At 38.1% G+C, this 59,003-nt stretch overlaps 4 protein-coding genes across 9 annotated transcripts; 3 read left to right on the top strand and 1 right to left on the bottom strand.

Annotated features, from left to right (window-relative positions):
* Positions 1-5,572: 5,572 nt before the first annotated feature.
* Positions 5,573-24,279, top strand: LOC139970611 (uncharacterized). 2 transcript variants are annotated; one of them, XM_071976445.1, is made up of 7 exons: positions 5,573-5,710; positions 8,949-9,174; positions 10,779-11,262; positions 12,472-12,497; positions 12,944-13,084; positions 15,274-15,345; positions 15,737-24,279. In XM_071976445.1, the coding sequence occupies exons 2-6, from the start codon at positions 9,016-9,018 to the stop codon at positions 15,337-15,339; spliced, it is 876 nt and encodes a 291-aa protein (XP_071832546.1). In that variant the 5' UTR covers positions 5,573-5,710; positions 8,949-9,015; the 3' UTR covers positions 15,340-15,345; positions 15,737-24,279. The 2 variants fall into 2 exon arrangements, with proteins under 2 accessions (XP_071832546.1, XP_071832547.1); XM_071976446.1 differs by having other exon boundaries at positions 5,593-5,609.
* A 581-nt stretch (positions 24,280-24,860) lies between these two features.
* On the bottom strand, positions 24,861-34,509 carry LOC139970491 (arylsulfatase-like). Of its 3 annotated transcripts, none has more exons than XM_071976249.1 (7): positions 34,364-34,509; positions 32,971-33,255; positions 31,829-31,981; positions 30,958-31,070; positions 29,849-30,071; positions 28,502-28,666; positions 24,861-28,134 (listed from the first exon to the last, which is right to left on the bottom strand). In XM_071976249.1, the coding sequence occupies exons 2-7, from the start codon at positions 33,233-33,235 to the stop codon at positions 27,506-27,508; spliced, it is 1,548 nt and encodes a 515-aa protein (XP_071832350.1). In that variant the 5' UTR covers positions 33,236-33,255; positions 34,364-34,509; the 3' UTR covers positions 24,861-27,505. The 3 variants fall into 3 exon arrangements, with proteins under 3 accessions (XP_071832350.1, XP_071832349.1, XP_071832351.1); XM_071976248.1 differs by having other exon boundaries at positions 34,248-34,388; XM_071976250.1 differs by lacking the exon at positions 34,364-34,509 and adding an exon at positions 34,115-34,242.
* LOC139970493 (tubulin-specific chaperone C-like) lies at positions 31,983-38,874 on the top strand. 2 transcript variants are annotated; one of them, XM_071976254.1, is made up of 2 exons: positions 31,983-32,002; positions 36,370-38,874. In XM_071976254.1, the coding sequence occupies exon 2, from the start codon at positions 36,375-36,377 to the stop codon at positions 37,392-37,394; it is 1,020 nt and encodes a 339-aa protein (XP_071832355.1). In that variant the 5' UTR covers positions 31,983-32,002; positions 36,370-36,374; the 3' UTR covers positions 37,395-38,874. The 2 variants fall into 2 exon arrangements, with proteins under 2 accessions (XP_071832355.1, XP_071832354.1); XM_071976253.1 differs by lacking the exon at positions 31,983-32,002 and adding an exon at positions 34,486-34,625 and having other exon boundaries at positions 36,370-38,872.
* Positions 38,875-42,921: 4,047 nt separating this feature from the next.
* Positions 42,922-52,818, top strand: LOC139970492 (peripherin-2-like). Of its 2 annotated transcripts, none has more exons than XM_071976251.1 (4): positions 42,922-43,610; positions 46,081-46,315; positions 50,362-50,962; positions 51,752-52,818. In XM_071976251.1, the coding sequence occupies exons 1-4, from the start codon at positions 43,045-43,047 to the stop codon at positions 51,766-51,768; spliced, it is 1,419 nt and encodes a 472-aa protein (XP_071832352.1). In that variant the 5' UTR covers positions 42,922-43,044; the 3' UTR covers positions 51,769-52,818. The 2 variants fall into 2 exon arrangements, with proteins under 2 accessions (XP_071832352.1, XP_071832353.1); XM_071976252.1 differs by having other exon boundaries at positions 50,362-50,728; positions 51,752-52,812.
* The last annotated feature ends 6,185 nt before the right edge of the window (positions 52,819-59,003 follow it).

The following is a 59,003-nucleotide window of genomic DNA, read 5'->3' as shown; positions in this document are numbered from 1 at the left end:
TTACCCCGACAACTCCATTTTTGACGTTTCCGTTTTTCCTCTCTCACTAATGTACTTGAACTCGACCGAGTCGTCGGGGAACATAACGCATTTCGGGAAGGGGGCGACCGCCCCCCCCCCGAGCAAATTTTCTTTATGACATCGCTAGTAATTTCAAAATAGACAATGCTTACATGCAACTTACAAGGCCTGGGAAGTGTCATTTCCAGCGATCTGGGAGGCATTTTCGGCCAAAATTTTTCTTGTACGCTTCGCGCCAACTCATGGTGGCGCTTCGCTTAGATAGTTTGCCTACAGGCTTCGCCGTCCCTTGGCAATTACTCGCTACACGCCTGTTCGAATTTGTAAAGCAAAGAGCAGATATAACATCATATCAATGAGCATTGAAATGCATGTTCCACGATGTACAGCCTCAAAAACTGTCAATGTGTGTAGTCAAAGGCGTAGGAGCCAGATTGGATTTGGGGGCTGTAATGACTTGCCCGAAAAAAAAGCCAAAATTTTTCGCGCATTCAACATGTCGATGCCAATATCATATAGGCAAGATCGCTCATTACATTATATGGCATCGTGTACCGCACGGTCCGTCAAAGTTGCACAGTATACCGCCGGATGCTAATGTAAACAACCAAATGTCTTATGTAGATGGAGAAAAAACATACAGATCCATTTATGTCAAAACTCTCTTTTACAGTAGTAATGTCGGCCAAGCTTACAACTTTATTTCAATTACCAAGGAGATCATTTTAAGCTATTCATTGCTATTTATTTTTCTTTCAGTAGGTGCCCCAAAAAAATGGCAAAACAATTGGGGGGGCTGCAGCCCCCGCCTCCTACGGGACCTACGCCTATGAGTGAAGTGTTCGGTTTCGATATACCTGATATCGGAAATATCTCCTATTTTTCTGTTCCTTCAACGAAGTTTTGTAAAAGCCATTATAAGAGGTTTTAATATTTCTACACCAATAAATTAACTGTGTCGGAATTTTCGAAAATTTGCTCACCAACATTCTTCATCATACTTTCCTCTACTCGTTCAATTTTGACCTGTCTGTTAGGGGTTCAAGGAGGTTTTTCTATATTGGTTGTCTATAGATTGAATTTTGTGCAACATTGTGGGTATGTTTTCAAGTGATTTTATTCACGAGAAAAGTGAATTTTCAAATTCTCAACAAGTAATGGGCTTAAAACCTTGAAAAGGGGGGCTTTCGGATATTGTGGGCCGTGACGTAGAATAACCTACAAAAGCAATGATCCATAGGACATGCAATGAGGTCGAACATGATGTGTGACTGCTGACAATCTTCAAAAAGGTTATGGATGGAAAAAACTTTTGGGAAATACTTGGTTCTCAGGCAAAAGTGTACATCTGGTTGCTCATTTTCAAGCCCGAGAAGTGCCATTTCCGGTGATCTGGGGGGTATCAAAACCAGAAATTTTCTTGTACGCTCCGCGCCAACCGATGGTGGCGCTCCGCTTAGATAGTAATTCGCGCCCCCCGGGTTAGAAAATCCTGGATACGCGCCTGTCTACCCTCTTCTCCCACATTCACCTAAACTCAATATATGATATAGATATAGATATATATAATTGAAATCGTAATGAGTTGGAAAATCAAGAACAGCGAAAAAACTTCCAGCCTCCACCGGGATTCGAACCCGGGCCTCCCGCTTTATTTGCGGACACCCTGACCACTAGGCTATGGACGCTGATTGTATGTCCAGAGGTTCGAAACCGGTAAGTAAGGTCGTAATTCCACTGTACTAGGCGTTTGTCACCTGTATCGAACAATACTAGTTCTGTTTTGATGAAAAATATTTTGTCTTACTCTAGAGATCAAACATGATGTTGGTTAGCAAGTAATACGATCACTTTTGATTGCTCAACAAAAATCCATTATTCTCCCGACGGACTAGTTTTAAATAAACAGTGTTATGATGAAATTAATCGACAGTCATGCAGTAGGCTAATAATGGATCGTTGTTTACTATACATTAATTGGGAAAAGTTTCCCGACGACTCGGAGTCTTTTGTCAACAAACTGCCAGGATTTTCCAACAGACCTTAATATGTGGAGAGAGGGGTGGGGGTGGGGTCATAGGCGAAGGAGGCGGGGGGCTGGGGGCTGCAGCCCCCCCCCAACCAATTTTTTGGTAAAAATTCGGGCAATATGCTGAGAATTTTTCGGGCATCTACTGAAAGAATAATAATTTGCAATGTGTTTTTCAATTTTTTGGTGAAAATTCGGGCAATATATGCTGAGAATTTTTTCGGGCACCTACTGAAAGAATAATAATTTGCAGTGTGTTTTTCAATTTTTTTGGGTGAAAATTTGGGCAATATGCTGAGAATTTTTGGGGCACCTACCAGTGGCGGAGCGTCCATACAGTCAGAAGGGGCGGATGCCCCCCTGACAGACTCAAATGGACTGCTGGCGCCCTTTTCAGCTTTTTACCACTTTTTACTTATTCGCGAGTATTGACTTTTTTATTGCGCTCTCAAATACCTATTGACATTTGTCACATTTTGTTGGTGCAATTTTCTGACAAATGGCGATGACACCTATTTATTCTTTGTTTATCTGCAAATTAGCAAGGCCCGGAAAGGGTCATTTCCGGCGATCTAGGGAGTATCTTTACTCAAAAAATTTCTGTACGCTCCGCGCCAACCTGTGGTGGCGCTCCGCTTAGATAGTGTCGAAAGCACCCCTACAGACCATTCTCTCCCCCCTGACCAATACCCCTAGCTCCGCCACTGGCACCTACTGAAAGAAGAAGAATTTGCAATGTGTTTTCAATGGTTAAACTTATATTATTATTAATATTATCATTATTGTTGTAAAGACTTCCCCAATAATTATAACAAATATGGAAGGGTAATAAGACGGAAAATGATTTTATGTTATTGGCAGGTGATGTAATAACTGATGAATGCGTACCGGTATATGATATGCACATTAACATGTGGAACGCGCGCGGAACGGGCGAAAAAATTTTGATTATATTTTTCGGGCAAGTCGTTACAGCCCCCCCCCCCAAATCAAATGAGGCTCCTACGCCTATGGGTGGGGTCACCGTGGGGTTGACCCCGTACACCCTGTACAACTCCCACAACATAAGACCTTATGTCCGGGTATTGCAATGAATGTCATGGGTCATTACAAAAAAAAGTGCTTGAATTCATCCGAAAATAAGCTTCACCTCAATTTCAAAATTTACCTGGTGTATGTCTGACCATATGGTTCTTAATTTTCTCCGTGAATAATGGCGTAATTTGGCATTTAAGGTAGCATACGCCCATTAAAAGCCCAATTGACTTACACACTACATAACAAACACTACATAACATAATGTGGTCTCTAAGTCTAGATATAAGTTCTCACTAGTTAAACGCTATCCATCACCGGATAGCTGACAAGTTGGCCTCTCATGGCACCATCAATTTTCCGTACCATGACCGCGCATATTTTTTGCTATCAGAGCCTGAAGTTTTCACCACTTAAACAAACCTCTTTATTCAGTAGTAAACAATTTTCGTACGCTGTTCCTGGGAGGCCTTACTGCATGGGTCTAAAATTGCCACAATTGACCCAATTTGTGCACCACATGTACTTCCATTCATGCTCTTTACCATGCAAGCCACCAAAAACAGATCCTAATTGATAACAGGTCAAAAAAGAATACGTTCTCCTGTTGCTTTTTTTGCACTTTTCCTGAGACAGGAGAACACTCGGGCGAATGGATATAGACTCTTTTAAGAGTATGCCACTATGTACGAACGTGCTTTTAATGAGAGAATTATCGATGGCTAACGTCAGATTAAAAAAAACTTGGCCAGATTCGTTCCAAAAACGTCTTTACGCTCTTTGGAACTCAGACTTGGTGGGTACATATACAAAGACACGTGGTATAATTAGCTATGCCTCTGTGACATGGACTTTTTACGGCTAGGTCAAAGACCAAAGGTCATAAATTAAGTTTGGCTATTGCGAACAAGAACAACGAAAAGATGATAAGAAAAGGTGAAGCTTTCTTACCCATGTAGGAAATATGACTTTCAATGACTAGATCGTAATAATTAACATGGGAGGTCAAACGCGTCATAGAGTCAATGGAGTTCAAATTCACCGACGAGTGAAGCAAACTGCTGTTAGAGCATAACACTGTGACTTGCATAAATATACAGTGGGACATGACACTTCCTGGGGGTAAACCACAAAGTTACCTCAAAATGTTCACAAAATGTATCATCTGTTTTTTTCCGTACCACTAATTCCAACCTTTGGATGTTTTTCAATGGCCTTTGGGTACTATTTAATTACTTAAGCACCATATGATTAATTCAGCACTTTTTCTTTTAAACAAAAGTACTTTTGATCCAGAAAGGGGCGCTTCCTATCAGTATGGAAAAGGCACCCTTGAGGAGTTTGGGGACGTGCCTCTCCCCCGCCCCTCCCCACTGTCGACTGCTGGTGGACAATAGTAGATGGCTGCCGGGCAGCTTTCCGCTTAAATGGTCGAATATTAAATTCCATCTACTAAGACTTCATCTTATCGTCTTCATCATCGCAAATTTAACTCAATATTTGATCCTGAATGAGCCGTATTATCAGTGTCATCATGAAGGAAAGAACCCGGGTAGACCTATTTACCTGGGACAGAAAGTGGATAATAGGATGTGTAAGATGAGCATACGTCCGATTATGGTCTACGTGGAAGGGGACTGTACCGGTAGCAGTCGACTCACTCATTGATAACAAACCAAAGACCGAAATCAAGATCACTCAGTGTAAAGAAATGCTACATAGCTTCTTTTCATCCGGCGTACTGACGCCCTCTAATTTTGACGTTTTCTTCTTACAGCTCCGTGTATATGGCTCTGGTTTATTGAAAAAACCTATTTCTCAATTAAGTGATTTATTCTTGTTCTCTTAATTGTAGCAAACATACACATTAAATAGAGGAATTAAATTTTTCTGGAAAGGGTTTCAAAGCCCTATAATAGCGGATCCAGAAGGCGAAGCCGTCAAGATCGACTGCAGCTACTGGTTACATGTCGTCTCGTACGACTCCTTCATTTGCGAGAGAGGTAGGCCTACTTGCATGTAATAGTAGGCTGAGCCCCCCCCCCCACCCCCTGAAGCTTTAAATTTAGCATTTGGTGATATTTCTTGATCTCTAAAGTAGCGACTTCAAAGCCTCTCGATCTCTAAAGTAGCGATTTTAAAGCTCAAAACATGTCTGTTTGATATGATGGGGAATTACAGTTCTCTGGAATGTGTTCCAAGCCCAGCTGGTGATTTGTAACATTTTGCAATCTGAGAAATATATGTGTACTTAAGAGAGAAACAGAGAGAACGAGTTTGATTTCTCCAATTATCACTGATTGTAACCACATGCTGAATTTCGGCTCCAAGTTTGACCCCCCCCCCCCTCATACCACGTCCACCCTTCCACGTCTGTACGACCTTTTCTAACTCCATGAACACAATCATGAACACACACTATGAGTATGACAGTATATTTCGCAATCTAGAGATGTAACTGTCGAAGAACTTCTTTCTATGAAAGATCTCTACTGTACAGCTGGTGCTAACCTAGCTTTTTCAAGTACGTACTTGTACATAAGTAGTGTACATTTATATTTGTCAATGTCATACAAATTCAAGGTGACAGATCTTGCTGATCGAAAATAAGTGTTGTTTATTTAGGTATGTTATATTGCATCCTTCTATCAATTTTATGTTTAACTTCCGCTTAATGTAATATTTAAGATTCAGAAATGGACTTGAGCACAAACTACATCACAATAAGTTTCTCATTTCTGTCTGCATGAAGGTTTTTATTATTCTGCACTTATTACTGTGTAAGTAGGCTGGACCTAACGTTAGGCTAGTATATCCTAGGCATTGGCCCTAGCTGGCTAGACGTTAATAGTTGCTATGTACAGCGGTGAACAAGACTACTCTGTCAGTGTATATTGGAACTAGCTTGCGTATACTGAACTTAGATAGACCTAACAAGTAACGTTGTAAAATAACACAGGCCGAACGACGTGGTAAATTCAATATTATTATTAATATTGTAATGAAACTACTGTATCCAAACAGTACCACGGCACGAGTAGTACTAGTGACTGCAATAAGTATGACAGTACACGGTAAATTCGCAATAGTAAGGGCTATTGTGTTCTTTTAAATCATGATAGCGGTGATAATGATCTTGCTGATTGTTTTCAGTGGTTTAGTTTTATCCTTCAGCTATGTGCTTTCATCGATGGTAAAGGTCGGGAAAGATTTCCCCAGCATTACGTACGTTGAAGTTTACTGTATAAATCCGCTAAATGGGTGGAATGATCTATGAATGTGTCTCAAATTACAAAATTGATGTTTTCTTGTGTCACTGTGGCAACTTTGGTTGGTTCTAAGTTTAAGGCTTTGTACATTAAAATTGTGCTTGAAAAAGTGGTTTACAATTTTGACTTACAAGCATAGCAACTACGGTGTCTATCAGTGCCGCTACATTAAACACAGTATGCGAATTTAGGGGACACACAAATTTAACGTACACCACCATAGTAAATTACCAATTATTAGTCAAGACCCAGTTTTTACCTGTTGGCACATGGTACATTTGTGCTGTCTAGTACTGGATAAGGGCCATGGTTCAGGTTACAGTATGTGCAATGCGGTACCCCCACCATTTACCCCAGGCCTAATGCCAGTCCTAGCCTTAACTCACAACAAAGTACCAACAGTTGTGGACATTTGCTTCACTACCTCTCTTACCTTTCTCCCACTCCACATATGCTTTTACCCATTTACCTAACTACAAATTGGAACGTTTTAGCGCTGCGCCCTCGCTCCCTGGTCACCCCCCCCCCCCCACTTACATCTCCTTCAGAAACCAGTAAGTTTTGGGCAATTCATTCAAAATTCTAGACAGTTGAATCCAATCATTTTTAGGTATAACATAGAAGTTGGTCTCGGAATTTGATTACCCTAGTGCCTGTGTGCAATTTGACCAACAGACATGGATGCTTTAGTTTACCCATTAAAGACTGTAATTTTCTGTGTTTGTGATCTCTCATCATAGTACTAGTAGTAGTAGTATCTGTACTACTGAAGTATTTGTAGTAAACTCTACCAGGGTTGCCAGTTTTTCTCTGATGCAATTTTATTGACAGCCAAATAGAGTGAAAAATGCAGAATACAAATTTACTAATATTGTTTTATGATAATTGACACTGGATATAGGTGGGATATTGTATGGATTCTCAATTTGTTGCAATTTGGGGGTCTCCTAAAATGAACATTATGAAGTGAAAGGTGGTAAAACATTCCAAATGTTTTTATCCACCGTATCAATATTTAGTCAGACTGAACGACATGAAATGGTAGAAATCAATGTTCTTTGGAGGAATTTAACAATTTCCAGCTATTACAACTTTTTAATTATTCACCTGAAGTATTATATTTTTGTATGCAAGACAAGTAACACCGAGTCAAATATTGATGAAATCTTTCATAAATTTAAATATGCTTTGAGTGTTGAAAGTTTAAATTATTCTTTCCGGACTTTCTGGAGCTTAGAAATGCCTTTTCATTTTGTCCAAACTTGTTTACGTAGATTATTTTCTCATAATTTAGCCGTGTACTGCAATTGGTTTCTTTTGCTGTCTACTTACATCTACACTGATATTAACTGCGCTTGCTTGAATATATAAGCAGACCATACAAATTTTATGTTTTCAATGTATAATATTAATGTGTACCATGTTGAGTGATCGAGAATACACATGGAGGAGGGAAACAAATATTACAGGACTTAGTAGTTCTTCAAGGTTGATAATGGCTGAATAGAACTTGGCTGCTTTCTGATGGTTTTATGTTTTGACCTCTAAAAAAGTGTTGGGTCATAAACATATTAGTTCAATGTGATATGACAATTGATTAGCCAAGGTGTACTCATCAGAAGACATTCATTTGGGAATTGTCGTGTGCTTATACTGAGGCAGAAGGGGCATTGAAGAGACATGGCAGATTGAAGTGGGTGGTCAAGAGGATAATTAATCCAACTATTAAATTTATTGGCACAATTTTGTAAAACTTAAAAACGCATAAGTGGAAAGGGACAAATACTGTATGTATATGGTTTGCCATGTCTATTATCGATAAAGAATTGAAAGCACAGTAAAGGCCCGGTCACACTACAGCGATATTTTATCGGAATACGGTCCGATTTTTCAGATTTTAGGCCGAAGAGTGAGGTTTGTGGTAGTGAATGTAATGAATGCAGTGGAATATTCGAATACCTACTCCAAATCTGATGAGTTCTGGAACTGACTACATTCTGAAGTGACGTCAAATTGAAAAACGATAAAAATCGGAAGAGAAATCGGATAGCTATCCGATAAAAGGAAACGGAGTCAATATCAAAAGTTAGGAGAGGGCTATTCCACATCGGAATGGCTCAACAGATAGCAAATCAGGTCCTTTATCACTGTGGCTAGAAGACCCGAACAAAAAACTGGCTGTTTCGATTCCTCCGGGAAAATCGGATAGTATTCCGATAAAAAATCGGTCTAGTGTGACCGGGCCTTAATAGTCTTTGCAAGGATACTACAGTAACTGGGTGCCTCTGGAACTATAGAAATGCAATTAAGCATTAATCTCCCCTTACCTAGTTAAAAAAAAAAAAACATGGACAAAAAATCATATGTGAAAGTGGCCGCACGACTCCACAAATTGAAACAATATAATATCATGTCCTCCGTCCAATGAAAATTTAAAAATGGCATTTCATGTTGTTTTTTGACATATCAAAAACACCAAACTGGCAACACTAAGTACAGTACTATCATAATACTATTTTGGCAACGCACATGATTATAGTGTTCGTCAGCAATTTCAGTAACTGTTTGACTTTTTTCTTGTTTTGTTCTTTCAGGTTTTTGACAGAAATGTTTTTTGCAGAATATATTTCATAATCAGTAAAGTACAGGAAAGAGTCAAAGATGAAGATTTCAATTAGGTCATTGACCTGTTTGTTGTTTGTGCCAGCTTATGTGTTGGTCACTGTTAAATCACAAGACCCTCCGGCTGGCCCACCACAACCTGTAAATGGTACAGATACGGAACAACCTGGAACAACTTTTCCAAATGAATTGGAAACTGTGAGTTACTATGTACACTTTTATTGCATTTTCCAGGAATGAAATCAACCCACCTTCAGATTTAAGCAGAGCAAAACTTTTGTCCGATGAGCAAAGACTGGCATTTCACTCAAGCTTGGCCAATTTGAATTACTGATTTAAATCTTGATTAAAAAAACAAAGAAGAAAATTTAGGACAACTCAAATGTTGCTGTATATAGTCCACATTCCACTAGATTCTTAAAACTTGATAATCTGCTGGTAAAGAAGATGGCTCTAAACCTAAACTAGATATATATATATATATATATATATGAGTTCTTCTAGTCTTTATGCATTTATCTTTTGATGCAGTTTTACTAGACTATGATTTTCCTGATTTCAGGGGTGGGGGGGTGGGTGAATTAAAGAATTTGTAATTTCTCCTGAGACTGCTCAGGTACATTTCATAAACCTTCAGATTTATTTTGCAAAAAAACCTGAAAAAAACAAACTTGAAATGTAGTCAGCAACATATTACCAAACACAGGAATATTGGAAATTGCAAGCAATGCAAAGTTCTGTTTAGAATCAGCATACTGTAGCTAGCCGTACACTAAGGGCTTGTATGCAATACTCGACATACTGGTGCACTATACACCAAATACTTTTAATTAAATATAGAAAGTCTTAGGTGGGAATCCAAACTACACTTGTAAATGGACAGAGTTTGTGAAAACTTTTTAGGCAGTGAACCCCCCTCCCCACAGTCTAAATTGGGGTAGGGGTGGGGTGTGGTGGTGGCAAAGCCAGGTAACTATTTGAGGGAGGAGCATATTTCCTGACAAATTAAAGTGTACTGTACCGTCTAAGGGGAAACTTAAGACAGTGTCAAGTGAAATGCAGAACTTTTGACAAATTTCCTAATTCAACCCAAAAATTTACATTGGTTATCACTGAGGCCCAGACTTTGGTTCTTTCATTGGGGACCTCGGCGTACCAGTCTGATGTGATGCAGATATACTGTAGTATCAAATACTTCTGAGCGCTATATGCAAAATTTCCCATGAATATTAATAACTCTAGTGTAGAGATGGATGTGGAATTACATAATTTGATGCACATCGGTAACAGTAAAATGCTGTGGTTTTATTGTCGGTAAAGTTAAATGGCAAACTGGTTTGGTATGCACAGCACGTCACTCGATCTAAGGATGTTACATGACAAGCACATGTTTAGTTGCAACCATGGAACTCTCTTTCCAAAACATAGCTTTATTGTCTGTATAAGTTAGTGGTGCAAACAGAGCTCATACATCTTGGAATGTTTTTAAAGAAATTTGTTTAGTTTGCGAAAAATATTCTCTCAAATACAGTGTTGACCATCGTTCAGAAAACAAACACAGAAGTTGTTGTTCTGACACAATAGCCTATTATGAAGGATTGACAATGAGTGCATTGGACAGTCCATAAAGTGGCATTGCATATAATAACTGGTGTAAAACTCTAGGTTTTTTCAGTGGCAGTCCTCCTCTACTAAAGCAATAGAATTTTCTTCCAATAATCATCAGCCCTGAAAGTGGTGTACTTCATGCCGTCAGTGCGGCAATTTAACGAAAGTCCACTCTTCTCTCTCCGTACATCTAGGAAGAGATATTATTATCCACTGATACAATGGAAATATTGGTCAATGCTTCGCCAACTACTCCAACTAAGAAAGGTGAAATTACGACCGCAAAGAAAGAGACAGCACCGAAAGCACCTCCCAACATAACAACTACAGCTTCCAAGATAATTACTACACAGAAACAGACAACAACTACAGAGAAACAGACAACAACTACAGAGAAACAGACAACAACTTCTGCTTCGACAACAACAGCAACAACAACGATGGCAAAAACACCTATAAGAACTTTAACAGAGAAAGTGAGTACCATCGCCACACCACCAGCCGTGGAGACACCAACAGCATCATCCATTACAGAATCCAGAGCAACACCAGCCAAAACAGAAAGCAAGGCACCAGCGAAAGTTACTAAATCTACCAAAGCTCCATCGGCACGTTTAACAGTGCCACACGGAGGGGGCACTACGAAAGGAACGGTTACACAAAATTCTACAAATAGCGGTGAGAATTTCATAGATAGTTTACCCTACATTGTAATCTAAGTCATATATAGTAATAAGTTTATGCTTTTGGTATTGGAAGCACATGGTTTTGCAAATAAACTGCAGATTTTGTCTGTAATATTCCCAAGCTGTTATTTCATTTCGAAACTTATTAGGCTTCTATTCACTTCACAGTGGAACTTTGTTTTTCATTAACTTTGTAATTAACCACAACTATCCCAGAGAAAGTATCATAACCTGTTTGATACTACTCATCATATGCTTATTACAGCCAAGGGCCAACATTTTTTTTAAGGATTTTGACTGGTTGTCAAATTGGTCAAAGGGTAACTTTGGTCCACATAAAAGAAGAAAAATATAGCAAACTAAGGAAGAACGATCAATATATGTATCCAGCGGGGGAGATGTGTAGGTTTGGTGAATAGAACACCAGCTTTGGGCCAGTAAACCCCCCTCCCCCCAACTTCGTGTCCATTTTGCAGTAGGCCTGCCACTATTTTTAAGCACTTTTTTTTTTTAAACATCTCCAAAGTGATGGAGGGTGATTCCATTGTATTGTTTACACCTATTTGGGGGATGTACATTATTTATGATGCAATCCAAATTTGATGCGAATAACTACTGTAGTCGTCAGCCAGACGATCTCCCAAGCTTGTTTTTTAATTTCGCCGCAGACGAGGTTTGGACATCTTCTCCAATCAGACGACTGTTAAAACTTGACCATGTCACCTATCGTATACCAAAAACGCACAGAGAATATAACAGTCACATTCGTCATTCTGGGTAACTGTAGTGCATAGGTCATACAGTACCAGTAAACATAGGATTCAGCTTGTATCATTGTTAACAAGGCAATAACAAAATCTGAGGCTTGCAAACTGTAGAATATCGTACAGATGTAACCACATTTGGAACACATGGTTTTTCGGCCTTTCTCTACGCTAGGGAATACTGCAGACATGTGACACAAGATAGCAACGTATGTCTGCCGATTATTCTTGAACCAAACCAGTTGTCAAAGCATTTGTTTTGTGGTAGATAATGTTCCGGATCATTTTGTTACTGTGGTCTGTGATATTATACATCTCATATCCGGCATATAGCCCTATTGCTGTCTGTCATACACTGCTCCTCCATCATGAATTAAAGGCAACTACTAAACCTGACTTTTTTTTTATGTTTTCTCTTGTTTTTCTTTTAATTACAGGTACAGAGTTCTTGCCAGGTATTGATGTAAGTACACATTTTTTACTTGTTGATTTTTTTTTTTTTAATGTAAAGCAGCATTTTGTGTGGAACTGAAAGCATTATGGTGAACGCCATTACTTGGCCATTTATAAGGTATAAAGTGCATTAAGAGGTCTACACCCAAAAAACTGTGTCCAGGAATGACCAAAATGAGGCAGTCTGAGATGAGAGCTTACAAGGTTGCATGCACACAGAGAAATCTGAAAAAATAATGTTACTTAAATTTTGGGGACAGAAAAGTATTTGACTAAACATTGAATAAGCAGGTTAATTAGGAAACAAGCAACTGATTGTAACCACATTGATGATTTTAGTTAAGATTGAGAGATGTCCAGTCATGTGTGAATATAACATGAAATTTTACCGACTGTGCTCTAGCTGGATCATCTTGATAAATTTATAAAAATCCCTTCCCGTATTTTCTTGTACAGAAAGACAGTTTCACAGCAAAAGTCATAATTCCGATCGCTGCGGGTATCGTTCTTGCCGTCTTCATAGTTTTCATCGCTTGTTCCGTCCGATCCTGTCTAGACAAAGATGGTAAAGGTAGCAGCAGCCGGAGGAGATTAATGGTTAGTACAATTGTTGTATCCGCCCTCTCCACCCCACCCCCATCGAGCCCCAGACAAAAATAGCGTATAAAGAAAAGGAACTTCTTGAAACCCTCTCTTACTTGACAGTTGTGATTCTTTCCCTCAGATAACAGATCGAAAAATGTTTACACCTCGTAGACTAAATGCGACATGCAAGTTATGAAGCGATACGCAGCAAAAAATATTCATTACAAACTTTGAAAGCTGGGTAGAAATGGCGTAGGAGCCCAATTTGAATTGGGGCGCTGTGACGACTTGCCTGAAACATTTAACCAAAATTTTTCACGCACTCTGCACAAGTTCAAAGTCTTAATGTACATATCATATTGGCTTTTACATTAGTAGTGGCAAATTAGTTGGACAAGCTTACAACTTTATTTTAATTACCAAGGAGAATTTTTTAAACTTTTGATTTCCTTTAGCTACATCATTACAATTTATTTTTCTTTCAGTAGGTGCCCGAAAAATTTGCAGCAAATTGCCCAAATTTTCACAAAAATATTTGGTTTGGGGGGCGTTGTGTACTGACAATTATTATCGCATGATTCTTAATAGCAGTATCGATCCTAGCAGGTTACACTATTTGACAGACTGGTCACATGAAGTTGTTCTACAAAATGGCTGTATAAACTAGTAGTATCAAAGCCGTGAATCTGATTCGTATTTTGTCTAGAATCTGGTTAAATCCGATGCATCCGACGTAGAAAGACGTCGCAGGGGGGCTCTAGCCCCCCCCCCTTTCCCGCCTCCTATGCCTATAGTAGCACTTCAGGGCAACCAAGTGCCACATCATAGTCTGAGATCTCCTCCAGTCACAGATCTCAGTAAATACACATGATGAAATCTGGATATTGCATAATAAGTTGGCAGCAGAGAGTCACAAAGCGAGGGCTGCTTATAAGTCAGACCTCCTTGACCTTGCAGTGTGGCCACATAATATGCCATAAATACTATCCCAATTTCAGGATCTTGTGTGCCTTAACTACGTACTTAGCTGGAAAAAGCCTACATGTTTAATCATTGTCACAGGAGTAAAACAGGATACAAACATAAAAGGCCCAGTCAAAGTACTGTGGCTAGAAATGTTGTTGGCCTTTTTCCTACTCTCAGCGAAACTTGCTGCTTTAAGTCCGCTCCATACTGGCAGGGCCCGACTCAAACCGTCATTCAGTAGAGGATATCTGCGGGCAGTGTGCAAATGCTGTCATAAGAATACGACTGACTTTGACCTTTGCCATTGCTTCAGTCGGGAAACACCGAACATGCAGCATTTTACCCTACCGATGGTCGGCAGTGTGTGGCCGTTCATGACTCAAACTTGCACAGTCTTAGCATATGTAATCAATCGTGGGGTAATAAATTTGCATACGACCTGAGCAAGTTCCGGCCGTTAACTGCGAAGAGTCGTGTGCACTGACCTGTCTGTCAGTGCGCAGGGGGCCAGTTTTAAATCCATGGGTCATCAAGCCAATCAAAATCTGAAATCAAAAATGCAATGTCAATGGTAGGATCTTACCTGCCCTGTACAAATTATTCAAATAAAAAATCAAGGTCTTGCTGTTTCATGGTTACTGCACTATAGATCTGACAGGATGTAACATTTCAGGGCAGGGACTTAACATGACCACGAAAGTCTTTTGAGCTTGGTCTGTCCATGTCTCAAACTATGACAACATAGCTGGCACGTTTATTATGCTTTATAATGATATTTACTATTGTACAGAGTTCAGTCGTGAACTTCATGTGGTAGTATTGTTGTTTAACATTACAAAGAAACCATAAAGTATCACAGGTTGATATTCGTCTGAAATATGTAAGCTCTGTACAAATGGGTGCAATGAGCTGTCAGTTAGACCTAATGTCAAAGAAACATCTTCAGTCCTAATATTAATATGCATAATAGGCTAGGCAAGGTTAATCTGCTATGAAAAATGCGGTGTGTAGATCAAAAGGCAGAACGTGGGTACTTGTTCCTTGATACCTGACTCATCATCTTGAGACTTAAGAATCAAATGTTTTCGACATCATTTCAATAGATGGGCAAAATAATAAGTAGAGTGAAATGGCTGCTGTTGGTCGATTATGTAATGTCATTTTTATCCAGAATTGCCTTTACAATTCTTTACTATTCTGATGTGATGAGGGACATGTTTGGTTGTCTTGTTTAGGATCACGATATGGCACCAACGGACCGAGTTATGCTCCTTGCTGACAGTTCTGAAGACGAATTTTGAAATGATGTAAGTTAGCTGGTTTCATTATCTCTTGTTTTGTTAGTGGGGATGACAAAAAAAAAAAATCCATATTTTGCTATATATCCAACTGCTTTTATTGTTAACTCGATATGCTTGTGATCTTTTCATTTTTTTTAAAAACAACACATGGCCATGTCAATCTCAATGATCCAAATGGTCAACAAGATAGGGGGCCATTTTGTATGCATTCTTGGGTTATATCATAAAGTCTCTATGTTGTGGCATTGTACCCATGATTTCATTGTATGCATTTCCAAACCTTCCCCATGGTACATTTATTGAAAAATTAATTATCTATTCTTGATTTTCAATTTATTTCCACCTATTAATGTCACAAGCTCTGAAGATTTGTTATTTTTTCCCCCTTCTCTCACAGCTACGATCCGATGAAGTCTATTTTATCCTCAGGTATTTGACAGACTACGTGGCTTGTGGGGTCGCTCTCCTAAGGACTCTGAGAAGGAGCTTGCACTCGTGAGCAGATCGAGGAAACCTGACCTGTGAGTCTTTCAAGAATGGACAGCTCCCTGCTGCAGAGCTTTTTAGCGAGAGCTGTTTCAGATGAGTGTTAACGGGACTGTAGAATACCGCAAGGTAATTGCAGCGCTGGCAAATTCCAGGAAAGGTTTCAACGGAAAAGTTTCTACACTACATACTGCTCGTGGGCAATTTCTCTTCACATTTTTTCGTTTGTACAACTTCAATGATAGCAAAGTTGTGCATTAGCAATATTTTGAACTTACTTCTGAGTGCATGCGTCACTAGGTGAAACATGAAACAACTTTTAAAACCCGCCTGTGCTTGTACCATGTCTCTCCCACATTTTGTTTGTTTAATGTTCTCTCCCTGAAAAAATTAGATTTGCTTTCTAACAGTTTGTGGTCTTTTTGATTGCAGTGATGTTGTTGGCAAGGAACCATAAGGTAAATTCCTTGTGGCACTCGCATGCCCAGAGTCAAAAGAAGCTGGAGAATAAGTCTTGTTTTAATCTCAGAAAATTTGTTTCATAAAATGCATAAATGAAGCTAGGAGAGGGTGTCTTTTTTTTACAGCAAGGACTTAACCTTTTGGTGTACGGTCCAATGCAGGTGAACTATTCCAATAATTAAAAATTAATATTTGGGGATTTTTTACATCAATTTAGAGGAGTATTTTCTATTGGGACGTGTATATCGGTGGAAAAGTTATAAGTTGAAGTTTTCATAAAACATGAATGACAAGTAGTTTGGGCTCATTAGGTATGCAAATGAGCTCCCCAAATTTCCTATGTCTGTATGCAACCAGAAAGTAACATTTATTTCTGACTAATTAATATAGGGAGGAAGAGAGAGTGAGTAATGTTCAAGAGTTATAAATGTTTGACTAAAAATGTTATGTATATGAAAAATATTTTAAAATATCTGCAACATTCCATCAGAATTTATTGGTAAAGGGCATTGTTGAATTAATTTAGTGTTTGGAGAATTATATAGTAAGTACCTAGTTGTCTGTTTCACAAATTCACACTATATGGATTTACTCAAATTGATCAGACTGTAAGAGAGTTTTGTTCAATTACATGTTAAAAAGGGTTGATGCAAAAATATATATATATATATCTTGTGACATCTCGTAAAAATGATTGATTAGAACAGGTTTCTTGGTTTGCTTCAGAACTGAGGTTTGGACCATTTAGTACATGTATGTATAGCAAGCACACAGGCGCATTTTTCCCAATATTACAAAGATTTGGTATTTTTTATTCGTCTTCTCGTTGTTTCTACTTTTAGGAGTACGCAAAGGCCACCATGGGTATTTCTCTTTTAATAAATCCTATTTCTTGCTCTGTAGCTTCAGGTAAACGTTTTTTTCTTTGGGGGGGGGGGGGCTGTTGCTAAGTTTGTCCTACTTCTTCGAGTACTTAACTTTCCACATCACGGCACTCTCACAGAATATATATTGGGGTGAATTTTAATTTATTCTTCAGATTTTACGTTTTTGAGTACTTAACTATCATGCATGAAGGGACTTTCTTTTTCATTTCTAGTATTCTTTGTCCTAGTATTTTATAGAAGAAACAGATGTAGTTATTTCAATTAATCACCAAATTTGTCACACTCTTTCAAACTATGTACAGTATATACCTACAGAAAAAATTTAAAGGTTTAAACTTAGAAAGTATTCACCCATGTTTTTCTTGTACCTTACAAAGTACCTAAAAATGGCAAGGCATGATATTTCTCTTTCAAGACATCTTGGTACTTACAAAAATTTTAAATTTCAATTTCATAAATTATTCACCAAATTTGTTGTACTTAACAAGTACTAACAGTAGTGTGAAACTATCATACATTCTTGGGCAGCCATGATAATTCTCTTTCAGGACATCTTGGTACTTACAAAAATTTTCAATTTCAATTTCATAAATTATTCACCAAATTTGTTGTACTTAACAAGTACTAAGAGTAGTGTGAAACTATCATACATGGCTTAGCCAGCCATGATAATTCTCTTTCAGGACATCTTGGTACTTACAGAAAAATTAAGGTGAATGTGACTCATTCACCAAGTTTGTCTTAAACGTCTTGTGAGTACTTTACCTTTAACGTTTCATAGACTACCTTGGCATTAAAACTGTTTTCCTGTATATATGTCCTGTTACTCACAGATAAAAAAAAACATGATACTTAAATGCTCTAAAGTACTTATCTCAAATTATTTCATTAACATAACAACCTGTGAATCACCTGTGGAAAGTTGGTACATAAACACAGACGTTTTGCAAGTACGAAGATAATTAAAAATTTAGCGTAATATATTTACACTAATTGTAATTAATATTAGTTTAAATTTTTTAATTGTAGATATTCGGTGTGTGAATGGGGCCAGCATCTTATTCTGATGGAAACATGTTTTCTTTTAATATTCAAATTTGATCACAACTAGTGAAAAAACCCTTAACAGCGAAACATTTGTGTGCTAATCCTATGCATAATTTTGACCGATCCGTCTTTTCACAAATTTTTCTTTCCATTTTCCTACACGTTTTTTGAAAACTGTTATCCTTTTCTTGATCCTTATTTTGGATGTTTAAACTTGAATCATTTTATATTAAAAAGGCTATCGTCATCATTTTCGCTACTCTGAATTAATCATTTTTCTAATTGATGAATCTGTGGGATAAACAACACTTTTGGATGCCTCTAACAATTAATTAAGGTGCGGGCGATATTAAGATCAACTCGTATCACAGTACTGCAAGTCCATTCTTGGGTATTCAATTAATAGTTGTATCTTGTTTAAATTTCATTGTGACATTGACTGCACAATGTGAAGTAGATGGTAATATTGCACAGCAATCTGTATGCATAAAGCGGTAAATTTGTGCTGAATAGTTTTTGTAAGTTGTATACCGCACTGATATTAAACCAGTGCAAAAAAACAGCAATGTTAAATGTACTCTTCGGATGTTTACAACGTATTAAATTTGATGAAGTAACGAGTCGTGAAAGAAAGTGCTTACCGAACAAAACGTGGATTTCTTTTTTGTAAACAAACTCTCTCTGTCAAAAATTGCTGATCATTTTCATTGCAACTTTATGCAACACTTCTTCAGAGGTATTTTCTGGGCGTCAGTACTTTTTCTTTGAAACGTCATAAAAACTAAACAGTAAACAGTTTTAAAAAATGAAAATATTTTATTGTCAGTCTCAGCCCTAAATTACCGCATCTTTTCGTCCCCGATCGGCATTACCGACGTTTCTTTTACTACGTCAAACGCTAGATCATGTTGTGCTCACTGAGATATTTTATGAGCTGTGTTCACGTCTTACCCCCTCAACATTGGTTTCGAATTGTTGGGTTCAAAACATTTCGGGAATTTTCAACCGTTTGTTTACGGACAATTTGGAAAGACTTGAAAGGAAACGTGCTTGCCTGTTGTCAAATCAGTCAGATACTTAAAATAAAGTTCATTTAATGTTTTTTAAATATTTTGTTGTTATCTTTAAGTATATACTATGTCTTATGTCTTTGTTTCAGCAGCTCAGTAACAAACAGTTGTTGCTCCCTTTTATTTTGAATTTTTACATTTATCTGCCAATCATCGTTAAACTTCAAAGTAGATTAGAAAAGAAAGATAAGCTATTAATGTGGGTTTCATTTGGTATTTTTTACTTCTGCAATTGTTTTAAATGTTTTCTTAAGTTTTATTGAGAAATGATTGTTCTTCTTTATCATCTTACAGAGTTTTTAACAAAATTAACTTGGCAAAGTCTTCCACAACTCCTGGGTTATTTGTATAGTTGCTGGGTTTATTTGCCAAAGTTTTGAAGGGGCAATGTGCAACAAGGGTTAAATTTTCTTTGTTTGATAGATTGTTATTTGCTTAAAAAAAATATGGCTTTTTCCATAGGTTAGTGATGAAGCACACTTTCTCAGACTTTAATAAATTTGCAGCAATTTTTTCTTATTTAGCTATATAATTTTGTAAGATTGGAAAGATTACTAAATGATCTCAGAGGTAAGACTGGTGAGGGATGGCAAGAAAGCAATAATTACACAGTTCACCAGCATGAAGAGACATATCAATTTAAAAACTTGTTAGTCATAAACCACCAATTTAGAAAATAAATATGATAGTTTCAGTGTCAAACTGTTAAATGTTTTTGCTTGGAAATTTGATATGAAATACAAAGAAGAAGTGGAATGTTTCTGATCCTAGAGGCATTTTGTAAAATGACAGCTGATCACAGACAAGACTTTGAAATCTCTGATATCTCTCTGATATTAATTATGTCATATAAAAGCCAAAGATCATGGATTGTGTCCTCTTTAAGTACTTTCTTGTGTATTGAAAGATGCTTCTAGCTGTGAAGCAAGATCTGTTAATCTCTACAGAGAGATAGAACTGAGAGAATCAACTCAATATACAGTATATGTTATCAACACATAATATGTCATCGTTTTGTATGTTATCAACACATAATATGTCATTGTTCAGTATGTAATCAATACATAATATGTCATTGCTCAGTATGTTACCAACACATAATATGTCATTGTTCAGTATGTTATCAACACATAATATGTCATTGTTCAGTATGTCAGCAACACATTATATGTCATTGTTCAGTATGTTATCAACACAAAATATGTCATTGTTCAGTATGTTATCAACACATAATATGTCATTGTTCAGTATGTTATCAACACATAATATGTCATTGTTCAGTATGTTATCAACACATAATATGTCATTGTTCAGTATGTTATCAACACATAATATGTCATTGTTCGGTATGTTATCAACACATAATATGTCATTGTTCAGTATGTTATCAACACATAATATGTCATTGTTCAGTATGTTATCAACACAGAATATGTCATTGTTCAGTATGTTATCAACACAGAATACTGCATGTCATTGTTCAGTATGTTATCAACACATAACATGTCATTGTTCAGTAATATGTCATTGTTCAATATGCTATCAACACATAATATGTCATTGTTCAGTATGTTATCAACACATAATATGTCATTGTTCAGTATGTTATCAACACATAATACTGTTATCATTGTTCAGTATGTTATTAACACATAACATGTCATTGTTCAGTAATATGTCATTGTTCAATATGCTATCAACACATAATATGTCATTGTTCAGTATGTTATCAACACATAATATGTCATTGTTCAGTATGTTATCAACACATAATACTGTATGTCATTGTTCAGTATGTTGTCAACACATAACATGTCATTGTTCAGTAATATGTCATTGTTCAATATGCTATCAACACATAAGATGTCATTGTTCAGTATGTTATCAACACATAATATGTCATTGTTCAGTATGTTATCAACACATAATATGTCATCGATCCGTCGATGCATCTCAGCAGAGAATCAACTCAGGTTGGAACGATTATGTAAAATTAAATGTAATCAACAAACAGTACATAATAATGTAACAATTGCTATCTTCAGGAGTCGCAGCAGGGAGTAAAATGAGGTTGAAAAAGAATTTGTGAAGGTATTTAACCAGCACACATATTATTTAACTGCTCTACCATTTGAAATAGCAGAGAATCAAGTGAGGTTAAGACAATATGTAATAACATGTAACGATTACAGCGAATGTAATAGCACTACCTTTTAAACACAAAGAATCAACCCGGTTGAAAATATTTATGGAAAATTGTGGAAATCAACGTACATAGGTTATGTGCAATTACTCAACCACTGCATGATCTCAGCAGTTTTGAGTTAGGTTGAGAGTGTTTGTAAGGTTATGTAATCAACAAATGTAACTTTGTCCACGTGTATCAGGAGGAGTTAATACATCTCAGTAGTGAGAATGAAGTGAGGGATTAATCAAATATGTAACTTAATATTGTCGACAATGAATATGTAATACTTCGTCAGTGAGTCTCAGTGGAGAATCACACGAGGGTAGAAAGAGTATGTAAACTTATGTAATCAACTCGTAACAGTTTCATCGGTTCATGTAACAGTTTGATATAGAATCAAGACGAATTATTGTATTTCAATAATGAGAATAAACTGAGTTTGAAAGGACCCGTAACATCTACATGCAACTACGATATGTAACTGTCCCATCTTGTCACAGCAAAAACTCAGTGGCACTTTCATCACTGTTTCACATTACATAGCTGTGGAAATGTGTTTCGTAAGACAAGAATGCTTTCGATATCGTCACCATTTTCGGTTCATATTTACATTTTTCTGATTGTGTATGTTGTTTTGTGTTCTTCATATTTTATGTTGAACTTATGAGTAAAGACACTCTTGTTCAGTAATTAACATGAAGTTCGTTAATCTTAACTTAATTGCAGTGTTCATCAATTTACCCGTCCACGAAACAACAAGTACAATGCCTTTTGTTTTACAAAAGTTTCTCCAATTGTTTCTATTACATATTTCATTCACGAGACCAATAAACAAAGTTACGTCTGGATCGCAGTAGGTCATAATGCCTTGTATATAGAAATTAAAGGGTTTAAATTTGGAAGAATTTGAATGTTTCTTTTTGTTGAAATGTTTCTGTTGCATTCGAATGTAATTATCATCATCATCGAGCGCCTGAAAGTGATGTTCTTCGCTAACTTTTGATAAGATTTTTCTTTCAATCTCTTCAGAAATATTGAGATAACGAAGTGACCTCTGATGTTTTTGCAAACTGCGATATTTGTAGTCCACGCTTTCTGTAATAGCATATATCTGAAGGAAGGAGAATCTAGAAACTGAAAAATTAAAAACGTCAGACTTCTTAATATCAGTTTGCACCTTGCTTCATATCTGATAAGCTGCAACATTCAAGAAAACAGTCGATCAACAAATTTTGTTTGGTTTTTGAGGCTGACAAAATTAGTTACTATATGCGCAATGGTGATCAAATTTATAGCACAGGTCCATCAATTTCATGCATGCATGAGAAAAATGATTCCATTTATTTGTTTTGTAAAAGTTTGATTCCCAGGAAGTTTACTTTTCATTGAAAACATAGCCTAATTGTTCCCAAATATGCTGGAAGATTAAAATATAAATCTTCACTCCTGTTCAAACATCAACAAGTATTTTTACCACCATCCCCCCCAAGGGGAGTTTTTCCCTTATATGTTTAATACTCATAGTTTGGGAATAAAGAGAATCGAGTCATAACCTCACAGAAAGTACTTTCGAATACTTGTGAATGATTTTAACTTGATAAAGTTAGAGGACCATACAGATGACCTCGGAAGTAAATACTGTTTGCTGCATTGTAGCACCATACAGTCATTTTGCATAATCCCAAAATGCAACGTACAGTACTATGTTATACATTACGTAGTGGCACTGATAGACACTGTAGTTGCCAGGTGGTTTGAAAGTTTCAAACTTGCAACCAGCACTTTTCCGAAACTGCAATTTTGTTAATCTGCACAGCCTGAATGCAAACAGATTGACTGTCAGTTGTTGTATTTTCAAGTGCTGTCATGGACCCATTTAATTTTCATTTTTGTTGATGTTGTAATATCAAGCATGGATAATATTTAGGGACATGTCTCCATGCCATGGTGCGTTTTGATTCAAGACTTTGACCGTAATAGATATAATTCCGAGGGAAACCTGATCAAACCATCGATGATATCATGTAGTTGCAGGATAAAACAAAACACAGGGCAACATCAGAAAGATCACTATTATCGTGTGTATGCTTTAAACAAACATTGTTGCAGTTAGTATCGTAAGTCATCATACACAATGATACTTCTAATTAAATGACGTTACAACACCGAGTCGTAATGAGTTACTTCGTATCGCTAAGAAAACTAAACCACATAGCGACATCAGAAAGATCACTATTATCATGTGTATGCTTTAAAAGAACATTGTTGCAGTAAGTATCGTAAGTTATCATACACAATGATACTTCTAATTAAATGACTTTACAACACAGAGTTGTAAAGAGTTACTACGTATGGCTAAGACTGAACTGATTCACATGCCATTGACTTGCCTGGCTCGAGTGGAGTCGTTCATCTCCAAGTCGCTGTATTATCTCTATGCCGGGGGTACGGCAGTCATAAGGTGACATGCGAGATGTAGAGTTATACCATGTTAGGATCATTTTACAAATTTTGATTAATGTTGAGATACCAAGTCATGTGTAACATGGCAACTCAAAATTTTGACAAATTTTACAGGGATGTCAAGGTAGCATAAGTTGGTATATCTACAAAAAAAAAATCAATATTTTGTCGAGATGTTGTGTTATTCTGACATGGTAACTCTACATCTCGTATGTCACCCTATGACCACCGTACGGGGAGAAAAGTTGGCAAACTTTATGTCAGGTCAAATCACTTTTGAAATTTAGTGACTAGACTCATGACTGGTTACAACACTGTTTTATAAGTGATACAAATATTTAAAAAAAGGGGGGGAAAACAAAGCCAGTTTATTTTAGCAAATATTTTCTCTCATATTTAGTCTACTTTTAATAATTATATTACAATTTTTCAAGATGATTATTATGAAGGCCACAAATACATTGTTTTATTGCTGAATTAGACATTGTCTTGCTTTTGTTTCTTTTTATTGTCTTAGGTTACTATATCTTTAAATAGTGTATTACAGGAGGTTATGACAGAACTTCAGTGTGTGCAGTAATTTATTAGAAATAAAAATTGTAAAATCTCAAAATTGCTATCATTTTGGACAACTTTGTTGAATTATTCTGAGTGTTCCAGAATTACATGAATGGTTTCTGCAAGAGATTTCATTACAATGGAAATTTCTGATAAGTATTTTCCCCAAATATGTGCACCAGTCTGAACAGAGAAATGTTGATACATATCTGCCACCCACCCACCGCCCCCCCCCCTTATGGACCACACAGGTATAAAAAAAAAGAAGTTCAATGTTGGACAATTGTTATCAATAACAATGGTGTGCTGCCCGCACTGCACATCGGATATGTGCTACTAGACAACCAGTTAACCATAAATGAGTCAAAGACAGATTACATCCTTTTCTGTATTTATTCCTCACTTGTATTTGTATGGTAGAACTGTAAAACAAGATAAATGTCACTACAAAAAAAAATTTACACCAAAATAAATATGATAAAGATTGCACTCAGAACAGTGACATGCTGACATCACCGGTTATGACTCATATACAGTAGGATTACTATGACAGAGATGAGAATAGATGCTGTTGAGATCTACTATTCCCGACTAGAAGTAAGTTCCCTCAATTGAACTAAATGACTAACGTATTATTCTAACGAATAGTACCGCAGACAAGGGCGTAGGAACCGGGGGGCTGGTAGGGCGCCAGCCCCCCAGTGAAAAATATGGGGGGCAGAAGTATCATTCCGCCCCCCCCCCGCTCCGCAAGTCAGAAAACCCCTAATTCATTTCCAAATGAGAAAAAAAATCTCATTTGGAGCACCAAATTGCATCTAAAGCCAGGTGAAAATGCAAAATTATTTACAAATAGAGTGGGTGTTGAAGTGTGCTATATTGCACCAAATTGCATCAGAGGCCACCTGGAAATGCAAAAAAATTCCAACAGGGGAAGGGGGACACCCTTAGACCCCTCCCCAAGGCCAGCCATCAGTCTTCAGCCCCCCCCCCCACTCAAAAGTACCTTCCTACGCCACTGACCGCAGAACTGGACGATCAAAACCAACATGGGCTAAGCAAATATGTTAATTAGAACATGAATTATACATGACTATGTCCGAACCGTAAGAAAGACTGGTTTAAAACTACACCAAACAATGATATCTGCAGGCAAACACAGTGTGTATATGACTATGCTCTCATTGTACACATTGAGTTAACGGTAATTAATGTGATTATGTACCTAATATGAAATCAGCATTCTAAGCATGAATGTCAATTTAAATATTTGCTAAATTCCATAACTCTAGTAAAAAACGAAAACGATTACTTTCGAACTATTAATTAGCCAGCATAAAAGCAGTCGTAAAAGTGAGGCTGGTAGGCGTATAATACTATACAGTGTTGTTAACATTATACGAAAACTTGGATGCAACAATGTACAACTGGCTACAGCCAGACAACCAGTTGGTTTGTGCTTCCTTGCCATCGCATTTCAAATAACTATCCAACTAATGGAGAGCAAGTGAGTTAGATTTGTTCAAGAAATTAAGTGACAACCGGAAAAAGATAAGAGATTTCCAGCTCTCATTTGTAGCACTCCCTTGTGGGCATCAAGTTTTCAACCATTTCATCAGAAGTTCACTGGTAAGGAGTTTACAGTATAGAATATTAAGTTCCAAAATGTTTCAAGATCTAGAAAGAATGGTCTTCCTATGTGAATTATACATATATAAGATGTATTAATAAAATCAGCTATGCCACCTTGCAAACATCCCTTTAATAATTGTTATTAATGAATACCAGCTCTACATGACATTGTTTATACACTGTAAAATATTTGCACAAATAAAGCCAAAATGCAACAGTCATCTAGTATAAATCATAGAGAAAATGGCCAATTTTGAGCCCATTTGAGATAACCTATTGAGACCTCTTAAGCCAATTTTCCACCATTAGACCCCTTGAAGCTCAGACAGTGAAAACTGAGGGGGGCCTGCAGAGTGTCTTAAAGTGAGTGTTAAAGATTATCAACAGATTTAAGCAGATTTCATTTCTGGATGACTGTATTGTTTTTTAGAATTATAGAGCCCCTTAACAACACTAAACTGTACTGAACTTGACCAAACTATGTTCACCAAAAGAATATTCATAGCATTTGGAAATTAATTGTAACTTGAAGTTTAGAGTTATCATGTTTAAAAGGTTTTCAGACTTTGACACCGGTTGCCCTCATTTGACCTCTAACAACTTCAATAAGGTTCTTGCAATCACGAAGTTGGATTAAGCATAAAGTTCAAGAAAGATGTCCTTCTTGAGTTTGTATTTACAAGATTTTCAGACTTTGACTTATAAGTTGACCGCAATGACCTTTGACCTCCACAAATATATCAATATGGTACATCAATTTCAGTTTAGTGAGACAATGGGTCTTGGGAACTATCGGACACTAGGTCACAACATTAGAGATGAATCATTCCAAGTTCAGTCAAGCAGTGTGATTGCTGAGCCAACCCCAGGCTGATATTATTATGATAATAATAATGATAATCATAACAATTAATATTATTATAATAATGATTATAATTACTGTGGAACCTAAGAAAGAAAATGGCAAACCAAAATATGTTTAAGCAAACCGATTTATCTTGCAACAGGTCTTAAAATTACCTTTGAGAAGACAGCCTATATATAAGCATATACTCAAACAAACACCGGGAAACGAAAGTCACTGCGGTCCTCAAATTATTATTAGTCTAATTCAATACCAGTCTTAAAGAAAGAATAAATAGAAAAATTAACTGAAGAATCAAGACCCTGACAACATTTGTTCCACATATTTCATTTCATGAATCAATGAAAAGCATTTTGTCGTGAACATTATAAGTATCGAAAATGAATTGCCAGATTTCAATTTTTTAATAGCCAAATTGGGATCGGCCAGGGACTTGTGCTACTTGAAACTGCAAACAACAGTAGAGTGTGAAAGAACCATGGCAATACAACATGCAGCCAACTTAAAGTCACTGATCCTGAGAATAATTACAGAAGCAATATGGTGGATTACAGCAAGGTAATAACATGGTAGCAGGTTCTGTGAATAACGGTTCCCCTTTAACGAGGTTTTTAATATGGTCGTCCCTCTCCTGCCAGATTTGATGTAAATACTTTTTATGCTTCCGACTTTTCAGCGGATAAAGTTCCCCGGGATCTCTCTCCAGGTTGAACAGCAAAGGTGTCAGTTCGTGTGATTGGATGCACGGTACGTGACATCCGTAGCAGCTGTACGACCTCGCGCTGGGCCATCCTTCGTAACATAACGAGGAATAGATGTCGAGAGAGATCTTGGGCTTTGAATAAAAGTGCGCTTTGTAATCTCTGTGTCGTATGGCCATGAGCCTATCGGAGCAGTAGTAATGGATGACTTCCCTGCTGTGTGGAGTCCGGCCGCTGCTGAGAAAATGTTCCTTTAGACTGATGCCATCGATTACCCTGTCTGACGGGATGGGGGCTCCGGCTAGATCCAGGGCCGTGCTAAAAATGTCCAACGAACTCACGATATCGCGAGAGACTGTGGCGCCCTCTATCATACTTGGCCACCATGCAATAGCTGGCACCCTAAAGCCTCCTTCCCACGTAGTTTCTTTAGAACCTATGGCAGAGAGTAGAGAGCCTTGTGGCATTGACTGCAATCGATCTACAACAACAAAGCTTTCCATTCGATTTTTCAATCGGTGTGTTTTCTATCTATTAATGCAACTAGACATATTTAAAGGTCAGTTTGTCAAAATAAAACAGACTTAAAGCATAAGTTAAACCAACCTGTATTAAAGTTAACAAGAAAAAAAGTACTTGTTGCACAGTCTTATTGCAGAACTGTTAGTAATTTCACAGCCGTCATATTTATAAATATAGCTTCCTGAAATCAGGAGTTTGCGGCCAGGTTTAACATAGGAGACACTATTTGATTCTATCCTATCATTAAAAGTGTATCTTCATTATTAACGAAAAATTCTTACCTCTGAACGGAGAGTTTTTGCCACCGTCACTACATATCTCTATATGTCCACCATGATCTGATATAAACAAAACCAAAGTATTCTTCTCAATTTCTAGCTTCCTCAATGTGTCTAAGATCTCGCCAACAGCCCAGCTCATCTCATTCAAATTATCGCCATATTCACCTGCAAGGAACGGAGAAACATATTGTAGATAAAAGTCACTGGTGTTGGGAATATGCTAATCACTGTTCAATACAGAGTAAAATATAAAGCTGTGATTTACCCTTGAATTTACGGAATCAAAGTAAATTTTATAACGCATAATTAAAACCAGGAAATTTGGTAAGAGAGTGAGGGTGGAGGGGACAATTATTTCTTGATCAATACTCCATTCCTTGCTGATGAGGTGACAAAATTCTTGTTAGGTATAGTGAAAAAGGGTGGATCCACCCTTTTGAGGGGGGGGGAGGCACATATCGGGAAAACAATGTCCATCCCTTCAATGCCACTATAAGCACAAGGGTCCATGAAGACAGAAACATCTCTTACTTGACCCTGAAAGTTCATTTGTAGAAGGATACATTAGTTTTGGTAAAGTTGTTTGAAAGTTGGTGCAAACCCCCCCCCCCTTCCCCTCCCCCCAAAAAAGGCTTGAAATGATTATTGGCATACCATTATACTTGGATCTTTCAATAAGCAACAGACAATAGCATATAAGTAGTAGCATATCAAGTAGCATAAGTGACACTTGTGAGATGATTATGAGTACCAGATAGTGAGACATGCTGGTCGCATTCAGCAGATATATATATATATATTGATGGGAGCTTATGCATGGATGTATAGACATTGTTGAGTGTTCTTTCAGCTATATAGCAAATAACAAACTTGAAGATAAAAAAAATGAAAAGAAAGAAAAAATTAAATTTCTCATCAGAGTGTTTTGTTGTTTACATTTTCCATGATTCAATGAAGGCATACTGATAAACCAAAAAAAAAAATATTTATGTGTTTAAGACCTAGATGAAAAAATATGGTTTTGGGAATCAAATACAAAAATTATTTCTGATTTTCATTTTCTCTGGGAAGAACAAAGAATTTTTTTGCCAGAACAGGATTTGAACCAGATGATCTTTGGACTAAAAGTCTTGAGCTCTTCCAATGAATCTAGCTGTATCTGTGGACAGCACAAAATTGGAGCAGTATTTGGGTGGGGAAATTTTGAGAGAATATATATAAGAACAGCTCTTTTTGTAATCAAAGCCTCTCTAAGTGTATTAGTAGAGCTTTGACTTCTTCACAGCAAAGTTGTCTCTGTCTCAGAGTTCATGTTTAGCTGTACCCGAGCAGAGAGTCAACACTTGCCTCGTTTAGATGATGCTTGGAACTCCGGGCCGGCGAACAGACTATCGTGAAGGTGCAGAAAGTTGAGCATGTAGAAGAAAGGTTCATTTTCATGGTTGTATATAAATGCTTTGGTTTCGTAGACCAGAGTTTTGGTGATATTATGGTGTGCTGCTGGCTGTTGGATTATTGTGTCATTACTGTAAAAGAAACAGTAGCTTTTTTCTGGAGAAGAGACAATTTTCTGAAAAGATAAATCAAACAAAAATTCTCGAAATTTGCCACCAGTTGCCCCTTCTTGAGATTCATGTTTATAAGCTAGGGTGTCATACAAACACACAGACACACACTTACACCCACGCACATCTGTCCATATACACACCACCTTTACTGCATTGATTTTATACTTGCCTGCAAACTACAAGTAAAAAACAAACATTCAGTACACATTTGTAAACAGCTGATTCAGAAAAAAAAAAAAAAAGTTTGGGTTCAAATAAATGAGATGAACTTTTTAATCCTTAAAAATAGTTTACCCATCGTAAAGATCAAGCATTGACTGACTTGGCAACAAGAAAACAACCTACAATATTACATTTGGACATAGTGCTTTGATTGAATAACCTGTGAAAACAATAATCACAGAGGCACAAGGTGGATGGGGCTCTGTAAAATGAGTATTTTTCATGGAATGAGACCAAGAAAATGGTAAATATTGATTTCATTGGTTATAATTGAGACATCTTTGTTAAAGCTGTTTCTGGATGTTAAACCCACATTGCAGTGTATTGAAAGTTACAAATATGTTATGGTATATGAATGCCATTATAGTGATGTACTCAATTATAAAAGCAAACTATTATATTATATTTTATATGACTTTAAGCATATAGATTGCAGAGAGCCTTTATAGCCTGGATTTATAATATAAAAGAACTTTATACTTTAAAACTTGTAAATTATGCATTTAGTCACGAATAACTGCCACTATAATTTGTAATTTGGCAGGCTTTGCTGCATAAAACCATAGCACCATAAAGGTAATGACCATTCTAGCATTTACATTGGTGTTGAGGTTACTGTACCTAGCCAAACACTTATTATCAGCATATAGTGAGCAAATACTATACCTTTTCTTCATCACATCTGGCGTGGTGTGTAAAAGGTGCGATGGTTCCAACCTCATCAAAGCCATGATGGGCTGGTAGGTGATTACCATCATCAAACCTAAACTCATTGATACCTGGAAATTACAGAAGGTGTGTGTGTATAGATGTAGATATATTATATATTATATATATATATATATATATATATATATATATATATATATATATATATATATATATAAATACATATATATATAAATACATATATAAATATATATATATATATATATATATATATATATATATATATATATTATATACATAGAACATGGTTTATGATAAACAGGTTATATCAGTGTTATCCCCAGATAGGTGTCAAATAATGATCCTTCACGTCCAAATTTCAAGGCCGCTTTACTCCTAACAGAGATATATTTAAATGGTTTAAATTAAAAACATTATTTCCAATATTTGAGAAATAATGTGGAGTTTCAGAACCTCTTGGAAAGTTTACTCTTGAAAACTTCTTGAACACTAAAATCCTGATGACCTACAGTACAAATTTTATTTCAGTCATTTCTTAAATTAGCAGTCCAAATTTCCCTGTGAAACAAAGAATCACCTAGCTATGCCATGGTGACCAGAGCTGTTCGTGACAAACCAAGCTGTTTCATAATTAAGGCAGAGTTATTCTATAAAAACTATATATCTCTGTTTGTGCTGAAACAAGATTGCAATATTACTTTTAATCACACAGGAATTGTCTTTATTGCTGTAAAGTAGACAACAAATCCTGTCACAAAAATTTGACTGTGTAATTTCAATATGGAAAAAAACCTCACAAACAGGCAGCTGCTATTAAAATTGAAAAGAGAAAACTATTTTTTAATACCAAGATGCCACTTTCCATTCATCCCAGTAGCGTAGCCCACATCCTTCAATGCTTCAGCTATGGTGATTTCATTCTTTGGCAAACCAGTTGGCATATGAGGGATAAAAACTCGTTCATATGGGCCATACAAGCCGACCCTAACAGGAAGTCTACCTGCAGAGAAGGGAAATTAAGGTAAGTTGATGGTAACATAACTTAACAACTCCATCCAATTTTAAAAATTATAATAAAAAAAATTATAAGCAGAGATTAACATAAAAGGTATCATTAGCAGCATTACAAAGGAGAAGTGGTGGTGAGATGTGTGTCTGTGTGGGGTAAGGAAGGGGTGGGGTGGGTAGGAGAGATAGACAGGGTCAAGAACTGCATCTTCTTCTAACAATTGTTGTTCCTCTCTTTGCTAAATATGCTCTAAAATTAATGGCTGTGTTTCATATGAGAATCTTATGCACTTTCCTACTAGACTTTGACTTCAAATATCTAAAAATTTCCTGACTATTTTTCCTGAATGTATATGCATTGAAAAAGAACAGTTTTGATTGTTACATGTACTTCCAAAGAAACAGATCCCATGTAATGTGTTAAAATTGCAACATTGACATTGATGATACATTCAGTCAGGACTAAAGTGCAAACGAGTGGAGGGAATGTTACATACAGCATAGGAAGCATATACTAACAACAACTTAAAGGCATTGAAGACTCGCCCCAAACCGTGTGCTGCGTTCTGAAAAAGTTTACTTTCCGTACGTTGCTTGCAAGTGAAGTTTTCTTCTTGTTGCTACAAAATGCAGACATTAATGAAACGTGAAACCTTGTAATCTTTCATCTAGACCTGAGATGTCCATCGATGCTATGTACACAGTGTTGTGGGTATTGACCGTAGCTGTATGTATTGACTGTACACTATCGTGTCTAGTTACTAACGGTAGCAAGCTGTGTGTGTATTTTCTGGGATTGATGGTGGTGTCTATTACACCTCATTCGAAACTAGGTCAGATTACCGGCATGAGAAGTTTCTTTGTGCGCGAGTCTTCACACCCTTTAAATATCAAAATTAATACAATGAATACATGTAAGTTTGTGCGTGCGTGCGTGTATATCTGTTCGTACGTATGAATGTACATTATGTATGTATGCACCTGTAAGGGTAGCCCCTCTGCTCGGAGTGCAAACTGATTCAGGACTATACCACTGTGTGAACCTAATCCCTTCCAAGGCCATTCTGTCGATAGGACCAGATTCTTGGGTTGGATGTCCATAGCTGGAGAGGTCCCCATATCCCATGTCGTCTGCTACTAGGATGATAATGTTTGGTTTGTCCAGAGGATCCCTGGGCAGCATCAGACAAAACGGCACTTGCGACAAAGCAAGTATTACTACCGTGAAGGTGAACTTGATGATCATATCTGACAGGGCTACATTGACTGAAAAATGTAATGAGCAAATATAGAATAAATACTTAACAATTTTTATCTTTTATCCAATATTCAACAGTACAGTTTTCTTTTCTTTTTCTTTCATTTTCTGATATAGCTATCTGAAGAGGTTATATATTGCTCATTACATTTTTCATCATTGTGTTAACATTCAATATTGACTGTTAAAATGAAAAATGTAATGAGCCATTTTAGAATAAATATGAAACATCTTTACCTTTATCCAATACACAAAAGTTCATTTTTTTTGTCTTTTTTTTTTTTGCATTTTCTAATATAGCTATTTGAAAAGGTTATATAAATCGACTGTAAAATATGTAATTCGAAATTTTAGAATGAATATGGAACAACTTTACTGTTATCTAATACACTACAGAACAGTTTTTGCATTTTCGGATATAGCTGAGACATGTGTATGTAAAATAGTACAGGTACATGTTAATGATAGGTTTCTTATTATCACATTGCAATTGTGAATTGAACAGAAGATAGTACTGTATGTATTAAGTACTACATACAAGTATTCACTATCAAGGGAGGGGGGTGGGGGTGAGACTTTTCCACAAGTTCAAGGATATGAATATCCAAGAATGGTCCTAGAATAAATGAGCCAAAACTTGCAACACATTTTATACCATTAAATTATTATCTAATTATCATTTCTGCTCACTGATTGACTTACTGTAAGCAATATAGAGTCCTAATGTTAGGCCTTAGGCAGGCTAAAGTGGCATGCACTGACACTTGACAGTGTAAAGTCAGTCTGTGTGATACTCAGGAAAGTAGAATACGATAAGTGCTTCCTCTACTCAATTAAAAGCAGCCTTTCTAGCATGAAATTTCTCACGTTATTACAGTAAACTACCACAACATGGTCGGAATTCGGACCCCAATGCTATCATAAATTTTAGGCCTAAGTATAGCTCCCACCAGCACTTATAATGTAACCGTGTCTCTGTCTTTACAGTATAAATACTGACCCATAACTGAAGTGTGGAGTCAGTTGACAACACCATGGGTGTTTCGACTTTGTTTTACGAAACTTGCCGTAGGTTATTTATTAAGGTTAGATAAGGAATCGTTATCTCGCTCATACCTCGATTCAAACTAACACCATTTACAACGTGCGAAATACACTGGACTCTTCGATGACAAATGCAGTGGTACAGTAGCTTTGGAAGACTATCTTACGGCAAATCAACAATAGTATAGTACTACAGTACCACCTGGGAAAGAAATCCGTACGTCATTTATGACACTGTGTCAGTTGCTAAGCAAATGCTTCAACGAACTGTCGTGAACAAGATATTATACAAATTTTGAGATATATTCAACAAAGACGTAGCTCTAGATTGCAGGTAAGACATAAAATAGTGTCGAAAATGTAGAAGCAGTGTTAAGTGCACAATTAATTAATTTGACATAGCCTAATGTGTAGTACTGACCAGGGCCTGAACGCTGTAACGGTCACGTTACATGCTTTTCGCAAAACTACTATTATATATACTTCTGTATGTGTGTTAGATGTTAATGCAGTGTTTGCTATTTGGTTTTTCTCTTAATCTTATCGGCATAACCAACGACATACAAGCTTAGCATACGTTTTACCTGTTAGTGTTAACAACTTAAAGACTATATCATTATTATATATACACTTTTATAGAAAGCATTGATTCGCATTAATTTCCTAACTTCTTTGCTAATATAATCCATTTGAAAACAACTATCAGATTATGTAAGAACGACAAATGTGAAATGGTGATGGTGATAATAGCTGTTGTGAACTTTCCATGGACAATGGCAGAGAAATGGGGAATCCCTTTCGTCAAAAAATTATTGACGTGAGTGAGTGATAACCATAGAAATTCCTTATCAATTTCTATGGTGACAGCCCAGTTATCGTTTTTAGCTGAAATGATTATAAGACTTTGTGAGCAACTCCCACAAGTTGATAAGAAAAGTCTTACTTCATTTTGGAGATATCCTAACAGTGTAAAAATTGTGAAGAATCGTCATATGAATTGATGATGTCATATTGTCACAAGGATTTGAAACCTGTTTTCTCTCTCTGTGTGTTTCTTTTCAAATTTTCAAGATGAACAAGATTACAAGAGCAGTGTTGACACTGAAAACATTGCCAATTGTTCGGCCATGTTAAGTATTTTAAACATGAAAGATTCTGGCATTTGCAAAATCCATGGCATTACCGCAAAATGAAAACAAAAATGAAGCACATGTTGGTCATCGCTCAAGTCTTTCACCTTGCTCAAGACATTCTCCCAATCGGCAGAAGATATTTCCTAGCTGTTTGGGAAGTTTTTCATGCCCAGTTATCACTATCATATAGCCCAATGATGATGGTTGGATTTGTGTCTCAGTTTAACATTATGCTTGAATATAGAATTTATGGCATGGAGCTGCTACTGTACATGTAGCTCAAAACCTGGGAACAGGAAAACTGACGTTTTTGTCAGCCATGGGCACTAGCTAAGGCTGAGTATAAACCTGACTTTGGCAGGATGAAAACAATGTTCAATACCTTATTTAAAACATAAGGGAAATAAGATAAGAATGGCCTTGATATTACAGATCTGGTGAAAGTCGTTGGTCCACTGCATATGAAACCAGTCAACTTTGAAAGATATTGTTAGAAGAAGTGGACAATATCAGGGTAGTCCTATGTTTGGGTATGGAGTCTAAAGGTAGGGTTTTGTCTCCTTTCAGTTTGCAAAATTTTGAAGGAGAGTGCTTTATAAACTGGTTATTTTCAGTTTTAAAGTAAATGCATCCAACCCTGTTACCTGTAAAATTCCTACATGTAGTCTTTATGGGTTTTCTTTGTTAACTCTATCTTCTATCCACAGCTTGAGGGTTACTAAAAGATGTGATTGATATGTAGCTACAGTATGATGAAAACGATAGATGATCTGCATGTTGGGTTTGCTGACTCAAGTTTTCTCTTTGCAACAAGCAGGGTTAGGGTTACCTGACCCTATTGGTGTACATGTTTCAAGGTGAAAAATAGAAAATTGTGAAAAGAACTAGACTTAGTCATTGTATGACTTATTTGAAGTTATCTCTTCCATCTCTTTCAATTGGCAGTCAGTATGGAAGTGGACACATCAGACTTGAGCGAACGTAAGGACAGGATGACAGAGAAGCTCCAGAAACGGCACGATGGAAGGATCGCTGAGATCGAAAAGAAGAGGGAGGAACAAGATGTCGATGAATCCAAGAAGACATCCATCGACTACTTCTACAAAACCTTCCAAGTTGAAAAATCATCGATAGAGACTGGTCTTGAAGATTTATGCAGACCTGGTGCAAAACTCCCCAAGGTTCAGCTGACGGATAGGTTCGATGCATTAATTATGAGGGTGAAGAAACTTCAAAAATTCATCGCAGATTATACGGCTGTCCTCCCTTCCTATGATATCAATCGCTCCCAGTCGTCGGCCAGCGAACTGCTCTCGACGCTTCAACGAAAGCGAGAGGAGATGATCCCGAAGAAGAAGTTTGCGTTCAAATCTCGCAAGAAGGAATCCGAGGGAGTACCCGTGGAGGAGAAACCTCCCAAGGAGGACGGAAGAGCAAAGTCCGGAGTAGAACCAGAAAATGCCTTCGTTCAAGACTCAAAGGGGTTTTCCGACAGATCTTCGGAATGCCTGCGAATGGCAGGCGAAGAAATTAAGCTTCAGGACGTCAGTCTCTCCAATCTCAAATCGTGCAAGGTGACCCTCGAAGGATATCCGAGTGCAGTCCACGTCAACAACCTGAAAGACTGTAAGGTATTCTGCGGGCCCGTTCCCGGCTCGATATTCGTAGACAACTGCGAAAGCTGCGTATTCGTGGTAGCCTGTCAGCAGTTACGGGTTCACCACACCAAGGACACTCAATTCTATCTCCAGGTCACCAGTCGGGCGATCATCGAGGACACGACCATGGTCTTGTTTGCTCCGTATCAGTGGGATTATGCGACGAAGGGCGAGGATTACAGACAGAGCGGATTAGATCCAAATAGGAATAACTGGGATGATGTGGATGATTTCAATTGGCTTGCGAGTGACAAGCATTCTCCAAACTGGGGTATTTTACCCGAATCACAAAGGGTTCAAAAGTGGGATTAAGTTACCATTTAGAATAGCTGTTCCTCACTCGATGCTTTCTATTGCTAAATGTTGCGTGGTATGTCATGACGTCAGATAGTTTTCACGCTACAAGTGTGCTAAACTAGACAATTGGAAGTGTTGTGCAGACCCTTCTTAGCATTTGATTGTGAGATCAAGCAATTATAGATCACTAGTGAGAGAAAAAAGATAGTGAAAAGCATGCATTTTCTGAACTTCTTTCATAGGGTGTGTAGAAAGACATACATGAAATTTTAGCAGTATTGTGTATATGAAAAGTCATCATGTTAATAGACATTTCTCATGAGTGCTTTTTGTTGCTAACAGTTATCTCTTAAATATGTTATGATGTCAGACAGATTTCATACTACGGTACAGGTGTGCCAAAATAGACATTAGAAAGTACAGAGCATGATATTTCTCCAAGCATTTGGACCGTTTACAGTAGGCCTACGTAGTTGACATATTAAAATCCGCCACTCAAAATGGTTTAGATTGTCTTAAGTCACTGCTAATGGTAGTTAAGTAAAAGTATATGGTTTTAATACACAAATATGCCTCAACATGTCAAAGATAATCAAAGCAAATTGAATATAAAATTTATACTATGTATACATTGTGAAAAAGTTTGAATTTAAAAGTTAATTAGATCAATTTTGCATCAGAGAAAGGAATAGAAGACCTTGCTAGAACAAAAAATAGAAGTTTTCAACTGACATGTCCTACCCCACCATATGATAGCTTATGGCTTCTAAGACTATCATAGCATTTAGGATTTTTGTCACAATCACTGTTTGGATTTTGACCTAGTAGAGGTTGAATCTTAGCATAGTACACCCAATGCCATCTGCCTGCCCTTCATCTGGAATCTTCGGTTGTCACCCAGGAATTTCAAAAAATCTTTTCTAACAGTTACCTTCACTCCTCCAGACTTTAAGATCATCAGTTGTTTATTTCATCCTCTTCAACATCCAAGTATGAAAAAATATAATAACGTCCGCCACCCCCCCCCCCAAAAAAAAAGAATAAAAATCACATCAGTAGGTTTATTAGGACTATTTGTCAACATTGGCGGATGTTCACTACGCTAATTGTGCTATACTACAGATCTCATTCATTACTATTGATTGATATAAGGTTTGTTATACCCTGTAATAAGAAAGGTAGTACGGAGAGGCAGTAATCAAAACCGTTTCTTATATCTGTACTAAGTCAATGACGAATTGATTCAAAAATGTTTTACGTATTTGAATACTTTGAGATTGGAAGCCGTTGCCGGTTGAAAGACCAAGTCGAAAGTGATAAATTCAAGTGCCGTTATTGAATGTTTAATGTACTGTTATGCCGTAAATGTATCATCGTTAGTGAAATTATATATATGAACCAATCAAAAGAAATGTTTGTTACATTAGTTTTGTGATAACGTGGTCCACTGGGTCTGTAACCAGGCTCAGAATCCAGGTTGTTGGACGAATCGAGAAGAAAGTCAGTAAAGGAAATCATATACAGACCTTTTTTTTTTGTTCTTTTTTTTTTTTTTTGCTGCTTTTACGAGTTTCGTTTGGTTTGGCGCCTGCGTAGGGATCGAGAGGGTCAGGGAGGGGGTTCTTGTCGACAAAGATGAGACAATTAAACACAAAAAGAAATGTTACGCACCCCCTCTTCCCAACAATTTGATAAGCAATTCATAACAGAAACGATCAATTGCCAACGTACCGGAAATACAATCCTCCGTTATAAAACGATAAGAAAACCCCTTTAATTGCTCTTCTGCTACGTCGCAATTGAAGCTTTACGACGCATCATTGGGTCGCGACCTACGATTTTTGGGGAGCTGGCGTAGGTGATAGATCTACACGAGTAACGATGAATAATGGACCAACTCAATGCGTACGCCAAAAAACAAACAAAGACGCAGATATATCACAATATTTCTAGAATTTGTTATAGGATCTTTAATAATGAGATTCAGCAAATTACATAACCCATTCTCTGTCACTCATTGCTGTAGACGTTATTCATGTTTCTGCTTTTAAAACGTACGTTTACACAGCTGATATGCTTTGTCATTAAGACTGGGGTGCTGGCATCCCAGGTAAGTTATCAGATGATTCGTTTAGCACTTCTTCGGTCTTCATCTTTCCATGCGTCGTAAGTAATACATTGACTTTACCGTTCTGATCCGTTTTCTTTAAGATGACAGGTTTTTCCTCATTTTTCGAAGAGTTATCAACATTTAGTTCACCACAAGTACATAATTCAGTCTTGGATTTACTATTTTCAATTCCGACTGATTTGTCCCTCTCGATGGACTTGACCTTAGTCCCGCTTCCACATAAACTATTTCCCATCTACAAGACAAAACAGAGAAAGGAAAGCAATTTTACAGGATGATTTTAGCCAGAATCCTTAGTCTTGATTTGTCATAGTACAAGAAAAAAATATTGATATAAAATGTGTGTGAGTAATGTGAATCTATCACTCTTTACAAGATAATCACCTTTAAATTATATTAAATCTCTTGAATGCTCCTTTAATGCCTTTTAATTCAGGATGACGTAGGCTCCGATCAGTCTCTCTTTAATGGTGATCTGCCTTAAGGCAGGTCCCTCACCAAACACAAAATCATAAGAACCGCTCTTCTGCATTCCTCTTCATAGTGAAATAATTTCTGCCATCTCTGATATCATCCATCAACATTATTCTCTTTCTCCCTCTTGATCGCTTCCCGTTCATTCTTCCTTCAAGCACATCTTTCAGTAGTCCGTCATGTCTCAAGATGTGCCCAATCCACCTTTTCTTTCTCAGCTTAATAGTTTCTCCCAGCCTGCGGACCTCACCAACCCTCTGTAGAACTTCCTCATTTGTGACCCTGTCTGACCACTTTATGTTCTCAGACTTTCTCCATAGCCACAATCAGTACTGGCTTTAATATTATGGTTTGTCCATTGATTGATAAATGCTATTAACTCAACCAAAGCAAGTTCATTGAACTTTATATCAACAACAGAACAGCATTGGAAAACATTCAACAAACATTTGTGCTTGGCAAATTTTTACTGTTTTTTGCGTGGAATCGGAAGAACTGAACTATTCGTCTGTTCATTTGGAAGCTTTATGCATCCTACGTTACCATAATGTGCATGTTAGGAGGACCATCGGTATAACCCACCGTAACTGTTTGGCAACTTACAACTCCCCACCCACTCCCCCGCCACTCCACCCTGTGGTATGATTATCATTATAATGGTTAAATATGCACTATTGTTTATTATAACTCTGGAAGTAATTATACTCTCTAAAAAAGCTACCTCTTCCTTTTATGAGCGTCAATTCGATTGTAGGGGGAAAGGACCGGGAGCATAATGTCCCCCACTTTTTAATATGGAACTCTAATGCATTTCTCTCTACTCCCACCTTTTGTGGTTTAGAACCCTCAATGATGGGTTCCTTTTTTGGGAGGTGGAGGGGTGGGGTGGGAGGGGCAGACTACTGTATCCCCCATCTGAGCCACCACCATGTGTACAGAAAGCTTTCGAGTTTCAGGACACGAGTATATAGACCCCATGGATGGCCCTCGTCAAGTGTTGGTGCCCCTCCAACTCAGAATTCCATGGCTATAGGCATGACCGACAACTGGGCTATAAAATACGTTACTTTTCGTTATAGAATACAGAATTTACTTAACTAGTATTAAAATACCTGCAAATATGAGTTAGTTCTCGGAACACTCTAATGAATGAGCCCTCGAGATGAAAGGTCTATGTCCTACAGAACTGCCAAGTTATCGCATTCAATTTCGTCCAAATGTGAATCGAGGGAAAGTCGTTTCCATGGACATCTTTATGCTATGTTATCTTGTTTCGTCATGAGTCCTTCGTAATAAGGTCATTATTGATATACTACACGTACACTACAGGCAACTGTATTTATGACGTCATTAGTCAACTCTCCTAATTTCATGTGTGTGTCTTATTTCCCCGTGTTCCTGAAAACATAAATGCCACGCGCTATGCGTACTAGTGTTTAGAACTGCAATACACGTATAATTCGATATGAAAAAAGGAACGCGCTCTTTCTAAAGAGAGCGCGTGCTTTTCATTTTGAATCATACGTATGTTGTGTCAGTTCTTAGTGAAGTCCAAAGTGTTTATACAGCGTCGAAGGATTGCTATACTTCATACCAAAGATTTTGTTTGGGTGAAGAATCATTCCGGAATATCCCAATTTATTTGCAGTTACGATGTACCTTATGTGTGGTGCATAAGAATATATTCCTGCCAAAAAATGCAGTACGGCTTCATTTTAGGTAAGAAGTCAAGTATCTAGCGAATTCGGCGCTGTAACACATCTTTGGTGAAGCGCGCGCGTCCGGGACGCCAGTGTTGCCACAATGCGTCTGTTATAAAGTACACTGCGTTATCACATGATTCCCGGGATTCCGTTAGAGAGTATAGTGTGCAGCCGATGAAGAGAACAGTGGTTGTATCATCATATCGAAGTATCCCAAATTAAGTTGTCTGTTATTTCGAAAATAGAACAAAGTCTGAACAGGTCCGATTCATCTTTAACCAGACAGGAATTTATCTAGAGCCAAGGTGCTTGATAAGGGACACATGGCAGTAATAGTCTACACAACCGTATCCATTGAGACGGTCGGGGAATTTTGTCAATATTGTCAACCATCTCTGTTGAATGACAGTTCCAAATGTTCCAGTCTGAAACGCATAGGCCTATAAGTATGCATGGCAGAAATGCAAACCCCGGCACTCGAATTTCTGACACGAATGCGACGAAAAAGTAAAATGCAATTAGTTTTCCACACAAATTTTACTAATACAAATCTCATAACAGTAACGAATAATCATGTCATTCTAGCTGGCCTCTTAATTAAGGTGAACATGAACAATTGTTTTTTTTTCCAGTTTACCTGATCTGTTGCCTTAATTAGTCTCTGAACGTAAATCATTTATTTGACGGAAGCAAATCCAGGTGTGTGTGTTTGCGAAAGGGAGGGGGGGGGGGGGGCGGAGTGGGTTATAAAGCCCCTTCAACCTCACACAAAAATTCAAACGTAGCTATGTGGGCGAAACGTTGCATTTCAACCTAGTAACAACCTAATTAATAACATAACTATGTGCTTCAGAATACACCATTTTACGCCTACTTTCCTGGGGGAGTACCCCTTATGTGGTAGATGGCTTCAAGTACTCCAGGGTCACACCCCACCTTTTTTAAAACCTAAATTCCTATTCAATGGATTACATGCCATTTAGACGTTCCGCGCATTGGTACACGTAAGCGCATTACAAATAGTTCACGCACGACGTAATGAAAAGTAGCCAAGATAAACGCTAGCCAGATAAGCGCGACGTTACGGTTGTTATCGCGCTGCACAACGCATACTAGGAAAGTTCTATTTCTTCCCATTTTGAAAATAATTCATAACGTTTCAGTTTCATAGCCTTATCGTGCACAGATTGCGGCAACTATGGTTTAGGAAAAATTATCTCGACCTTTTTTCTGCGGAAAATAACCATGTTTAGCCTACAACGTATAGGCCATTCAATAGCTATATGGACTTTCCAGCGTTACGCCATCACAATTAATACTTGACAGCAACTTTGGATGTTAAAAATCGGCAATAAAGATGGCATTTGTTTCGATTCGTATGACTGAAATGAAAAGGCGTTGCTACAGCAAAGTCCTATTCGCCATCGCATGGATTTCAATTCTTTTTGGATGCATACTCCTAGTCGGTGGATTATACATAAAGATTCACATCGAGGGCAAAATGAATCTTATTGAAGGGTATAACAGTAATATTCTACTGATCGCTCTCCTCATGGTCGGTGTCTTTCTCATCCTTCTAGATTTGGTCGGAGGAAAGTTACTTTACGACGTCGACGACGTCAGCCGAAGGAAAACTGTCGTTCCGACTTTAATGTTGTTTCTGATATTTTTATTGGTGTTGAACTTACTGCTCTTTTCAACAGGATTGATGTGCTTTATACACCAAATACATCTGAGGAATTCTTTCCACGAAGGCCTTTTAAGCGCGATGTCTAAATATGGTGAAAACGATACTGTTAAAGTAGAATTCGATCTCCTTCAGATAGAGTTCACTTGTTGCGGTAACGATGGCTACGAAGACTGGTTTGATATCCAATGGATCAGCAACATGTACTTGAACTTGGATGATCAACGAGTTCGAAGGTAAGCACTTTACTCAGAATAAGATGCATTAGGCTATTAGAAGTTAGCCTATACCCTAGGCCTCCAGCATGAATCGTTCGGGTCCAATTGAAAAGTTGATCATAGTAGCAAAATCTTCATAAAATGCTCCATGTTAATGTAGAAACATTGCGATGATATTGGTGTGAGAAGTACGGAATCAATTTTTAATACTTGACGGTTCAAACCCGTAAAAAGAAACCTATGTTAGGCCATAGGCGTACGAGGCAGGGGGGGGGGGGGCAGGGGGCAGACTGCCCCCCCCAAAGAGGAGAAAAAAATATATATATATATATTTTTTTTTCTCTCTTAGGCTGCCCGAATTTTTATATATAATATAAATATATATAATTTTATATATAATATAAATATATAATATAAATATATATATATATAATATATATATATAATATATAATATATATAATATAAATATATATATATAAATATATATACATATATATATATATATATATATATACATATATATATATATATATATATATATATATATATATATATTTAAATATGCAGTAGCTTGCCCTAATCTTTTTCAAATTTGAGTGATGTGTATACACAAATAAGATAATACAATAAGAGTTATAAAGGGTACTAAATGTAAGGCTGCATCAGTCCAATCGAATTTCTGCAAAGTGCCCTTTGATGTCGGTGCCCCCCCCCCCTCCCAGATTAAAAGTGCTTCCGCCGCCCTTGACCTGCACATCCCCAACATGAGTGTATATAAGAAACATTTTCTTTTTCATGGATGGTGGGGGGTGCCTACAAGCCTAAGAGTACAGGTTTATCATATTCTTTGTTATATTTTATACTTTTTTGTGAGACAAATTGCAGTCTCACCCGACACAGCGACATCATCCCGCCTACGTGTCGTTGAACAATGTATGTTTTTCTGGAGGTAGCTGAGTACTGTGTTAAAATAATAAATAAGGTAACTAAATAGGAGCTTAAAAAATATACTGTCCCATTTTCCCCCTTCAAAGTGATACTACCATTTTTTCTTCTTCTAATTTACCAAATTTTTGGGCAAGTGTAAATTTCTAAACGTGAGATTATAAAGTAAAGAATGTTTAGATACAACTTGCAAGGCCTCAGAAGTGCCGTTTCCGGCAATCTGAGAGGCATTGTGTGCCAAAAATTTTCTTGTACGCTACGCGCCAACTGATGGTGGCGCTCCGCTTAGATAGTGTCACGGGAACTTTCGGGCACAAAAAGTTCTGCCCCCCCCCAAACTGAAATGGTCCCGTACGCCTATGTGTTAGGCTAGTACTGTAGGCCTATGCTACCCCTATAGCAATTGATGAAAGATACTCAAAGGCACATGTGATCCTTGTGTTAAAGAAGAGGGGGAAACAATTTCTTTACAGTGATCAATACATGGCACCGCCAGATATCAACATCAATCTGATCTCATTACCTTTGGAGGGATGGGAGGGGGGGGGGAGGGATGAGTGAAGGAGGGGGAGAGGGAGGTAGGAAAGATGCAATTTAAATGACACTGTTAAGATTTCTTTACAGATGAAAAATATTTTAGGTCCGCAACTATATAGCGACTTCGTAAATTGACATATTCTATTAACAAGTTCAATGGCAGGCATTTGAGTCGATCGTGATATTAAACTATTTATCTCTTACCAAAAAAAGAGGGACATTACATTCTATGGAAGTCGATGTTTACGTCGTCAGCATGAGGCACCATCATGTTATAGTGAGGTGGGGGGTATGATACTGCACAAACTCCCCTTGTATAATATTTTACATTTGATTGTAACGTAAATACCCAGTTCTTCATTAAAAGGTAGGTCTACATTTGTTCCTTATAGAATAAAATAAAGCAAGATTGCGCCCTTTGTTCATACCCTACATTACGATCTCTAGAATTGGTCTAAAATATCTTGGACTAAGTCCCCCATCAGAGCAGCCAATATAACATATATAGGTGTTATGGATTGAAATATTGCTGTGTTGCTTTTAATAAAATAAGAAGAAAATATTGCGAAATAAACTTATTGAAGAAGTCAGTATTAACATTACAATCAAAACTTGGATGGGCAAGCATTGTTCAAATGTATGGGAATTTATGTGGTATAGTCAGTATTGCGAGGTTCGGAACAATGCGAAGTTCGGACACCCCTAAGAAATACACGATTTCACCATGACAACCTACAGCAAGAGCCAATTTCACGAAAAACTACGAAGCTACAGTTATTTTCTCTCCAATATGACCCCACCATATCAAGTATATTTTCAGGTGATTTATACCATAAGATAAAGTTTTGGGGTGTTTTAAGGCTCAGGTGTCCGAACTTCACAGTGTCCATGCTACCTGTATCACAATTGTTCCCCCCCCCCCCACCCCGCCAATAAAAAAAAAGACAACTATTGACCTCAAAATCCTTACACCCATTTGTCTCTTTTGTTTTGCACACCTACAGCAAGATGGCTAGTGGTCATTACTTGAATGACGACGTTCCGTTTAGTTGTTGTAACCCTCGAATCCATCGTCCATGTATTCATCATCATGTCCACGACGACAGCGTCCATTTTAACTACAATCACGCAGACGGCATCACACTACACACACTGGGATGCAAGCAAAGCTTGATGGAATACTTCAGTAAACGTCTTCAACTTCTCGGTGCATTGGTGTTCATCGCATTCCTTACTCAGGTGAGCATTGGCAAATCCCAGACATTAATTAACCGTCATTTTGTCCCATAACATCAAAGACTGACAATTTGCGTGTCAAATACATCGTTTGGCAATCAGATTCCCGTGTGTAACTGCTACAGTGTGAGCCAGTGGCGGAGCTAGGGGTATTGGTCAGGGGCGAGAATGGTCTGTAGGGGCGCTTTCGACACTATCTAAGCGGAGCGCCACCACAGGTTGGCGCGGAGCGTACAGAAATTTTTTGAGTATAGATACTCCCTAGATCGCCGGAAATGATCCTTTCCGGGCCTTGCTAATTTGCAGATAAACGAAGAATAAATAGCTGTTAGAGCATTTTGTCAGAAAATTACACCAACAAAATGTGACAAATGTCAATAGGTAGATGAGAGCGCAATAAAAATAATCGCGAATAAGTAAAAAGTGGTAAAAAGCTGAAAAGGGCGCCAGCAGTCCATTTGAGTCCGTCAGGGGGGGGGGGGTATCGCCCCCCTGACTGTATGGACGCTCCGCCTCTGGTGTGATCAATATTCAAGTATTATCTCGTCCAAATCGGGAACAACAATATAGAAAGAATAAAGAATATGTTCTCATCATTATAGTTAAATAAGTTAAATAACAAGGTTCAGTCCCCGAATCGTACATGTAAACAAGATTATATAGGTAGCATCATTTGTTTTGAATATTTGTTATGTCCATATGTTGATGTTCCCTTGTTAGTAAGTCAATACTTTTTCACAACAATTGAGGGTATAATCAGATATGATATAATCAGATATGTGTTCGGTATAATCAGATATAATCAGGTATATTCAGATAAAAAGGTATAAGAAGGTATACTCAGATATGTGTTCCATGCCACAGATTGTTGTTTCAGATGCACAGCTAACTTTGCAACACATTGCTATATATGGTTGACGAAGGGTATCCCATAGCAACGGTTTCCTGGACAACCACTCTGCACACGATTTTGGAATTGTTAACTTGTCCGTTGCTGTTTACAGTTCAAACGGTTATCAAAACAAAAGTGCATCAGGTTAATGTGCATTGCAAAAAAAAAAACGCACAAAAAAAAAACTAACTGGGATATTCATTTATAAAAATTAGAACGTTTTTAAACTGTTCCAAACCAAAAGCCCCAGGGGCGGATCCAGGGGGGGGGGGGCCGACCCGGCCCCGGCCCCCCTTTTTGGAAATCAGTTGCGTTTTTTTTTTATGTGGGAGTACTTCAAATTCCTAATAGGCATACCTTGGTGAAAGAAAAGCCTAATATATATCCAGCTGCTCTTCCCTGAAACGCGATCGTTTTTATTCCAAATTTGAAACTAAGGCAATTACCAGGCCTACGCGACATCGCGTATTAATTAGATACGGCTCAGTACTATAGTGCTGACTATTACTGTCAGGGAAAATCAATGCACAGTTAGCAAGTATATCATAATTATCTGAATGAAACGGGGTATAGGCGGTTTTACACTATCTAACGCAACGTAGTCGCCAAGAACCTGAAGTATTTTTAAGGGAGGGCCCGAGGAACATGAACTTATAGCATGCTCCTCGTGGTGGAACATAATTGCACCTATTACGTGAATTGAGTGTACTGTTAATAGTAGGAGAGACTAGTGTAGGTTCTTATGACCAACTAAACGGTTTCTGCTCTCAAACTTTATAGGAGGAGCTTCATCAGTAGTAGCCTTTGAATATTTTATATTCGGCCTGGGCGTCTCGTTCTCAAAATGCATCTATTTTCTGTGCACGAGTTTTTATGGACTCATAGTGCAGCTATAAGAGCATCTAAAAGAGCTTCGTGTGAACCTTGAGAGTCAGCTGATTCTTCGTTAGTATGAAACCTTGAGTTAACAAGTAAACCTTTGAGATTTTGGGCCCTTTTGTATAGGCTAGAATCGGTTCTTTTGGAAACAGTTTGGATAATTCCGCGTGCAGGGGCGTAGAGAGCGGGGGGGGGGGGGTGTGGGGGTGTATATAATAATTTGGTCGCTGTCGGCAAATTTTGGGTTTGTCGGCAAAAGGAGAAAAGGTGAAGAGAGCGGAAGGGGAAGAAAGAAGGAAAGCTGAATAGAGAAAAGGAGAACGGGAGCTTCTTTATCGGTTATTTCGATTTTCCAGTTCTTCATCTGATAAACTCATTCACCAATCCAATCACTCGACGCCTGCAAGTTAAAAACCTCTCGGCAAATAACTGATAATGTCACGGCCGTCAGTATAGCTACTGTAGCCAGGCTCACGAGTGCCAGAATCGCCGGCAACTCAGTGAAAGAAATGGAATTAAAGGCTTCCGTATAGGCCGCAGCCCATGAGTCGTGCTATCGTGTGACAACGTGTTGTTATTATCCTCTGTTCAGAATGACGTCATCGCAGATGTCATTCGTTCTCCGTGGAAAACTTAAGGACACCGCTCACGAATTGTACACAATTTTTAACGTTTCTCGCTTGTATATCAATGAATGTTGTTATTTCTCATTACCGGAAAGTTTTCTGAACATTTTCATCACAAAGTTTCACTATTTCAACGATCGGTGAAAGAGAAAACACAGTTCGATAATTGTTCCCAATTAATTCTTCTTCTGCCGACTGCCATAAAAATAATATCGAAATGGAAATTCTACGGTGCCAAATTTGACTTAAAATATGCACCAGATTGCATCTAAGGACGTTTCAAAACTAAAAATTTTCCAAAGGGGAGGGGGACACCCCCTCCCCTTAGACCCCTCCCCCATTTCAGTCATCCCTTCCAGATCCGTCGGCAAATCAAATTTGACTTAAAATATACACCAGATTGCATCTAAGGACGTTTCAAAACTAAAAATTTTCCAAAGGGGAGGGGGACACCCCCTCCCCTTAGACCCCTCCCCCATTTCAGTCATCCCTTCCAGATCCGTCGGCAAATCAAATTTGACTTAAAATATACACCAGATTGCATCTAAGGACGTTTCAAAACTAAAAATTTTCCAAAGGGGAGGGGGACACCCCCTCCCCTTAGACCCCTCCCCCATTTCAGTCACCCCTTCCAGATCCGTCGGCAAATCAAATTTGACTTAAAATATACACCAGATTGCATCTAAGGACGTTTCAAAACTAAAAATTTTCCAAAGGGGAGGGGGACACCCCCTCCCCTTACACCCCTCCCCCATTTCAGTCACCACTTCCAGATCCGTCGGCAAATCAAATTCTCCACACCCCCCCAACAAAATCCCTTCGCTACGCCCCTGAATAGGAAGCAAGAAATAGTCCACAAATTCCGATATTTTTTCGGTTCGTTGATTCGTTTCCGCTTATTATCGGGCCCTCCCTTAAAAATACTTAAGGTTCTTGGCGACTACGTTGCGTTAGATAGTGTAAAACCGCCTACACCCCCCTTTCATTAATAAGTATATCATAATTATCTTATTGAACATATCTTGTTTATGTTTTTTCTTGGGGTGAATCTGGCGTCATAATTTTCGCACAAAAGAAAAAACGAATCGACGCAATAATAGTGTATCCATTGTACATGCACTGTTGAGCGTTCTTAAATATGTGTCTATCGAGACAAAATATGTGCACAAAAAAGCGTGTCTGCAACGTTTCTAGTTTTTATAGTTTTTGGCGAAATGTTTCACCATTTTGCATCTAAGCACTCACAATTAACCAAAAATTTCCAATGGGGAGGGGGCCCCTCCCCCTAGACCCCTCCCCCAGGACGCAGATCACTAAAGTGCTATAATCGGGATGTCGGCCCCCCCTTTCTCAAAATCCTGGATCCGCCCCTGAGCCCTTATAACTTTATTGGGCGAAACATATCTGTTTGTACCTTACAGATTCTCTTATTCTGTGGGCTTCGTATCCTGCAAACATCGATGTCAGAGGCCGAGACATTTGATGACCCCGAGGCCACCACGATGGGATATATTTTACAGTAGAATCAACCTCATGTATCCAACCGTTCGTGCAATATCACGATATTAACAACTTATAGCCATGACTGCAGCATGTATGACTAATATGCCAAACCAGCTGCAGGACTTGAACATCTGTTTATTTTCTTTTAGATGTTCATCCTCCTGGGATTCCGCATCTTACAAACATCAATGGTAGAGGCCGAAGAGTTGGGAGACTCAGAGGCCACTACCATCGGATACTTATTCCGAAGTAGTAACACTTCCGCTCATAAAGACTTTAAAGATGTCGAAGGTATCGTGGCCGGTGACGAAGACTTTGATGACGATTCAACTTTCGACGACGAAGACTTTGAAGAGGAGAACAAAACCACTGCGCAGCAGACTCCCGGTCCACCTTACGAGAACTCCCCTCTAATGCAAAGTGGTAGTCAACGTCCAGCAAACGGAGAGTCTGATCAATTTCCAGAAGACGACGGTGATGATCTAATGGATGGATTGCCAGATGAGATGCCAGAAGGTAAGAAAAAGTCCTCCTCCAAGAAATCTACTAAAAGTAAAGACGGGGGTCGTCAATCAACAGTCAAAAAGAAAGACAAGAAGGATAAAAAGATCGGCAAGGAAGGTTCCAAGTCGAAGAAATCACCGACCAAGTCATCATCCACTAAGTCTTCACCTAAATCATCGAAGAAAAAACCCACAGTAAAGAGTATGAAGAAACGGTCCCCGAGTAAGCCAAAGAGTCCATTAAAAGGCAAGTCAGGTCGTGGGAAGAGGTCACCTTTTGGGAAAGCTAAGAAGGGTTTGGGTAAAGGTACGAGCGCCAAATTAAGTGGACTCAAACGTAGTACCAAAAGAAAGTTTGGCAAGATGTCTTCCAAAGCAAAAAGTCCAATTTCGAAATTTAAGAGTAAAAAGAAGGGATTTGGAAAAGGTCTATCCTCTCGTATGAAAGGTGGAAGTGCTATGAGAAAAATGCCTGCTTCGAGAGGGTTCAAATCTATGAAAGGTCCAAAGAAGGGCTTTGGGAAATCGTTTAAACTTAAGTTTTGATTACTAGTGGAATTAAGGCTAACTTGAACCAAAACATTGATATCTGACTCCGTCATAAGTTACCTTTCAATATACAGATCAGGGTTGAATCCAGAGACGGTGCCCATGGGCCCGGATCCCATCTACTGCATTTTTTGGAACCAAGAACTTTATGCAGACATAATTTGCTCAAAACGAAGTAAATAATTAGTGGAGAATTTGGCACGATTCGGGCGCGAGTATCTTTTGTCTTGTACCGATATGTTCTTATACATCGCGATTTCGATTTTAATCTCGGTATCTACCTATATACTTGTCCCCCATTCCCCCTGCCGAGAAATTCTGGAAGAGGCACTGCAGATATATATTTGTGTTTAGTTGGTGTAGTCTTGTGAACAACTGCTGGTATACGCCCCAAAAAGTTTACCCTATATGCAAAGCGAGATTTATACCTCTTGTCTAATATTGTCGTTTTCTCTGTTCCTATATCTGTTCTCTGTTGCTTTTCCAGGTTCCAAGAAAAAGTAGCGAGAACAGAGACAGACTTAGGACAGAGGGTAAAATAATGAAGCGGCATCGCAAGGCTTCGATTGTAGAAAAACGATCCCTTTTCTCCGTCAAGAAGAATTCAGTGTTAGTTGGTGTTGGTGAGATAAAAAACGGTGTTGAAATCCACACATTATTGAGTCACACTTGAGATGCTTTTAAGTTAGGTTAAACTTTATAGATGTGATTTGTTAATATTACAGAAATTAATTTCAGCAATGCTGGTCTACATAAAAGCAAAGGGATGAACTGCATTTTAATTTTTTTACATTATGATCATACTTAAAGTTTGGTATTGTAATTATGTAATGTCCGTGTGAAGATATAAAGATGCGACTAGGGCGTGAAATGAGATCGCTGTAAAGGAACATTTTATAACCGCCCACACTTAAAACAGTATAACAATATATGAACGTGGGAATTGATGCAGTAATTACATCGAACCGAAAGTTAACATGGAAGCAAAAGGTATTTTTTCTGACAATATTATTCGGTCTCTCCTTGCCACGTCATCACAGTAGTAATTGGTCACCTAAACAACGCAATATTAGCCCGGCAATGTCGACATTTTTTATAACTTACCAGAACCGAATGTTAGTTATTAAAGCTTGGGTTATTGTATTTTCTATTCTTGCTAAGGAGAGGGTATAAGTTTAACTAATATACATCGTAATACACTGTGCGTATATTTACTGTTGACCATGCAAGCATATAGGTTTTTGTGTTAGTCTTTATGCTAATGAGATGATGTCATATCTTCTACCAAATGGTGTAGCAGGCTTAATCTATATATAGAAGCCACTCAACGCTCGTGCGTAGAGATTCTTTTTTGACACGTAATAGGAAATAGTCATTAGGCAAATTAAGAATGTTTAGCTGGGTGCTGTACTACGTTGAAATATATTCTTTATCTCAAAATCTAGGCTGTGTGTGGTCAGTAATAACTTAGAGTCACAACTTTGGATGCTTCACCCCAATGCTAGCACATCATATATATGGAATATACAACCCCGAAATACACTAGACGATGTTAGTTCTTATTTCACTTTGTACTTTTATTTTTATTTATTTATCTATTTTCTTTTGTTGGTTATTGACCAAAACACTCGCTTTTTTCTAAACACCTGCGAAACATTTAATAGTCAGTAAGATCTTTAGAAATAACATGCGTTTGCGTATATGTCTTGGTTTATAATGTTGCATGTACAGTGTAATCTTATTTTATTAACATGAATATGATATTTCATATTGTTCACAAATTTAATGCGAGTATTGACTATCGTTGAACCAGAAGAAGACGCATTGGGACATTTAATTTATTCACTATTTCACGTACCTGACGAGTAATACAGCTAATTACAGTCATAAAGGTTATACTTTACCTGACAAGTTCGTCATGACAAACAGTTATCGAAACTAAGTGTGTAATATGTATACAAAATTGAAAGTGGAAAGAGATAAGAGTGAAATTATATAATTCTCTTTGTTCGGGAGAAAACAATTGTCTTTTGTTTTACTTACTCTAAATATTAAAAGAAGCAAAAACAAGACACTGGTAGACACACATATATTTACCGGCATAGGTTAAATGCTTTCTCGGTCACACATCACTGACTCAATTTTCTATCACATCACCATATCTTCGAAATCGTTCTCGTGGTCTAACAGATGTAGAACTAAATCCTATTATTTGCATCCCATCATATCAGGACACCCACAATTTTTTGCTTGAACCTTATTGAATTTCTCTTCACTTATGACCATGGGCGGACTGGGTCTTAAAAGCGGCCCGGGCATTTTCCACCTAGACCGGCGCATTATTCATTGATATGCTATACTTACATAGTGATCGCCGTCCTGGGGGAGGGGTCTAAGGGGAGGGGGTTTTCCCCTCCCTATTGAAAGTTTTTTGAAGTTTAAGATGCAAAATGGTGCTATATATCTCAATATTGTAGGTTACAATAATCCTTCAAAAATGACACAAAATAATTTTCCAGAAGCAACACTTGATTAAACTGAGGAAAGATAAGACGTAAACAAATAAAGACAAAAATATATGTTTTAGACTGGATTTTATTTAAGTTTTTCAAGCATTTTGTGACAACATGCTTGAAAAAAATTGAAAAAAACCTGAATAAAATCCATTAGCACGGACGGGTTGCTAATATTGCACGTTCTTCTTTTCATGAGCTGATTCCCACAGTTAAAAATATATTTCTACACAACCCGTCTGTATTCTGTTAACTACTGTGAAAATGGGCTGTAATTTTTACCAGGCTCCCCAGTCCACCGGCCCACCGGGCATTGCCCAAATGCCCGTGTGGCCAGTCTGCCACTGCCCGTAAGTAATGTTCGATCCCTTGTGCATGTAACCCATGCTGAAATTTACTCCGCAATACCATAGTATATTACTATCGTATGGAAATACGATGCACTGGAGTTATCAACTATGTATAAAATACCAAACACCCACACCATTTACTTTTTACTGCCTACGCTTTCGTCAGTTGTGTATTAACACGAGGTTATGATACGTCCTATATATAAGCATGTTCACATAAGTACGCAGGGACTGAGTATATCAGCTGCTGATATACAATTTGCTGTTTTTATCAACTCGGCGAAAGTATTGAAGTCATGACCAGTTCCCTAGGGTGGTACATGGGCGTCAATCCAGGGGGACGGGGGGACACGTCCCCCCCACATTTCTATGGGTGGTGGAAACAATATCAAATGTCCCCCCCCCCCCCCCCCCACACACACACACATTTGGAAAAAGAGTAATGATGTGGCTCTATTTGGTTAGGACTTACACATCTCAGGATTCATATCATCGAATATCACTCAATGTTGCTGAATGGAGAATTCCACCCAAATCTCGTGAGTTGATACCCTGAGCTCTCCGACAATCTTAAGCTTAGTCTGCCTTTCTTTCGAGGCCAGTTCCAGTCGTCGTCGGTTGAAGGGTATAGACAAATATTCAAGTTGATGAATCCAGCGGTACGGGCTATGTTTGGTGAAGTCGAAGCTCTCTTGGTGTCCTCCTCGTCTCCTCCGCCAGCCGAGAGATAATTTAGTGCTTTGAGGCGTTTGAAAACATGGCTACGGAGCACCATCACTCAACAGAGGCTGAACTATGTGATGGTGTGCCATATTCACCGCGAACGTCTAGCCCAGTTGAAGCCTGAGGAGTTAACAGAGAAGTTCGTTGGTTCCTCGGATTACAGACGCCGCATCTTCGGGCGATTCCAGTAGAAAAATAGTGCGCTCCGTCATTATCATAAGAGACAGCACTTCATAGCTAGAGCCAAAGCTTGTACATAGTTGTTGTTTAGTTGTAGATGGTGTTTCAAAGACGGTGCCCGTTCCCTAATATTGGGGAAATGAAATAGGGAGCATATTCCGTGGCAGCGCATCCCATGTTACCTTGTTGTTGAGTGATACCGGAGTTTACTCCACAGTGAGAACACTGGGTACACGCAGGGACGTCGCTAGAGGGGGTGTGGGTGTGGGGGTGTCTCACCCCCAAACTTAGTAAAACTGACGATAGTTGGAAAATTGGAGTGCGATAGTCGGAATTTCCGACTGTCGCACTCTAGTTTATCTAGGCCTATTCATTTATTCCTGTGATTGTGCATGACCTAAAAATTGAAAAATTTCGGTCAAAATTTACCTTGAATATGTCATATTTACCACGTTTTCCTTGCCACTTTGAGAAATTGTATCTCGCGATTCTTATACTCCACCGTACAAAACTTCGTATGATTTTGTTTACTCCAATCAAAAAATGCCTAGTAGAACTACCGTCATAGGCGTAGGAGCCCAATTTGACTTGGGGGGGGGGGGGGGGATTGTAACGACTTGCCCGAAAAATATAACCAAAATTTTTCGCAAGCTACGCGCGCTTTCCACATGTTAATGTGCATATCATATAGACATGCATCGATTTTTAAATCGCATGCAAATAACATACAACCATTTCCGTCTTATTACCCTTCCATATTGGTTAGAGTTATTTGGAAGTCGTTACAATATTAATGGTAATAATAAGTTTAACTACTGAAAAACACATTGCAAATTATCTTTCTTTCAGTAGGTGCCTGAAAAATTATCAGCATTTTGCCCGAAATTTCACAAAAATATTTGGTTGGGGTGGGGGGGGGGCTAATAAATTTGTGAAATGAGTGCCAGTGAGTACAAAATGTATCGAAAAAAAGTTCGGAACAAAAGTGCAGTCGCGAAAGATTGGGTGTCTGACACTGACCGTATCGTAGACGAGTAGCGCGAGGGTGGGGGGGTGGGGGGTACAAAGCAGCAGTCGGAATTTTCTGGCTTCAAAACCCATTTTGTCGTTGGATTTTCAGCCACTACACGCCCCCCCCCCTTTCTCAATCATCAGGCCTTAGCTACGTTCCTGGGTACACGGTGGTTACATAGTACGCTCCGACCAGAATTCACCCGATTACCAGATGCAGATCCACCTAGCAACCGATGTAACTTGCGTGAGTACTCCAACGAACAACCACTGATTTATTTGGATGCCTTCATCACTTTAGCCACCACTCACATGGGACCTATTCTAAGTCTCACGATACATGCGCATGTGTGAGGTCCTGAAAACATAAGTAAAGTGGTTTGTCTTGCCATCCTTGTTTCAAATTTCATAGAAATGTATTCTCGTAGACCTAGCAAAACATTTAAACTGACACAGTCCCGTTGGAAGTGTGTCACGGGTGGTATTAAAAGTCATTGGTGGTTTAACATGCTGGCGTATGACGACTTTTGGCCAAATTTGCGCTAAGCTCACTATACGAACTCGGATCTGGGCTGTGCCTAATTAGTTAGTTATTTAAATTATTAATAATGGCGTATGAGGAAATGCACCAATTTTGTGGTACGGCTCCCAGGACGGCAAGTCGAGAAACTCACATGCAGTCGCGGCGGATAGCTTCCTTCGCCTATATGCCCGGGAACATTTTGGGACATCGTTCCTACAGGCCAGGGGTGGGCAACTACGGCCCGCGGGCCACATGCGGCCCGCCAGTGATTTTTTACATCATCACAAAAAACAAACTAGCTGCCTAGAATTTATCTGCACTTAATGATGCTGTCAGGTAGGTCTATTATCACCATTAATTATCAATTGGACTGTATTGACATTATGTTTTTAAGAATACAGATTAGTACACACACCTATTTATTGAACGTCCTCGCAAGCAAAGGTTTGAAATCAACAGCAGGTCGTTGGTTAGGTGCGGCCCTGTCAATCTTTCGCTTCTAAAATCTGGCCCATGCATTCAAAAAGGTAGCCCACCCCTGCTATAGGCCTATATCTGAGGCCCTGGGGTCATTCCTTGACCGACTTGGTGCAATATAATGTGCCCACTTCGAAGTAAATTTATTCACAGATTGTTAGTTGTCATGGGTTCGAACAATTGAGGGGTATTCTATCCTGAAACATATGGCAAAATGGGGCTGGGGTCCCAGTTCGCCGCATCATTTGTCAACTTGCACTGCGTTCTAATGTTCATGTCAATTGGAATCACTAATAAAAGAAATAATCCACCAAACATGAAGGTCGCATGAACTTTATTCCTGAGTGACGAATTTGTAATTTTCACCCGAAATCACGCAACTAGATGGCTGCTATCCAGCCTGGCAAGTGCCATCTCCAGCGATCTGGCAGGTATTGAAATCTGAAATTTTCTTGGTAGTATACGCTGCGCGCCAACCGATGGTGGCGCTCCGCTTAGATAGTACTTACGGCCGGAATACTCCCCCCCCCGATTACGCCCCCCCTCCACGTTTCAAATCGGATTGACGCCCCTGCTTAGTACCTGTATCCATGTCTGATTTCAGAAACGAGCAATTTTCTGCAGAAGAAGGGCCCAGAATGATACAAGCTGTCATTATATCTCAGAGAAAACAACAAACCAACAACAACCATATTTCCGTTAGTTCACATTTAAGACATACTTTTTGCCTACTGACATGAATAGTTATACAGAGAGAGAGAGAGGTAGAGAGAGAGAGAGGAGACGGGGAGGGGGGGGGGAGATATTAGAGAACGTCTGTCAATCTCACCTCTCCCAACTGTTATTCAGCGTTTGGTATGTTATTGAGATGTTTTTTTTTTAGCAAATAACTTGGAGACGATCGACTCGACCTCCTTTATAGATGATCTATCTATAACCGCTTCGAAATGTACAGCCAGGTTAGTTAAGTAACGAAATTATATCAAATTAAGCCCAGGTTTGAAACCTAATTTTCTTATTATAAAAGTTTGTTTATCTACAATTATGTCGGCTTTGACAGAAAGTGAAATTTTGTGGTAAAATTTCTATCCAGATGGTTCAATAACACGTGGTAATGTGAAAACTGCTTTTTTTTGCGTTGAATTCTAAACATCCTGACAGAAACACATAAAACGGTTACTCAAAAAAATAAGGTACCTGATAACAATTCAATACGTGACGTCACTCAGTGAAACGTCGGGCAGATTGAAACGAGACGGTAATATTATCAAAGATTTACCCATTCAAACAGTAAACAAAAAAACCCCCATTAAATTCGTAAATTCGTTATCACAAATAATTTGTGAGCGTGTGTTGTCTGAGTGTGTGTCGGTGTGTTAGGATAAATATTTCGGTGATTTGAATTCTTTCTGGCGGGATCATGTCTTAAATATGCCAAGTATACTACCATCTGTTAAATTTCAATTGTAATCTTATAGCTACAAGAATTCTCTTTTTCTTTGTCAAATAATTTGGAACAATAGTACGATTCAAGTTGATAACAAGCCGATAATTGCTTATCATGCATTGGAGTGAGCGTGACACATTTGCTTGTTACCCAATGGTAATACCAGTTCCTAATACCATGGCAACGTACATTATAGTTAAACCCTCACTCATTCGCACAATGGGAGAATCCTTGCTATAGGGAGAATCCCCTACTAGTGAGCCTCTGCCAATCGTAGTTCATGCGATTGAAAGATTGAAAAGAGGTGGGCCACAGTTGTATTATTCACTTTTTTTCGATCTAATGTCGTTAAGTTTAAATCCATAGAAAGAATCAAGCAGCATGTTAAGCTCTTTTATGATTGCATATAGAGTGTTTATTTTCAGTTGGAATTTCTTACAAGAATGATTTCCCTTTTAGCATTCCTCACATTTCATGGGGTATTATTCTTGGAACAACGTAATCTCTATATCCTC

The sequence above is a fragment of the Apostichopus japonicus genome, chromosome 8 (genome assembly GCF_037975245.1).
Source record: "Apostichopus japonicus isolate 1M-3 chromosome 8, ASM3797524v1, whole genome shotgun sequence".
Classification (NCBI taxonomy): Eukaryota; Metazoa; Echinodermata; class Holothuroidea; order Aspidochirotida; family Stichopodidae; genus Apostichopus; species Apostichopus japonicus.
The sequence above is the reverse complement of the archived record's forward strand: the minus strand, read 5'-3'. Positions and strand labels throughout refer to the sequence as shown.

What these genes read in the sequence shown, in the direction of transcription:
- LOC139970611 (XM_071976445.1), top strand. Translation starts at nt 9,016, where the DNA reads ATGAAGATTTCAATTAGGTCATTGACCTGTTTGTTGTTTGTGCCAGCT. An exon ending in AGTTCTTGCCAGGTATTGAT is followed by an intron (nt 12,498 to 12,943) that starts GTAAGTACACAT and finishes TTTCTTGTACAG; the next exon opens with AAAGACAGTTTCACAGCAAA. An exon ending in GCAGCCGGAGGAGATTAATG is followed by an intron (nt 13,085 to 15,273) that starts GTTAGTACAATT and finishes TGTCTTGTTTAG; the next exon opens with GATCACGATATGGCACCAAC.
- LOC139970492 (XM_071976251.1), top strand. Translation starts at nt 43,045, where the DNA reads ATGGCATTTGTTTCGATTCGTATGACTGAAATGAAAAGGCGTTGCTAC. An exon ending in GATGATCAACGAGTTCGAAG is followed by an intron (nt 43,611 to 46,080) that starts GTAAGCACTTTA and finishes GCACACCTACAG; the next exon opens with CAAGATGGCTAGTGGTCATT. An exon ending in TCATCGCATTCCTTACTCAG is followed by an intron (nt 46,316 to 50,361) that starts GTGAGCATTGGC and finishes ATTTTCTTTTAG; the next exon opens with ATGTTCATCCTCCTGGGATT.
- LOC139970491 (XM_071976248.1), bottom strand. An exon ending in CCAAGCATCATCTAAACGAG is followed by an intron (nt 28,667 to 29,848) that starts GCAAGTGTTGAC and finishes CGTTCCTTGCAG; the next exon opens with GTGAATATGGCGATAATTTG. An exon ending in CAAAAACTCTCCGTTCAGAG is followed by an intron (nt 28,135 to 28,501) that starts GTAAGAATTTTT and finishes TCTCTGCCATAG; the next exon opens with GTTCTAAAGAAACTACGTGG.
- LOC139970493 (XM_071976254.1), top strand. Translation starts at nt 36,375, where the DNA reads ATGGAAGTGGACACATCAGACTTGAGCGAACGTAAGGACAGGATGACA.